Here is a 66,101-nt window from a genome sequence, read left to right on the forward strand (position 1 = left end):
TTTTGAATTCCTTGTGCCTTCCTCTATCATTGTTATAAGTTTATTGTCCATATGATGGACCTAGGCCACTTAAACATGGTTTATTGAACAATAAAAAAAGCGCTCAAAAGTTTGGTCTAAGGACCTGGTGTAGAAAGGAACCTTTCGGTCATCGAGTCGTACACCACACATAAAGGCACATAAGGAAATAAGTCAAAAATAAAAATAACACAAAAAGTTCATTTTGTTTAAAACAAAGATTAAAACATATTTTAATATAATATATATAAAATTTATATGCCACATATGTTTTTGTGTTAAAACTTTATTCCGACTAACGGCGTTTCACTGCTCTCAAATAAATTTAAGGACAGATCTACGGAGTCTAGAAAATATTAACACACATTAGAAAAAAAGCATGCATAATTATGTAAAATATTTATGTGAGTAGTAACTATAAACGAACTTTAAGGTTTAAAAGTTTGGAATAAAATATAAAAATATAAATTTTTTACAAAAAATACAAACTTAATAAAAGCATGTACTAACCTCAAAAAAGCTCTAATAATAGGCAAGCTTTTTTAAATGAAACATAAATTAAGTTGTGCAGAAATGTTACATCATAATAAATTTAACAAATTAATCAATAAGTTTTTCAGCTTAAAAACATGCAGTATTAAACTTAGTGTTTGTGATTGTATATGAAAATGTTTTGAAATAAATAAGTGCATAAGGAGACCGAGTTATTTAAAGTAGAATCGTCGGTTGTGAGGACAAATATTCGATAAATCTTGTCGCTTGTTCAGAAGTAGGTCTTTATCTTCTGCTGCAATTACTACTCTTTCTGTATTGCAAGTTGGGCAAATTCTACTTACTCCGTTGGATGTATGTTTGATCTTTGAAACAATACTCCACTCCATGCTTGGCCTTTTACCGTACCTGTGAAAAAATCTCCAGACATAATCCGATAAACGCGTGCTTTGTTTTTTATTTATATTTTTAAAAGTTTGTTTATGGTTAGCATATCTATCTTTGAAACTACCTGCTGTACCTCCGATATAAATTTTATCAGGGCCCTTACTTTCAACTTTATAAATTACATTTTTGATTAAACAATTACCTTTTAATGGGCAGTTTACCTTTATTTATTTTACGGCAATACAGGTTTTAGGCATATTACTTAACTTATAACTATTAGGCTTAGTTAATTTTGAATATTTATTTTTAGTATTATTTTTATGCATTTTACTTATACTTTTGGCACGATTATCACTTACTTGTTTTAAGTTTTATTTTATCATTTTAGCAATACTTCTAGTTATACGTTGATTATTATAATCTACACTATTATTAGTATTATTGATATCAATATTTTCATTATTGTTACAGTTTATATCTTTTATGTTTAAAGTTTTAATAGGTTTTTCATTATTGTTACCATAATTAAAATTACTACTATCAGGATTATCATCATTACTACTGTTATTATCGCTACTATTAAAACTTTTTTTTCTATTATTACAGTTATTATTAATATGATCAGTATAATTCGAAATATTATATATATCCACGTTATTACTATCTTTATTACTAGCATTTATTATTTGTATTAGCTTTGATATGTCTATTATTAAAGTTTTAAATTACTGTTTTGTTGTGCGAATGTATTAAAGTTTTAACATTACTCATGCAACTATAAGAATTATTTTTATATCGGGTATACTTATAATAATTAAACTTTAATTATCCTACTAGAAAAAAGAACTTTATAGCTTAAATATTTTGAAATGCAAAACTGAAGTTGCAGTTTTTTATAATATTTTTAAATCTTTGAAATTTATTTTTAAGTTTTGATGGAAATCTGAAATAAAATTACTAGCCTTAATAATGGTTGTAAATGTTTTCATTCCATTTTTAAAAAACTATGTACTTTTAATGTTGTTAAAGAAAACTCAGAAAAAAATATACAACATATTTTTCATTTCATAAATTATTCTTAGTTCAGTATAAATAATTAAACAATATAAACTATAAAATACACCGTAGTTCAAAGATAAAAAGTAAAGTTAAAGTCTATAGCGTTTATTATTTATTTAAAGTTGATGACAAAGTTAGCCATATTTCACTAGCCATTTATAAAAACCGTTATAGAATTTCCAGAATTAAAACAAAAAATAAACTTGTGATTCACTAAAATGTACATGAAATGTAAGCAAGCTAAATATTTATTGTACATGATAAAACAAGGTTCAAAATATTTAAACTTTAAAGTTCTATTTTCTAGTAGGATAATTGAAGTTTATTTATTATAAGTATGTTGTAGTTATTGTAGCTGTGATTTTTAGTTTATTATAAATGTTAGCTTTAGATGTGTTTTGGTATTTTTTATTATTGTAGCTCTTTAAAAAATTGAAGTTAAAGTATTTACTTATTAGAAAATAATAACATGCTTTTTTAAAGTGACCAATTGCTTATAAAAGCATGTCTTATCAATTGTTTATTGTTGAATATAAATTATTAGTTACCAACATCTAAAATCTAGATTTTGTCCTTTTTATTTGCAATTACAAATAAGTTATAAATATTTTCAACGGTTTGAAAAAAATTAAAAACAATAACTTAAAAAGTAAATTGTTTTGTTATAATTTTGCATGATAGTTCTATAAAAATAAAATACACTTTTCTTAATTTTATGAAGCTTAGTAAAGCCAAAAAGTATTCTAACAAATTGTTTGAAGATAAGAGTTCTAAGAAAAAACAGCTTGGAGTGTAAAACTAAAATGATTTATATGAATCATTTTGATTAAGGTTTATAAGTTAGTTGCTCTAATTATTTTAAACTTTTATATCACAAATGCGTAAGTACATTAAGATCAATTTTAAGATCAATACTACTACTTAGTTGTTTTAATATTAATTTATTTAGCATTAAAGTACTATTTTTTAGTTTTAGATTTTTAAATCTCCAGAAGTTTTCAAAGTTTTAGCACGATAGTAACAGGTAACTATAAAAAAAAAAGTTGACAATATTAGTTGTATTTTTTTTTGTTTAATATAGATATTAGTTTTACTTGGTATGTTTTTAATTTGGTAGCGCTTAAAAAAAACACAGTTAATGTTTTCACTGATAAAATTCACTTGTGAAAATCTTTTTATTTTTTGACTCCAGCTAACATGCAAAATTTATTGTTAATAACTATACAAGTAAAAGACCAAGAACTTGAAAAAATTAAGTTTTAGACATTATAAGTTTACAATTTGTAAAACTTGTTGATATTTAATAAAATCAAAAAATATCATATGTTATGCTGTTGTATTGTATTAACTCAGAATTTTTAAAACCTTTGTAAAGGTCTAAAAAAGTGTTTTTAACTACTTTATTTAAAATTCTATGGTTATCTATTGGTATTTAAAAGGCTTATTAAAAGAAAAAACACTCAATAAATTAAATAGTGAATTTTTTTAGTTAAAAGTAGTTAACTAAAATTATTTAATAATAAGTAATGAGGCTAAAATTTGAACGTAGTTTGTAATTGAAATAAATGTTTTTTGTTAGTACTGTTATCGTTAGTTTTTAGATAGTTTATACTAAAAAATGCAGGCTTAAATAAACTTTTTTGAAATTATTAACTGTGTACAGTTTAGACTAGGGATGGGTAACGTTTTTCAATCAACGGGCCGGATCTAGAAAATTTAGTCTTTTCCGGCCCGGAGCATTTCGAATTAGTAATTTACCGGATCCAGTATCCGGATCAAGCCGAATAATGACTATTTAGATCCAAATCCGATTGAAAACAAATTTTAAGCCGAGATACGGATCCGGTTGGATTCTAATGTAAATAAAAGTTTCAGATCCGGTCGGAATATAAATTTATGGATACAGTTGATCACTTTTTTAAATCCTTCAAATTCAATAAACTTTTTCAAGTCTGACAATTTAAGATGTAGATTGAGACATGTCAGATGTTTAAATAATGTCTATAAATAGAATTGACATTATAATAGACAAAGGTACGTATGTAAAATATCATTTGCTTGGGGTAATTTTACAATAAGATATTCCAACTAAATTAGAATAACACATAATATTAGGACAAAATGGTGTATTTATTAGTACATTAACAAATTAAATAAAATTCTAATAATTAATAAAAACAAATTAAACAGTATTCTTTCTTTATTACACTAACACTTGTTTCTGTGGGTTAACGGGTAAATACACTTCAACAGAGCTCTATAAAAAATAAATACTGCAAGGAAAGAATAGAAGCTAAAGTAGATATATATGAGTTTAATGAACATAAATATAAATATTATACATTATTGTAGATTAATGGTTAATAATAGATAAAAAACATAATGTTAAATCCGACTGTTATAAAACTATATAATACTTGTAATTATTTATTCTAAATTAGATAAAGTAAAACAAAAGTACAAAATAAAGTAACAAACCATAATATAAAGCCACTTACATGAAAATAAAGAAAATGCCGACTCAAAATATTTAATTGTTACTAGTGACTGAAAGAAATATATAATAATTACGTTACAATATTACGCTTTTATATATTAACATTAAAACAAGTCAATTAACTTACTCTACAAACTAGAGATAGTTCATTCTTTATGTTTGGAAAAGTAGTAAGGCACTTTAGTTTAAAAGATTCTTTTGCAGTTATTTTAAAATAGTAATTAATCTATTGTACTCTTTTCATTTACAATAGATTACTTCTTGTTTTTAGATAATTATTAAAAAAAAAAAGAAAATAGATAAGCCGTACTTCGGGGTCCAAAAACAAATCCAATTAACTACTGTTTCAGACAAAGCTATACTAAAACTTTCAAATACAAAAAAGCTATAAAAAAGCTTCGTGTGTGTTTTGGTTATTGTTTCATTAGACAATTATTTTAAGGCTATTTTATAGCTTTTTTATAAAAACATCTTTTAGATTAAAGTGTTTTACTACTTTTTATATATTTTTTTAATTATTTAAAAACCTTACCTATTAATACGTTATAGACAGTGGTGTCGCGTCAGGTATTTTTGTCAGGGGTGCGGAGAATTAGAAAAGAATTCCCCAACTTAAAACTTTTATTTTAAACTAATTCAGACCTTTTTATATTATAACTGCATCAATTTGTAATTGTAAAAAAAAGTTTGTTTGCTAAAAAACCAAAGTAATTTAAAAATATTTAATGAAAACAATTACAGTTTAAAAATAATTATACCTACCTTTTTATCGAATATGGTTTTACTATTTAGCTTGCAGCTCGAATTTTACGAATATTTCAAGTACCATGTTTAAAAATATGAAAAAAAAAACAAATTTAGCAGGAAAATTCACGATATCCATGTATATATTTGGCTCTATATTTTATACAACTTCAGGACTACATAACTTTCTTTTTTTTAAGCTAACATAGAAAATTTTCTATAATTGTAAAGCTTAACTTCTTAGAATTCAAAATAAGTTATTTTTCAATAGTTTGGAATGGTACAGATTAATCAGGACCCCATACAAAGCACCCCACGCGACGCCCCTGGTAATGTGTAATAATTTAATTAAGTTAGATAAACAATTGCTGGTGTATTAATCAGCAAATTACTATGCAGACATTTTGCTGATCTTTAACGGCAAACATGTTCATAATTTGCTATCATGAATCATAACTTTTTTTTTGTGTTGTTTAATTATTTATGTTATTTTAAATGTAGTTTGAATACAATTTCTTTAATAGTTATTTGTAGTTGAACATTCAAGAAAAAAATATTTTTGAGAAAACTTCAAAAAATTTTGAATACTGAAAAAGAGATTTCATACTAATACTCCAATTAGACACATATTGCATTTACAAAATAACTGAACAAATAAATTCATAAAAAAAAACTAAAAAAATAAAATGAAAAAAAAAAGCCTTATTAAGTGTATTATACCACTATAAATTTAAAGTAATTTATTTTTATAAATGAATGTTTATCTATCTACTTTTTAATATTTATTAACCTTGAGCACATAGTTTTTAACTTTTGCAATCTATATTTTAGCTTTATTTTTTTTACAGAAATTATTGAAAGTTAACTTGACTGACTTTTATTGTTCGATTAGTTTTTAGTTACAATATTTTTATCCATGTAAACTAATTAATAAATTTAATGTCGAATATTGATTAGTTTCTTCTAATTTTGTTTTTATATTGACTAATTTTTTATATTTTGCGTAAATGTTACTTTTTTAGAGTTTTTTTAATAATTAAAAACAAATTGAACCTTATAAAATTAACGTCATAAAGCGTTTAATATTTCTGTAAACTTTTATTTAAATAACGATGGACAAACCTATTTGTTTCAAAATTTCGTCAGTTAAAGTTTTCAGATGCTTTATTTTTACACGTTTTGTTTTGCACTTGTTATTTTTTCGCTTTACGGCGACACAGAAGGCCAAATACTTCAAGGAACAAAAGCCGAAGACGGAACATTTAACTTCCTAGTCAAATTAGAAGTATCCTATACAGTTGAGTACACGGAAAAAGTTATACCGAACTACCAAAGATGCGCTGGAACCATAATAGAATGGAACTGGATTGTGACCGCAGCCCACTGCTTTAGAGAACTTAAGACTAAGATTCAAGGATACCAGGTGAATTTGATATGGAAAAGGGTGGATGTTATAGCCGGTGTGAAGGACTCTATGGACCCCAACAGGCAAACTCAGTCTGTTGATAAAAACGACGGTCGTGTTTGGCTGCACCCTTACAGAGACAGACACAAAAACGACGTGGCTCTTATCAAACTGAAACAAAACTTAATTCAATCGCCCGCAGTGGGAACCGCGAAGTTTCTCAAAAGTCCCATGAGTTACGACTACAATAAAAAAATTAGCGAAGGCGGCGGCGTCGACTGCGTGGTTCAGGGTTGGGGAAAAACCTCATTGGCATTCGATAAGACCCACAAAACATGGGATTACGCGCACTTTCCGCAAAACGCCAGGGAAGCGAAAATTCCCCTGTACGAACACCGCGACGGCCAGTTCTTCTACACCCACGGTCAGCGAAAATTCCCCAAGGTGGCGCCGGGCGACTCCGGGGCGCCGGTGGTGTGCGCTCCGGTGAAGCAAGTCGAGCGTGACGGTGACGTCATTATCGAGCATCAGGACGTGCACGAGAACGGGGTCGTGTACTCGGTGCTTTCCGGTGGGTGGTGCTATATGGTGAATACTTTAAACGAGAAATGTCAAGACGAAAATTTTGGGGTTGACATAAGAGCGGTAGATGATTGGATTCAGAAGACGATGGAGGAAAAAAAGCGTTTGTGAAGTCATAACGAATATATGTGAGTTTGTTGTGTTGAAGCAGTCATGAGGACCCAATTCGAGTAAAGAAGCAATAAAGTTTTCTTAGTATTTTTCTTATAATTTTTTAGTATACAATATTTGAATGTAGTGTTTCTAAATAATTGTAGTTTTATAAATCTCAATGCAGAAATGTATTAAACTTTTGATTTTTTTAATGTACATTTAACAAACACCATGCTTTGTTGGTATTAGCCTAAAACAAAGTTAAAAAAGCAGGTCCACAAAAACACGGTTTCCCAAACTCATTTCCATAAGCGCCCCCTTGACTGAAATTTAAAGAATAATCGCCCCATTAATATTATATGGTATTTCATTTTATTTTTGTTTGAAAGAACCCGCTAAATCAGACAATAAAATAAAACTAACAAGTTTGTGTATTTATTAATTTATTAATGAATACAAATAAAAATGAAAATGTTTACAAACTAAGAATAAATAACTATCCTGATTAATTTTACCTACTAATTATGATTATCTTTTAGTTTAAACTAATTATATTATAAACAAAACAAAAAATGTCTATTGTGTTTTGTAGAGTTTTCAACCGATTAGAGATTGCCAACTTTTTATCAAAACCTACAAAAACAAGTTTAGTTAGAAATAAAATATACAATACATTAAAAGGAAGAAGTAAAGTTATTTTGAATCTGTCAGCAACTACTTTTAGTAAAGTAAATACTTACTATTAACGTAAACATCAACCAAAAAAGAGAGAAAAGAAAGTTTACTAAAAGTTTTCGTTAAACATTTTCGTATTTTCTATGGCAATGAAAAATATTCATATATATTTGAAAACTTATGTACATGAATTACAATTTATAAAATTAATAAAACTAAATTATTGTAGATTTTTTTTATATTTCATACTGGTTCACTTGTGTCTGCTCAGAAAATGTTTTCTTGTGTATTCAGTAATAATTCTTTTAATATAGACATATTTTTAAAAAACACTACTATCTTTATGTCTATTAGTTGTATCTGGCAGGATCCAGATCTGTTTTAAAAATTATGATATTTTAGCAAAAATTAAAACTAGTTTGAAGCCTTTTGTTGTCAAGATGGTGTTGAATTTCAATGAAAGCCAAGGAAAGAATTTAATTAAAACGTAATTATTTTTACATAACAATAAAAAAATCCTCTAAAAAAACTATTAGCACTTACTTTATTAAATTAAGTGTTTCACTTAAAATTTCTAAACTATTTTTAATAATAGTAACCACTTGCCCCACTTTTGAATTCCTTGTGCCTTCCTCTATCATTGTTATAAGTTTATTGTCCATATGATGGACCTAGGCCACTTAAACATGGTTTATTGAACAATAAAAAAAGCGCTCAAAAGTTTGGTCTAAGGACCTGGTGTAGAAAGGAACCTTTCGGTCATCGAGTCGTACACCACACATAAAGGCACATAAGGAAATAAGTCAAAAATAAAAATAACACAAAAAGTTCATTTTGTTTAAAACAAAGATTAAAACATATTTTAATATAATATATATAAAATTTATATGCCACATATGTTTTTGTGTTAAAACTTTATTCCGACTAACGGCGTTTCACTGCTCTCAAATAAATTTAAGGACAGATCTACGGAGTCTAGAAAATATTAACACACATTAGAAAAAAAGCATGCATAATTATGTAAAATATTTATGTGAGTAGTAACTATAAACGAACTTTAAGGTTTAAAAGTTTGGAATAAAATATAAAAATATAAATTTTTTACAAAAAATACAAACTTAATAAAAGCATGTACTAACCTCAAAAAAGCTCTAATAATAGGCAAGCTTTTTTAAATGAAACATAAATTAAGTTGTGCAGAAATGTTACATCATAATAAATTTAACAAATTAATCAATAAGTTTTTCAGCTTAAAAACATGCAGTATTAAACTTAGTGTTTGTGATTGTATATGAAAATGTTTTGAAATAAATAAGTGCATAAGGAGACCGAGTTATTTAAAGTAGAATCGTCGGTTGTGAGGACAAATATTCGATAAATCTTGTCGCTTGTTCAGAAGTAGGTCTTTATCTTCTGCTGCAATTACTACTCTTTCTGTATTGCAAGTTGGGCAAATTCTACTTACTCCGTTGGATGTATGTTTGATCTTTGAAACAATACTCCACTCCATGCTTGGCCTTTTACCGTACCTGTGAAAAAATCTCCAGACATAATCCGATAAACGCGTGCTTTGTTTTTTATTTATATTTTTAAAAGTTTGTTTATGGTTAGCATATCTATCTTTGAAACTACCTGCTGTACCTCCGATATAAATTTTATCAGGGCCCTTACTTTCAACTTTATAAATTACATTTTTGATTAAACAATTACCTTTTAATGGGCAGTTTACCTTTATTTATTTTACGGCAATACAGGTTTTAGGCATATTACTTAACTTATAACTATTAGGCTTAGTTAATTTTGAATATTTATTTTTAGTATTATTTTTATGCATTTTACTTATACTTTTGGCACGATTATCACTTACTTGTTTTAAGTTTTATTTTATCATTTTAGCAATACTTCTAGTTATACGTTGATTATTATAATCTACACTATTATTAGTATTATTGATATCAATATTTTCATTATTGTTACAGTTTATATCTTTTATGTTTAAAGTTTTAATAGGTTTTTCATTATTGTTACCATAATTAAAATTACTACTATCAGGATTATCATCATTACTACTGTTATTATCGCTACTATTAAAACTTTTTTTTCTATTATTACAGTTATTATTAATATGATCAGTATAATTCGAAATATTATATATATCCACGTTATTACTATCTTTATTACTAGCATTTATTATTTGTATTAGCTTTGATATGTCTATTATTAAAGTTTTAAATTACTGTTTTGTTGTGCGAATGTATTAAAGTTTTAACATTACTCATGCAACTATAAGAATTATTTTTATATCGGGTATACTTATAATAATTAAACTTTAATTATCCTACTAGAAAAAAGAACTTTATAGCTTAAATATTTTGAAATGCAAAACTGAAGTTGCAGTTTTTTATAATATTTTTAAATCTTTGAAATTTATTTTTAAGTTTTGATGGAAATCTGAAATAAAATTACTAGCCTTAATAATGGTTGTAAATGTTTTCATTCCATTTTTAAAAAACTATGTACTTTTAATGTTGTTAAAGAAAACTCAGAAAAAAATATACAACATATTTTTCATTTCATAAATTATTCTTAGTTCAGTATAAATAATTAAACAATATAAACTATAAAATACACCGTAGTTCAAAGATAAAAAGTAAAGTTAAAGTCTATAGCGTTTATTATTTATTTAAAGTTGATGACAAAGTTAGCCATATTTCACTAGCCATTTATAAAAACCGTTATAGAATTTCCAGAATTAAAACAAAAAATAAACTTGTGATTCACTAAAATGTACATGAAATGTAAGCAAGCTAAATATTTATTGTACATGATAAAACAAGGTTCAAAATATTTAAACTTTAAAGTTCTATTTTCTAGTAGGATAATTGAAGTTTATTTATTATAAGTATGTTGTAGTTATTGTAGCTGTGATTTTTAGTTTATTATAAATGTTAGCTTTAGATGTGTTTTGGTATTTTTTATTATTGTAGCTCTTTAAAAAATTGAAGTTAAAGTATTTACTTATTAGAAAATAATAACATGCTTTTTTAAAGTGACCAATTGCTTATAAAAGCATGTCTTATCAATTGTTTATTGTTGAATATAAATTATTAGTTACCAACATCTAAAATCTAGATTTTGTCCTTTTTATTTGCAATTACAAATAAGTTATAAATATTTTCAACGGTTTGAAAAAAATTAAAAACAATAACTTAAAAAGTAAATTGTTTTGTTATAATTTTGCATGATAGTTCTATAAAAATAAAATACACTTTTCTTAATTTTATGAAGCTTAGTAAAGCCAAAAAGTATTCTAACAAATTGTTTGAAGATAAGAGTTCTAAGAAAAAACAGCTTGGAGTGTAAAACTAAAATGATTTATATGAATCATTTTGATTAAGGTTTATAAGTTAGTTGCTCTAATTATTTTAAACTTTTATATCACAAATGCGTAAGTACATTAAGATCAATTTTAAGATCAATACTACTACTTAGTTGTTTTAATATTAATTTATTTAGCATTAAAGTACTATTTTTTAGTTTTAGATTTTTAAATCTCCAGAAGTTTTCAAAGTTTTAGCACGATAGTAACAGGTAACTATAAAAAAAAAAGTTGACAATATTAGTTGTATTTTTTTTTGTTTAATATAGATATTAGTTTTACTTGGTATGTTTTTAATTTGGTAGCGCTTAAAAAAAACACAGTTAATGTTTTCACTGATAAAATTCACTTGTGAAAATCTTTTTATTTTTTGACTCCAGCTAACATGCAAAATTTATTGTTAATAACTATACAAGTAAAAGACCAAGAACTTGAAAAAATTAAGTTTTAGACATTATAAGTTTACAATTTGTAAAACTTGTTGATATTTAATAAAATCAAAAAATATCATATGTTATGCTGTTGTATTGTATTAACTCAGAATTTTTAAAACCTTTGTAAAGGTCTAAAAAAGTGTTTTTAACTACTTTATTTAAAATTCTATGGTTATCTATTGGTATTTAAAAGGCTTATTAAAAGAAAAAACACTCAATAAATTAAATAGTGAATTTTTTTAGTTAAAAGTAGTTAACTAAAATTATTTAATAATAAGTAATGAGGCTAAAATTTGAACGTAGTTTGTAATTGAAATAAATGTTTTTTGTTAGTACTGTTATCGTTAGTTTTTAGATAGTTTATACTAAAAAATGCAGGCTTAAATAAACTTTTTTGAAATTATTAACTGTGTACAGTTTAGACTAGGGATGGGTAACGTTTTTCAATCAACGGGCCGGATCTAGAAAATTTAGTCTTTTCCGGCCCGGAGCATTTCGAATTAGTAATTTACCGGATCCAGTATCCGGATCAAGCCGAATAATGACTATTTAGATCCAAATCCGATTGAAAACAAATTTTAAGCCGAGATACGGATCCGGTTGGATTCTAATGTAAATAAAAGTTTCAGATCCGGTCGGAATATAAATTTATGGATACAGTTGATCACTTTTTTAAATCCTTCAAATTCAATAAACTTTTTCAAGTCTGACAATTTAAGATGTAGATTGAGACATGTCAGATGTTTAAATAATGTCTATAAATAGAATTGACATTATAATAGACAAAGGTACGTATGTAAAATATCATTTGCTTGGGGTAATTTTACAATAAGATATTCCAACTAAATTAGAATAACACATAATATTAGGACAAAATGGTGTATTTATTAGTACATTAACAAATTAAATAAAATTCTAATAATTAATAAAAACAAATTAAACAGTATTCTTTCTTTATTACACTAACACTTGTTTCTGTGGGTTAACGGGTAAATACACTTCAACAGAGCTCTATAAAAAATAAATACTGCAAGGAAAGAATAGAAGCTAAAGTAGATATATATGAGTTTAATGAACATAAATATAAATATTATACATTATTGTAGATTAATGGTTAATAATAGATAAAAAACATAATGTTAAATCCGACTGTTATAAAACTATATAATACTTGTAATTATTTATTCTAAATTAGATAAAGTAAAACAAAAGTACAAAATAAAGTAACAAACCATAATATAAAGCCACTTACATGAAAATAAAGAAAATGCCGACTCAAAATATTTAATTGTTACTAGTGACTGAAAGAAATATATAATAATTACGTTACAATATTACGCTTTTATATATTAACATTAAAACAAGTCAATTAACTTACTCTACAAACTAGAGATAGTTCATTCTTTATGTTTGGAAAAGTAGTAAGGCACTTTAGTTTAAAAGATTCTTTTGCAGTTATTTTAAAATAGTAATTAATCTATTGTACTCTTTTCATTTACAATAGATTACTTCTTGTTTTTAGATAATTATTAAAAAAAAAAAGAAAATAGATAAGCCGTACTTCGGGGTCCAAAAACAAATCCAATTAACTACTGTTTCAGACAAAGCTATACTAAAACTTTCAAATACAAAAAAGCTATAAAAAAGCTTCGTGTGTGTTTTGGTTATTGTTTCATTAGACAATTATTTTAAGGCTATTTTATAGCTTTTTTATAAAAACATCTTTTAGATTAAAGTGTTTTACTACTTTTTATATATTTTTTTAATTATTTAAAAACCTTACCTATTAATACGTTATAGACAGTGGTGTCGCGTCAGGTATTTTTGTCAGGGGTGCGGAGAATTAGAAAAGAATTCCCCAACTTAAAACTTTTATTTTAAACTAATTCAGACCTTTTTATATTATAACTGCATCAATTTGTAATTGTAAAAAAAAGTTTGTTTGCTAAAAAACCAAAGTAATTTAAAAATATTTAATGAAAACAATTACAGTTTAAAAATAATTATACCTACCTTTTTATCGAATATGGTTTTACTATTTAGCTTGCAGCTCGAATTTTACGAATATTTCAAGTACCATGTTTAAAAATATGAAAAAAAAAACAAATTTAGCAGGAAAATTCACGATATCCATGTATATATTTGGCTCTATATTTTATACAACTTCAGGACTACATAACTTTCTTTTTTTTAAGCTAACATAGAAAATTTTCTATAATTGTAAAGCTTAACTTCTTAGAATTCAAAATAAGTTATTTTTCAATAGTTTGGAATGGTACAGATTAATCAGGACCCCATACAAAGCACCCCACGCGACGCCCCTGGTAATGTGTAATAATTTAATTAAGTTAGATAAACAATTGCTGGTGTATTAATCAGCAAATTACTATGCAGACATTTTGCTGATCTTTAACGGCAAACATGTTCATAATTTGCTATCATGAATCATAACTTTTTTTTTGTGTTGTTTAATTATTTATGTTATTTTAAATGTAGTTTGAATACAATTTCTTTAATAGTTATTTGTAGTTGAACATTCAAGAAAAAAATATTTTTGAGAAAACTTCAAAAAATTTTGAATACTGAAAAAGAGATTTCATACTAATACTCCAATTAGACACATATTGCATTTACAAAATAACTGAACAAATAAATTCATAAAAAAAAACTAAAAAAATAAAATGAAAAAAAAAAGCCTTATTAAGTGTATTATACCACTATAAATTTAAAGTAATTTATTTTTATAAATGAATGTTTATCTATCTACTTTTTAATATTTATTAACCTTGAGCACATAGTTTTTAACTTTTGCAATCTATATTTTAGCTTTATTTTTTTTACAGAAATTATTGAAAGTTAACTTGACTGACTTTTATTGTTCGATTAGTTTTTAGTTACAATATTTTTATCCATGTAAACTAATTAATAAATTTAATGTCGAATATTGATTAGTTTCTTCTAATTTTGTTTTTATATTGACTAATTTTTTATATTTTGCGTAAATGTTACTTTTTTAGAGTTTTTTTAATAATTAAAAACAAATTGAACCTTATAAAATTAACGTCATAAAGCGTTTAATATTTCTGTAAACTTTTATTTAAATAACGATGGACAAACCTATTTGTTTCAAAATTTCGTCAGTTAAAGTTTTCAGATGCTTTATTTTTACACGTTTTGTTTTGCACTTGTTATTTTTTCGCTTTACGGCGACACAGAAGGCCAAATACTTCAAGGAACAAAAGCCGAAGACGGAACATTTAACTTCCTAGTCAAATTAGAAGTATCCTATACAGTTGAGTACACGGAAAAAGTTATACCGAACTACCAAAGATGCGCTGGAACCATAATAGAATGGAACTGGATTGTGACCGCAGCCCACTGCTTTAGAGAACTTAAGACTAAGATTCAAGGATACCAGGTGAATTTGATATGGAAAAGGGTGGATGTTATAGCCGGTGTGAAGGACTCTATGGACCCCAACAGGCAAACTCAGTCTGTTGATAAAAACGACGGTCGTGTTTGGCTGCACCCTTACAGAGACAGACACAAAAACGACGTGGCTCTTATCAAACTGAAACAAAACTTAATTCAATCGCCCGCAGTGGGAACCGCGAAGTTTCTCAAAAGTCCCATGAGTTACGACTACAATAAAAAAATTAGCGAAGGCGGCGGCGTCGACTGCGTGGTTCAGGGTTGGGGAAAAACCTCATTGGCATTCGATAAGACCCACAAAACATGGGATTACGCGCACTTTCCGCAAAACGCCAGGGAAGCGAAAATTCCCCTGTACGAACACCGCGACGGCCAGTTCTTCTACACCCACGGTCAGCGAAAATTCCCCAAGGTGGCGCCGGGCGACTCCGGGGCGCCGGTGGTGTGCGCTCCGGTGAAGCAAGTCGAGCGTGACGGTGACGTCATTATCGAGCATCAGGACGTGCACGAGAACGGGGTCGTGTACTCGGTGCTTTCCGGTGGGTGGTGCTATATGGTGAATACTTTAAACGAGAAATGTCAAGACGAAAATTTTGGGGTTGACATAAGAGCGGTAGATGATTGGATTCAGAAGACGATGGAGGAAAAAAAGCGTTTGTGAAGTCATAACGAATATATGTGAGTTTGTTGTGTTGAAGCAGTCATGAGGACCCAATTCGAGTAAAGAAGCAATAAAGTTTTCTTAGTATTTTTCTTATAATTTTTTAGTATACAATATTTGAATGTAGTGTTTCTAAATAATTGTAGTTTTATAAATCTCAATGCAGAAATGTATTAAACTTTTGATTTTTTTAATGTACATTTAACAAACACCATGCTTTGTTGGTATTAGCCTAAAACAAAGTTAAAAAAGCAGGTCCACAAAAACACGGTTTCCCAAACTCATTTCCATAAGCGCCCCCTTGACTGAAATTTAAAGAATAATCGCCCCATTAATATTATATGGTATTTCATTTTATTTTTGTTTGAAAGAACCCGCTAAATCAGACAATAAAATAAAACTAACAAGTTTGTGTATTTATTAATTTATTAATGAATACAAATAAAAATGAAAATGTTTACAAACTAAGAATAAATAACTATCCTGATTAATTTTACCTACTAATTATGATTATCTTTTAGTTTAAACTAATTATATTATAAACAAAACAAAAAATGTCTATTGTGTTTTGTAGAGTTTTCAACCGATTAGAGATTGCCAACTTTTTATCAAAACCTACAAAAACAAGTTTAGTTAGAAATAAAATATACAATACATTAAAAGGAAGAAGTAAAGTTATTTTGAATCTGTCAGCAACTACTTTTAGTAAAGTAAATACTTACTATTAACGTAAACATCAACCAAAAAAGAGAGAAAAGAAAGTTTACTAAAAGTTTTCGTTAAACATTTTCGTATTTTCTATGGCAATGAAAAATATTCATATATATTTGAAAACTTATGTACATGAATTACAATTTATAAAATTAATAAAACTAAATTATTGTAGATTTTTTTTATATTTCATACTGGTTCACTTGTGTCTGCTCAGAAAATGTTTTCTTGTGTATTCAGTAATAATTCTTTTAATATAGACATATTTTTAAAAAACACTACTATCTTTATGTCTATTAGTTGTATCTGGCAGGATCCAGATCTGTTTTAAAAATTATGATATTTTAGCAAAAATTAAAACTAGTTTGAAGCCTTTTGTTGTCAAGATGGTGTTGAATTTCAATGAAAGCCAAGGAAAGAATTTAATTAAAACGTAATTATTTTTACATAACAATAAAAAAATCCTCTAAAAAAACTATTAGCACTTACTTTATTAAATTAAGTGTTTCACTTAAAATTTCTAAACTATTTTTAATAATAGTAACCACTTGCCCCACTTTTGAATTCCTTGTGCCTTCCTCTATCATTGTTATAAGTTTATTGTCCATATGATGGACCTAGGCCACTTAAACATGGTTTATTGAACAATAAAAAAAGCGCTCAAAAGTTTGGTCTAAGGACCTGGTGTAGAAAGGAACCTTTCGGTCATCGAGTCGTACACCACACATAAAGGCACATAAGGAAATAAGTCAAAAATAAAAATAACACAAAAAGTTCATTTTGTTTAAAACAAAGATTAAAACATATTTTAATATAATATATATAAAATTTATATGCCACATATGTTTTTGTGTTAAAACTTTATTCCGACTAACGGCGTTTCACTGCTCTCAAATAAATTTAAGGACAGATCTACGGAGTCTAGAAAATATTAACACACATTAGAAAAAAAGCATGCATAATTATGTAAAATATTTATGTGAGTAGTAACTATAAACGAACTTTAAGGTTTAAAAGTTTGGAATAAAATATAAAAATATAAATTTTTTACAAAAAATACAAACTTAATAAAAGCATGTACTAACCTCAAAAAAGCTCTAATAATAGGCAAGCTTTTTTAAATGAAACATAAATTAAGTTGTGCAGAAATGTTACATCATAATAAATTTAACAAATTAATCAATAAGTTTTTCAGCTTAAAAACATGCAGTATTAAACTTAGTGTTTGTGATTGTATATGAAAATGTTTTGAAATAAATAAGTGCATAAGGAGACCGAGTTATTTAAAGTAGAATCGTCGGTTGTGAGGACAAATATTCGATAAATCTTGTCGCTTGTTCAGAAGTAGGTCTTTATCTTCTGCTGCAATTACTACTCTTTCTGTATTGCAAGTTGGGCAAATTCTACTTACTCCGTTGGATGTATGTTTGATCTTTGAAACAATACTCCACTCCATGCTTGGCCTTTTACCGTACCTGTGAAAAAATCTCCAGACATAATCCGATAAACGCGTGCTTTGTTTTTTATTTATATTTTTAAAAGTTTGTTTATGGTTAGCATATCTATCTTTGAAACTACCTGCTGTACCTCCGATATAAATTTTATCAGGGCCCTTACTTTCAACTTTATAAATTACATTTTTGATTAAACAATTACCTTTTAATGGGCAGTTTACCTTTATTTATTTTACGGCAATACAGGTTTTAGGCATATTACTTAACTTATAACTATTAGGCTTAGTTAATTTTGAATATTTATTTTTAGTATTATTTTTATGCATTTTACTTATACTTTTGGCACGATTATCACTTACTTGTTTTAAGTTTTATTTTATCATTTTAGCAATACTTCTAGTTATACGTTGATTATTATAATCTACACTATTATTAGTATTATTGATATCAATATTTTCATTATTGTTACAGTTTATATCTTTTATGTTTAAAGTTTTAATAGGTTTTTCATTATTGTTACCATAATTAAAATTACTACTATCAGGATTATCATCATTACTACTGTTATTATCGCTACTATTAAAACTTTTTTTTCTATTATTACAGTTATTATTAATATGATCAGTATAATTCGAAATATTATATATATCCACGTTATTACTATCTTTATTACTAGCATTTATTATTTGTATTAGCTTTGATATGTCTATTATTAAAGTTTTAAATTACTGTTTTGTTGTGCGAATGTATTAAAGTTTTAACATTACTCATGCAACTATAAGAATTATTTTTATATCGGGTATACTTATAATAATTAAACTTTAATTATCCTACTAGAAAAAAGAACTTTATAGCTTAAATATTTTGAAATGCAAAACTGAAGTTGCAGTTTTTTATAATATTTTTAAATCTTTGAAATTTATTTTTAAGTTTTGATGGAAATCTGAAATAAAATTACTAGCCTTAATAATGGTTGTAAATGTTTTCATTCCATTTTTAAAAAACTATGTACTTTTAATGTTGTTAAAGAAAACTCAGAAAAAAATATACAACATATTTTTCATTTCATAAATTATTCTTAGTTCAGTATAAATAATTAAACAATATAAACTATAAAATACACCGTAGTTCAAAGATAAAAAGTAAAGTTAAAGTCTATAGCGTTTATTATTTATTTAAAGTTGATGACAAAGTTAGCCATATTTCACTAGCCATTTATAAAAACCGTTATAGAATTTCCAGAATTAAAACAAAAAATAAACTTGTGATTCACTAAAATGTACATGAAATGTAAGCAAGCTAAATATTTATTGTACATGATAAAACAAGGTTCAAAATATTTAAACTTTAAAGTTCTATTTTCTAGTAGGATAATTGAAGTTTATTTATTATAAGTATGTTGTAGTTATTGTAGCTGTGATTTTTAGTTTATTATAAATGTTAGCTTTAGATGTGTTTTGGTATTTTTTATTATTGTAGCTCTTTAAAAAATTGAAGTTAAAGTATTTACTTATTAGAAAATAATAACATGCTTTTTTAAAGTGACCAATTGCTTATAAAAGCATGTCTTATCAATTGTTTATTGTTGAATATAAATTATTAGTTACCAACATCTAAAATCTAGATTTTGTCCTTTTTATTTGCAATTACAAATAAGTTATAAATATTTTCAACGGTTTGAAAAAAATTAAAAACAATAACTTAAAAAGTAAATTGTTTTGTTATAATTTTGCATGATAGTTCTATAAAAATAAAATACACTTTTCTTAATTTTATGAAGCTTAGTAAAGCCAAAAAGTATTCTAACAAATTGTTTGAAGATAAGAGTTCTAAGAAAAAACAGCTTGGAGTGTAAAACTAAAATGATTTATATGAATCATTTTGATTAAGGTTTATAAGTTAGTTGCTCTAATTATTTTAAACTTTTATATCACAAATGCGTAAGTACATTAAGATCAATTTTAAGATCAATACTACTACTTAGTTGTTTTAATATTAATTTATTTAGCATTAAAGTACTATTTTTTAGTTTTAGATTTTTAAATCTCCAGAAGTTTTCAAAGTTTTAGCACGATAGTAACAGGTAACTATAAAAAAAAAAGTTGACAATATTAGTTGTATTTTTTTTTGTTTAATATAGATATTAGTTTTACTTGGTATGTTTTTAATTTGGTAGCGCTTAAAAAAAACACAGTTAATGTTTTCACTGATAAAATTCACTTGTGAAAATCTTTTTATTTTTTGACTCCAGCTAACATGCAAAATTTATTGTTAATAACTATACAAGTAAAAGACCAAGAACTTGAAAAAATTAAGTTTTAGACATTATAAGTTTACAATTTGTAAAACTTGTTGATATTTAATAAAATCAAAAAATATCATATGTTATGCTGTTGTATTGTATTAACTCAGAATTTTTAAAACCTTTGTAAAGGTCTAAAAAAGTGTTTTTAACTACTTTATTTAAAATTCTATGGTTATCTATTGGTATTTAAAAGGCTTATTAAAAGAAAAAACACTCAATAAATTAAATAGTGAATTTTTTTAGTTAAAAGTAGTTAACTAAAATTATTTAATAATAAGTAATGAGGCTAAAATTTGAACGTAGTTTGTAATTGAAATAAATGTTTTTTGTTAGTACTGTTATCGTTAGTTTTTAGATAGTTTATACTAAAAAATGCAGGCTTAAATAAACTTTTTTGAAATTATTAACTGTGTACAGTTTAGACTAGGGATGGGTAACGTTTTTCAATCAACGGGCCGGATCTAGAAAATTTAGTCTTTTCCGGCCCGGAGCATTTCGAATTAGTAATTTACCGGATCCAGTATCCGGATCAAGCCGAATAATGACTATTTAGATCCAAATCCGATTGAAAACAAATTTTAAGCCGAGATACGGATCCGGTTGGATTCTAATGTAAATAAAAGTTTCAGATCCGGTCGGAATATAAATTTATGGATACAGTTGATCACTTTTTTAAATCCTTCAAATTCAATAAACTTTTTCAAGTCTGACAATTTAAGATGTAGATTGAGACATGTCAGATGTTTAAATAATGTCTATAAATAGAATTGACATTATAATAGACAAAGGTACGTATGTAAAATATCATTTGCTTGGGGTAATTTTACAATAAGATATTCCAACTAAATTAGAATAACACATAATATTAGGACAAAATGGTGTATTTATTAGTACACATTAACTTATAAAGTCATTTTTTAGCATGATTTTAGGTCAAATTCTTACAGTTTTGTTTTGTAAAAGTATTACAATAAGTTTTATAATAATTTTTTAATATTGACCCTTTGCGGGCCTGTAAATTTGCTCACGGGCCGGTCATTTTCATTTGTTGGCCGGATCCCATTAAAGTTTAAAAAACTGTCGGGGGCCGATCATTTTCACTCTGTGCGCCGTAAGTTGCCCACGCCTAGTTTAGACTAAGGGAGAAGGGGCGTCTTTTGGAAACGATACTTCTTACTTTGAAAAACCTTTTTTGTATGAGAAGTTGGTTATGATATGACCTAATCATTTTTCCCCAAAAGTGGCTACAAAGCTCTTCCTTGGAAAAGCTGGATTAAAACTCTCAATCAGTAAGAATATAATCTTAAGTTATCCTAATAGTATATTACAATTGCTTTTCATAATAATACATAGTTTGCGTTCAAATATTATTTTTTATAAAATGCTATCCACTTGACTATGCTACCTGTAAGTTAAAAATAACAATTGCTAGTTGTTAACAATAACTTTTGCAAAAAAAACTAGGAAGTAGGTATTAGTAACTTTGATCATATTAGCAAGAAAATCAAAAAATAAAAATTTAAAAAACAAAATTTATTCGAAATAAGTTAGTTTACATATGCAGTTATAAAATTTCAAATACTTGTTTTAAGTATTATATTAGTATTCAATCTTAATTTAAACAACAAAATAAGCTCAAAATACTTGGTCTTAGGACTTGGTGCACTAAGAACCTTTTGGTTATCTACTAGCACACCACGGATACCTTTTAACGTTTTGTCCGGGAATGTATTGTATTTTACATCTTGTTGCCTTTAAAATTGTTTGGGTTAGCAATCCTAATGACAGCTCTAAAAATTATTTGTGTTGAATTTTGCAAGATTTAAACCCAGTCATTGACACATATACAAAAATAAAAGTAAAATCAAAATCTTAAATTGTAAAATAATTCCTAAAATGATCACATTTCTAAAGAGGAGGTTTTGAGACAGATGTTTTTTTTACAATAAAAAAATGATTTGTTTAAATTTAGATTCGTTTTTTATTAATGTATAACTTTATTAACTAGTATTTTTTACTTTAGTCAATGACTATAGAAGTAACTTTTTCTACTATCTTAAAAATTGAGTTGGACTATGTGATGTAGTGGTCCTAATGACTTAAATGAAAACTTTAGTAGTTAGATGTGAAAGATAAAAATTTGTTAGTCCACACATGTACCAAAATGAATTGAGCTAAATTATAAAACACTAAGTTGTATTACTATCACTAAACAAAATTCTGCCTTACCTCAAAAGTTTAACAAAGTAAATGTACTTAGAATAGCTTCTGTCTGTGTTAACCTGTTGATAAGTATTTCAACTGAAATATCATTTAGTTCTCATTAAAATTCAAGTCTAACAGTTTATGTAATTTTTAAATAGTTTTTATAACAATTTGCACCTGATTTTTGATAATATTTGTACTTAGTATTTTAGTACTTAGATAATAATAGTATTGATAAACAAAAAAAAAGTTTATAATATAATATAAAGTTTATACAAAAGATTAATAATTGCTTTTATCCTTCAGCTTTTTAGCACTTTTAATTAAAAATGAAGAGTTTAAAAAGAAGACTTTCACAATCATTTCAAAGAAGCAGAAGAAGTGTGGCTGCAGAGTCTATCTCAGAGCTAACAGAACACTTATCAATGGAAAGCAATGGTTATTTTAGCTTTTTAGTTAAACATGTGTCAGGGTTACCTCACCCTAAGGCTGTTTTGGATAACTCAGGCTGACTAAAGCTAGTTTTGATTGTATTTTAATAAAAAACCTTTTAATAGACTTTTTTTTTCTTTTAATAATGTTTTTATTATGTGATTAAGGTATCATTTTGGTTTGTTAAGGTATTTAAGCTAGATTGATAGTAGATTTAAAAAGTTTTATCTCATGCTAATTTCTAAACTCCAGCTGATTCAGGCTAGCTTTTACTACTCAAGTTGGTTTTTACTCACTCAAGCTGAATATTTTGTCTAAAAGAGCTGCAACTCTTCTATGTTTTTTGATATTGTTATGCAGTTTATTAAATTTTAATTGTAAATACTTTTTGAAATTTTTGTCGTTCCTTAATGTTATTAACTTTATCAAGATGAAAAATAAATGTAACTGTTTATTTAGTTTTTAGAGAAGTAGTCTTTATAGTGTGCATAAAAATAGTTATACTAGCACAAAAATTTTAGTAACATATCTAGAAGTATTTTTCAAATGATGTTTGTTTTGTCTTCTTCTGATAATAAAAACTAACTGTACTATAATTACTAGTTTTTAACACGTTGTTATATACTAAAATATTAAAATAATAAAATAAGTACAGTTTTTTAATAAGATTTTTTTATAGTCTAGTGTGCAAAATAATTATTTTCTATCTATTTACTGTGCACAGCTTTTAATTAGATGGACCACTGTGTTAGAAGGTGGAAGCCTATTATGAGATTTAAGTTTAAACTTGGTTCTTTTCACAGTATAAACTTTTATTTAAATATAGGCAGTTTTGTTTTAAAACAATTTAAAATATTTAAAATTAAGGATTAGAAAAAAAGGATGGCTCAGGACAGTTTTTGGTCACTCATGATAGTTTTTTGACTAAAAGAGTTTCAACCTTCTAAACTCGTAAAGAATCTGCCTTAACTCTAAGAGAAATTTAGTGAATTAGCTCTTTATGCATGTGTAGTTTGGCCTTCCATTTAAAACCTATTTAACTTTCCAACTTAAGTCTTTACTATCTCAAAATATACTGTTAATTATTCAATTTTAAATTATTCAGTTTGTTTCGTAATTACTTTTAGAACAAGAGGAACATTGATGTACACATCTTAAGAGGTATACACTAAATCTTAAAAATGACTGGAATCAAAACTTCAAATATCTTTCAAACAAACTATATGTGATCTTATTGTAATTAATTTTGTTAAAACACAAATATTTTTATAAGGCTTATTATTTCTATAGTAAACTAGAATATTTTTTTAAAACATTAAAAATAAGTAGTTGTTAGCATAGTAATTATTTTGTGTGAAAATGAAAAAATATCTTAAAACGGTATGGTAAACATTTAATGTAAAAAAAATAAATAAGTTCCCCAGTTATAGTTTTCACTTTTTATTATTTTTGATAGCAAATTTACCTGAAAAATATTTTTAATCTCTATCTGTTAAAAATGTCTTAGCAGACAGCGAAATTTTGAAAATTATACTTAAATAATTAATATGAACTCTCTAAAAACAGTATTGTAATAAATTTATTATTTAATAAAAACTTATTTATACTGAAAAAAAGTAAATTCAAAAATACTTATTATAAAAAAGCTTAATTTTATTTGTTTTACATAAATTGTCCTCAACGTATAAAATACATTTTGGCCCAAATATTTTTGTTGAGAAGCTTGATTGTTTATCCAGACAGTAAATGACACATTCTTAGTTAAATTAATTAATTTTTTAATTTAATTTAAGACATAAAACCAAGCTTTGACTTCCTGGTTATCATCTTTTTAATTTTAAGTAACTTTTGAGTAATAACTGGTCAAAGTTAGAGAAACTAATAGATTTTTTATAAAAGGAGCAAACTAAAACCGCACAAAATATTTTTTCATTGAAAATTTAAGTTCTTCTACAGTTTTGAAGCAATAATTTCAAATATTTTGGTCAACTTTTTTAAAACTGATTAATAAAAAAAAGCACTGATTTTTGAAATTTCTAAATAAAAATAAATTAAAAACAAAACTTTTTATATATATTTTTTAATTAATCTGTATGAAAAAATTATACATAAAGCTGTGTAATTTAAATACATGCTAATTTAATATTATATATATAAAAACTTATAACATTTTTATAAATTTTAAATTTGGTTTATAGTTTTTGATACTTAATAAATAAAACAGAAAAATGTAGTTAAACTCAAACTAACACTGATTTTACTAGTTTTCATATTTGATGCACAATCATCAAATCTGAAACATATAACCAGTGTGTGTTTGTTTTATTCCCAGTATAGTTATTTTTATTTATTCTCTATAACAGATAAGCAATTTTTTTTATGTTTAAGTTTAATTACAACCTTATTATCATATTTTTACAACAAACACTTAAAAAAGTTTATTAAACATCAAAGAGTTGCTATAAAAACAAAACTGTTAGAAACTCACTTGATTTTTTTTTACCTTTTTTACAGACTATGTTTTCTTTAAATAAAAAATCTTTACATACTTAAAATATTATCATATTTTGTTACCTTACCTCTAACTACTATGAAAACTGGGAAAGTTTCTAGTGAAAGTAGTATTAAGGTGTATAAAAAATAATTTATATGAAAACCTAAAATCTTTATAACAAGTCAGTAAAAAGCAGAAATTGGAGTCGTTGTAAACTTTTGGTTAATTTTTAAAGCAAAACAAGTTGTGATGAGTTTTTTTTTAGTTTTTGCAATCCACATTTTAAAAGTGTTTGATCTGTTACAAAAGTGTTAATCCCAAAAGTATTTTATCTTGAAAAAAAAAGTTAACATAAAATGATAATAAGACACTTCAGTTGTTGTTAATAAAAATAAAATGATTACTCAGACTAACTCGGACTAATTTAAAATTTTAGAACAGCTCAGGCTAGTTTGAAAAACTTTTAAAAATTCTGGTTAGTTTTTTTGTTATTTCTGAAAAATCTTATTTATTATAAAATTATTATTTAAGTTATTATGCTTATTTTTATCATTTTTGTAGTACTCAAGCATCATTATTTTTTAAAGTCTTGTACTGAAAACTGTTTTTTAAAATAGTTTACTAAGAAGTTTTACAAGCTTAATCAATAAAATTAGGCTAACTCAGGATATTTTCTAGTCATTCGGCCAAGTTTTTGGGGATTATTTTTCTTTGAAGATTAACTAATACAAGTGATATAAACAAATTTTTTATAGAAAATAGTAAAGAAAAACAGATACTTGTATTGCTTAACAAAATATTAGCATGCAATTTTTTTTACAAATTACGTCTTATTTTTTTAACTGATTACATGTAGCTTTAATATAGAAAATAGTTGTTTAAAAGATTTACTATCAATTTTAAACATTAGTAAATAATTAAATATCCAAGTTGAAAATAATAAACTAACTTGTCCATTAAAGTTGGATTTAAACCTATGTCTAATATTTTGCTTTACATGGCTCCGACTTTAGTGTTTTAAACTAACTAAATTTTTTAATAGTTCAACATTAAGTTTTGTAGTAACTCAATTTACTTTAACTTTTGATGTTTGATGCTTAATATAAGCTTTATGTGTCAACAAAATAATGTATTATTTTTTATGTTAATCTACAAATTTTTAATTAATATATTTACGTTTCCTGATTTTAAAAAATATTAAATTTTAGTATTATATTTTCTTTTTTCTTCCCACCTTATGTCTTTTAGTGTAAGTTGTCCAGGTTTTGGTCCACCGTATTGACAATAAACTTACAATGATATAGGAGTGTCAACTTCAGTCAGAGGAAGTCCTGATGGGAAACTTTCACCAGATGATCAAATTTCTTCACCAGATGAAATCCTCACCCCTACTGTTGTGATGAGGAACGTGCAAAGGTTATTTTTTTCGAAATTTAGAAAAACTTCAATAAATATTTTTTTGTTCAAAAGTTTTTATGGGTTATAACATTATCCGTGGTTAAACTAGTAACATTTTAACATTTAAAGAAATCACATAAATTTTATTTGTTTAAACCGTATCTTAAAATTCTAAATATTTTTTTATCTTAAAAAGGTATGAGTTTTAGTTTATATTAAGTTGAAGTTAAGCATATTTTTAAAGGACAAACATTTTTATGTGATACCATGTAAAATAGTTTAGCACGATATTTTTCTATAGTTTATTTATATTTTCAATTATATTTTTTATCAAGTTTTATACTTAAAAAATAAATTTTAGATTTTTTAAACATATAAATTTGAACAGTTTTTACGCATGCGAAATTAATGTAGTTGTAACTTATTTTATATGCTATATAAAAACGGGTTTTAAAAAAATCTGTTGATTATAAGCATTTCTTATATTTTAAATAAATAATCTACTTCACCACACGACCAACAACAACAGCATCCAAGACAACCTACGACCGGTTTCGTCCTTATTAGGACTCATCTGGCAGGCACAGTCACGAGAATTTATATGTTAAATTAACTTACATTTAAAAGTTTATAATAAATATTTTTTATTTTATCAGTAGAAAACTAATAATATAACTCTAAATCAAATCTTTGACCATAGCAACTAAATCCTAAGTAAGCAAAGTATGTGTGAAATTGGTTATAGTTCATTATGTTATAGACCTGTTTAACAACAATATTGAATATTTTTAATCTTATAAAGTGTGTTTTATATAAATTAGTTGTTTGATATAATGATTTAAAATGTTTTAATTTAGCATGTAAGCATTCTTTTTTACAAATTTTAGGTAAAAAGTTGTTTAATTTCATTAAATCAAAGAATTATTTTTCTTTTACATAACTTTTTTTTTCTCTGTAGGGTTCCTCAGTTATATTAAGTTCCAAAAATTAAAAAAAAAACATATATGAAGACATAAAGACTTATCTTAAATTAAAATCTATGTATTAAAAAGTAACAAAAACTAGTTAAGGCTAGTGAAAAGCTTGGAACTACTTTGTATAAGAGTATAAAAAGATCTCATAGTAAACTGTTTTTAAGGTTTGAGTATTAGTTAAACTAAAAGTGTTTAAGAATATGTGAAAAAATAAAAGAAAATATAAAATAAAAATTGTACTTTCTTACTCTTTAAAACAAAGTTGCTTTATTTAAGTTAAGTCTAGATGTCTTCTTATATGTTTGTTTTAGCTTAAGAATTTTATTATAACTGATGAACCTTTCAGGGCGAAACATTTTTATGTAAAAGAACTGTTTAAATAATAATTTTCTATTTATCTCCTTGAACTTAATTTAAGAACTTTAAATGTTGCTCTTAAGATAAACCTAAAAAGCATATAAAATTTGTTTCCTAACTAAAAAAATTCTAGACAGATTAATAGCTTTTTGTTTGAAACAGTTAATCAAGTTTGTAAAATCAATTAGTTAAGGTTTTTTTTAAGTTTTAATCGAGCTATAATTAGTTGTTCTGCTATAAGGAGAATAAAGATGTTCTCATAAAGATGAATTTTATAAGTATATTTGCAAATTTTGAGTAAATGTTTAAATATGGTTCTTTATTGAAATTTATTGTTGCAATAATATTTTCTTCTCTGCATTCTAGACTTTACGATTAGTTCATAATACTGAAAATAATTTCAAACAAGTAATTTACAAACAGGTGTTGACAAATTAACAAAATTTACTGTGGTTATTTACTTTATTAACTAAACATCAAAACAAAAATTATAACTGTGAAAACCAGACATCAACTAACAAAGTATAAACAAGCTAGCTATCTTTTATTAAAAACGCAATACAATTAAATTTCAATTTGGTTCTCGTAGACCTATCAAAAAACAGAACAATTCTGTATAATGCCTTTGAAGCTGATCAGCTTTTTAAATAGTTTTAATTAGTGCATGTTATGTAAATTTCAACACAAAGTTAGATAAACTACATTATAAAATTTAAGTTTTAGTTTTGGTACTAGACATTTGTTTAAGTACTAAATACAAGTAGTTAATTTAATAATTGACTAGGAGAACTAAATTCTGCAATAAAGTCAATTAATTTTACAGGTACAAACAGCAGATGAAGCGGATGAGTTTACCCGCCAACGTGCTCCATTTGCCTCCCCCCTCACTTCGGTATTCCCCTAAACCGATGAGCAGGAGGCTCAGGAGGGCGTCACTGGTAAGTTGAATTGCTGTCTTATATTGTTTGAGCTGATATCCTTTTTATTGATAAGTTATTATTTGTTAGTTTTATGGGCCTTTTTATGACTTCAGTTTTAGTTATGATGGCAATTTTTTTATGTACTCACTTAAAATAATTTTTGCAAGCCCTTTGCGACATTAGTTTTTGGATTTTATAAGTTAATTAAAGTACCATTTTTAGATTTGTCATGTGCGTTTTAGTTTACTTTATGATTTTACTTCTATTTATTTAGATATCTATATGGAATAGAAAAAAGCTATATAAGCATATGTGTTATCAATCACTGATTGAAAAGCTACCATATATTCAAATTAAAAAGCTTTATACTACCTTCTCTTATCTAAGTAGAACTAAACTAGTTAATTTATACTAAGTTTTTGACTATTTATATATAGTTATTGAAAAGTACTAAATTAGTACTTAAAATTATTTTATCTTATATAATTAATTCAAACTGTTCATTTTAAAATTGAAATAAACTTTTTTTTGTTAGATGTAAAGTCTTGTAATTACAGTAGACTACCGCTTAAGTACGCACTTTTTTTGGTACGCATCACGCCTTAAGTACGCACTTATCAAGAAAGGTAGAATGGCCAACGTGCTGAGTTAGCCTAAGACTTTCACAAATTTTAAAATAGGGTGAGTAATCGTGAGTAGTCTCTAAGTGGCATAAAATTGTGACAGTCCTGTTATTAAATGCTAATATTTAAATACTTATGTAGTGGTTGCAGAAAAGTGAAAAGAATAATGATATTTGAGCTGTAATGCTATTTAATAAATAAATCTACATGACAAAGCTAAAAAACCTACAAATACAACATAATTAAGTCATAACTTAATTTAGATGTACACACATTGATGTTTTCAAAATGTTTGGTAAACACAATGTGGTTTGGTACTTTGGTACTTTACCTCTAACAAAACAAAATATGGCTTAATATTCTTTTCAATACCATTGACTGACATTGACTTTTTATATTAATAGTATGCATTAATTATGTAGAATTTTTTTATAGACAAAATAAATCATTTTAAAATCTAATAAAAAGTTTTGCAGATTAGAATTATGTGTTAAATGTTATTTAAAATAAAAAGACTTGTTTATTTGGCTTAATTATTTGGTGGCTAGTTGTAAGAAAGAGAACAAACAACTAAATTTTATATTATACTATGTCTTCAAAAAGTACGTTCTACCCGTGCTAAGTACGCACTTTTTGGTCGGGTTCAATTCGCGTACTTAAGCGGTAGTGTACTGTAAATGTTTAAAAAAAAAACAGTTTTTAAGAATATAAGTTTTTAAATTTTTGCTAAAGTTCATGGATTTATTTCTAGTCTTAAAAGTATGTTTTAAAATGATTTGTGTTATTTTTGTATTATTGAAGTAAACTACATTAGTATCAAGCCTCGAATACTTCAAAGTAAACTGTTTATAAAACAAGAAACGTTTAAAAATAGGGATTATTTAACTAATGTTAAACAGCAAAGCTAAGTTTGTTAGCTTTTAAGTGATCAGCTAAAAGGTTTAATAACTGCAGCTTAAAAAAATTAAGAGCTATCTCTAATGCTCTTTAAAATCATGCAAGTATGACTAAGAGTAGTTAAAATGAAAGTTATTTTCGTCAAGGATGGGCTAGGTAAAGTTTTCCTTTTTGTGTAAATAAAAAGTAAAACTGAAGTTTGCCGTTTTTGTTTAACTTTGTAGTAAACTATACTAATACAATGCTGCTGATTGTTGTTGTTTTAATTTTTTGAATATTTTTATAAAGTTTAAAATATTGACTTATTTATTATCAATCACAATGATTGTTTGGAACAGCTTTAGCAACTCAATATGTTACGCCTTATTCTTTAGCATATGTCAAAACATATGGTTTTATTAGATGCGATATTTCTCCCTTTGTTCAGTTTTAAACTTACAATTTTAGCACCATGTTTGTTTCGTAGACTACACTAGTATATTATTTAACAAACTTAGTTTAATAAACATTTTTATTCTTTTACCTAAAAGTATATATATTGTTTTATCTTTAAATAAACTACAAGTTATCTACTATTAATAGTTTGATAATAAAAGTTAGTAGTTATTTTTGTTAGATAACTAAAATTGTTATCATCATTTCTTCTGTTGTATTTTTGTAGATTTTAGTTTTTTTATACTTAAGTTGCTGGTAAATAATAATTGCTTATATTTGTTATAAAATTAAAAAATAAGGGAAATAATATAAATATACATATTTCAAACCTTTCAGGTTTATAATTACAAGTAATTAAAATATGGTTTATTATTTTGAAACAACAAACCAAAAAATAATAGTTTCCAGTCTTTTAAAATCAAGTCAGATCTACAAAATTTTATAAAATTGTAAAGCCCGTAATACGTATGAAATTATTTTTACCTCAGCTATTAATTTAAATTTACAATGTAATTTTTTAGTTCTTAGAAATCTATTTTAGCTGCTTTCGTGTTTTATGAACTTATCAAGTGCGATTTAGATTGTAAATAAATTTAAAGGCCAAAAACACAAAGAATTAACGTAAGTAACGCGAAAACTCCTCAATTAAAATATCCATCAAGTCAGTTCATCGTCACTAATAGCTGCTACCTTTAATGCAAGCAGCTTTCAACCTTAAACCGTTTAAAGCGCTATTTTTAATGCCTGTGCGCCGATGATTATTAATAGAAATAACTTAGTCTCGTTGTTTTCCGTGAAGCTGTTTTTATAATTAATCATTACTAATTTGCTGTTACAATATTGCATAAGTGGCAAATTCCTTCTTACAAGTTGTGTTAGATACGCTTCGCTTTCAAATTGTTTTAGATATGTACCTAAACTTTAAACCGCCATCTATAAATACTTGAAGAATTGCAACATTCAAAGCGTAGTCGGAAATTAAATGAAGTTTAATGAGCGAACTCTTATTTTGGTTCAGTTTGGGATGTGGTGAGCTTAATTGAACAAGCGGTTTCGTTTAAAAGTTAATTTGAAAATTTTGTAGGAAATCGTTGTCTGAATTAACTAAAATTATGACTAAGTTTAGAATTGAAATAATGTATTTCGTTTATCTAACACTGTTTTTTTTTTGTCTAAAGTTATTAAGTGTAACAATTTTGAATGAACGTTAAACTAATGTGAATTGAAAAGCTTAAGTTGAAATACTTTACGCCTTATAATGTGCAGTATTACTTCCTCTTAGCTAATTTAATAGAGAGTCGTGTTTTAGTTTCGTAAAAAGCATTATAAGAACATTGAGTTGTGTTAAATATATATAAAAGGGATTATACACATTATCATAAATCGAAAAATAAGAAAACTGTAGTATGTTGTCAAACATTAGCTAACAATATTGAAAATTGCTCATTGTTAATATGAGAAACATAGTATGGTATGAAGTTTATATCTGAAAAATATTTTATGTGTAATTTATAGTTTTTTTGATCAGAAAGTAAATTTATTCGGACTTTAATAATTTTTTCCATGCCTTTGATTACGCTTGTTATTTTTTAAATTTAAACTGTTTTTAGACAAAGTTTGCATTTCGTAAAGTTAGAACAACATTTTTGTAATTAACTTTACTACTTAAACTCTTTGATGAATACTGAATTAAGTATTGTTTCTATAAAGTAAAATAAATATGATAGTTGGTATAACTTTTAAAAACAAAGCTACTAGTATTTAAATTTACCTGATTTGTAGATATTTGTTTACCGATACTCAACTTTTGTGTTTGTAAACATTGTTTGGGTGTAATGTTTTCCTAGAAAAATTTAAAAGTTCACAGTAGAAACATGAGAAATATACTTTTTATAAATCTAAGTTAAAATTCTGATATAACAACATAAAAGTGAATCTCGCAATTACAAACTATTTTATTTGCAGTCTGAAATTGGATACGGAAAAATGGATTCTTACATCAAGTTGAACAAACTAGGAGAAGTAAGAATGTTATTTTTAGTATAAAGTTATTATGTTTTTGTGCATATATACTTAATCTTAGTGTTATTTTACCGATTCAACTGTTAAATGTTTTCAATGATAAAACCCTAGATGGGTTGCACGACTGTTCAAATTTTAACAATTATTCTTGGTTATTTCTTTTACTCATCAATTAAAATAACTTATTATCATAATCTTGTTAATTAAAATTAAAAAAGCATTTTTTTTATTAAATATTTAAACAATGTTTTTATATATGACTAAGATATGTAATAAAACTTAATTATAACATATTTATGAATTATCAATTTTCTTTTTTGCAAACAATATTTTTCTGATTTTTTACCATTATAGTTTTATTGTTAAGAATTACAAGAGCGTTTCTTAATTTTTTTTTTTCTCAAACACTTGAGATATTGCCCCTTAAACATTGTTTTATAATTTGGATTGTCATGTGACATTTTAACCAGCGACAATTGCTTTTCACTAATAAAAACTTGCGAGCGACCAACTTGCGCGCAAGTCGGCCACTTTTAATCACCAGGAAAATGTCACAGGGAACGTACGCGACGGTGTTCAAAGGGAGGAGCAAGCTGACAGACGATCTCGTCGCACTGAAGGAGATCAGGCTGGAGCACGAGGAGGGGGCGCCGTGCACCGCCATCAGGGAAGGTTTGTTGCTAATCAGCAATCGTGTGCGTAGAAGGCTTTTCAATTTTTCAGTAGGTGTTGTTGTTGTTTTTCTACATGAATGTGTTAAGTGTTTCCTCAATGTTTTATTTATAGAAATTTATAACCAAAACATGTTGCGTAACAAATCAGTAATCAACGTGTATTCAGATGTTTTTTTTTGTATGTTTTCAAGTAGGTGTAGTTTGTTGTTGTTTTTATTGTAGATGTTTGTGTTAACATTTTTTCAAAATTTTCTATTTATAAAAAAAATGGTAGCCAAAAACATGTTGTGTAACAAAGTTGGCGGCTCGTGACAAAATACGTTTGTAAACATGTTCGCAGTTGTTTTCAAAGGGCAAAATGTGAAGCTGTATACAACTACGCAGCGTAGCAAACAAGTTAAAAACATATCACCAACTTTAGTACTACTTCTGAAAGTTTTTAAATTAGTTTAGTTATTTAAGTTTTGATGTTTGTTTTTAAAGAATAATAAACAGCTTTTCAAATCAGGTATTTTACATTTAAACGTTACAAATGTAAGTAATATTTTCAAAACTTGATCATTTTCTTAAAATTTTGCTTTGATTGCTTAAAAAAGTTTTATGAAGTTAGTTTCTTCAAGAAAAAAATTAAATAAAGTTTAAGTTTTAAATACAATTTATTTCTGTAAAGTATTAACTTTTTTTCAATACTCTATAGTCAAAATATAGAAAACAAATTCCAAAACGTAATATGAAATGTTGATCACATTAAAAATTTATTTATATTTTATGTAACATTTAAATAAAGAAAAAATACATCACGTGAAAAACCAGTGAAGTTATTTAAAGATTTCTTTGTAAAAATATCTTAAAAGTACAGATTTTAACAACATTTTGGTTGGTTAAAACAAATTTATTCTTCTTCAAATTCAAAAATTTTTTAAATAAAAAACTTAGCCCCTTATGGCATTAACTCAATTTCTTTTTCAAATTTCTCCTGTCTCTTCCTATTTGTTTTCGAAAACAAAATCTCTACGCGTTCACATTAATTAGTATCCAATTTGTGAGATTTTAAGTTGTTTTCATACAAAAATATGTGTGTGAGAGCGCAACAGAAAGGTAGGTGATCTATATATTGCGCGGCACAAAAGAAAATCGATGCGATCGATAACTTGACCTTTATGCCACGTACATATTCGCTAAATCTTTGCACACGCGCGCTTGTTCTCACGGTATCACTCGAACTTGTGAGGATCACAAGACTTTTCAGCTAAAAATATACTTTCTCGGAAATTTTCAGGTTAAATGATTGAATACTGTCAATGTCAATGTTGTCAGTAAGTTTTGGATATTTTCGGAGATCACCAGAGTTGCGTATTAAGAACTCATTGTTTAAAAAAAAAATTTTTTTCTTAAGAATGACGATGACGGAAATACTATTAATAACAAGTTTATAAATTTTTGACTCATGATTAAATTAAAACTCGTCAACGTAGTTTTTTTAAAGTATTTCATAATAAATATTTTTTTTAAGATTTTAACAACTGTTTTTACAGTTATTTTATCTTCAACAGTGTAACATTATAATGATTGAAAGTATGCTAAGTCATATTGTTAAAACTTGGACGACTTTAATTTATCAATAACAGCATTAAGCTTTTATGTCTTAGTAAATTATTTCATATAAAGTGTTTATTTTCAAGAAGCTAATTTAAAACAAAATTTCTTGAACTTAAACAAAAAGCAATTAAAAAAGAAATTTTTAACGTTTTAGATTCAAAACTAGTTCTTTAAACAATTAATCGCTAAGTGCGGTTAAATTTGATGTGGTGTGTTTAGTTATAAATAAAAAGTTTTAAAAAAATTTAGACTGCATCTGATTCCTTACTAAAGATATGTAGTATATGAGCGAAAATTTTGTTTGTAACTTTTTTGTAAACAGAACTTAATTCGAGTTGTTAATCAACACCTTAAATATACTAAACACTACTTAAGCTCATACATAAAAAAGTATGCTAAAATGAATATAAAGTTTTTAAACTTCTAACTAATCTAAAGTTTTGGGTTTTGTCTAGTTTCCATACTCTGAAGCTGGTTTATAAAAAGTTAACATATTTATATTTATAAGAGCAAATTAATGATAACTAAATAGCAAATGCTTCTAACATCTTTTTTATTTATTAACAACGTTAATGGTTTTATGTTTTGTGTTAAGCTTGCATTTTTTCGACCGTAAAGAATAACTACTTTCCGTTTTAATTTAGATAGTTTTATTATTAAATGATTAAATATTAATTTACAGTTTAAACAGCAGTTTTTATAGTTTTTTTTTTGTTTTTTACTTAAAAACGCCTAAATAAATACAAACTACCAAATAGAATTAAATAAAATAGCCCTTCAAGTTTGACTTAATTTTTTATATTTTTAAAAAGCATGGTATATTAAAATTGATAAAGATATACTATGGTAACTTAACAATATTATTTTTCTATCTCATGTTGTTTCAAAAAGTAGTATATATTGTTATAAACATGTATAATGTTTTTTTTTACTTCGCAAAGAGATAATTAAACATTGTTTAGTTTGTTTAATACAATGCCTTAAGTCTCCTTTCAAGAAATACTTTCCTTGTTTAGCTGCCTTAGCAATTTAATTAAGACCGAACTTATTAGTTTGTTAATCCAATAAAGCCTAATTGCTTTTGTAATTTGTATTTCTTTAAAAAACCGCAAAAATTTAATTGATAATAAAAATTTGATTAAGTGAAAGGTATAAACTATAAATATTGTAGTGCATGCTTTGTAAAAAATGTAAAAATAAATTGATATATTAAAACAAAAAATTACTATTATTATCAATTTAATTTTACTTAGAAATGGTCGGACAGATGTAATGCTAATCTATTTTTTTATTGTAGCACTTGTGCCATTTTTAATTACTTTAATTAAAACAAGTAATTATTAATATGCAGTTTGTAACCTAACCACATTAACTTTTATTTTACTAACGTGTAAATGTTTTTTAAACAAACGTAATTTTATCTCCAGTGTCGCTACTGAGAGACTTGAAGCAAGCAAACATAGTCACACTGCACGATATCGTTCATACGGAGAAATCCCTGACGCTCGTATTTGAGTACTTGGTTTGTTTTGTTTTTACTTCAATTTACTAAAAAAAACCTGAATATTGCTTTCAACCGACAGTTGTCAAGGTTTAAAATCGGTTTTCAGTTTTTAAATGGTTTGAAAATTTCCAAGCTTTTTAATTTTGATAAATAAAACTCTACCATACTGGTAGATAATACACTGAACATGCAGATGATATATTTAAAACGAGAAAAATATCGATTAAACCATGCAAGTAGGAAAGTGAACGAATAACTTTATATGTGTCTGCTATTTAAACCGGATTTATTCTTGTTTGCACAAAATATTTTTAGCTGCAAAACATGGAAACTGTTTTAAATGTTTTACAAACTTGTGTTTAACTTTTAAAATGTTTTGCTTGAACTATGTGAACTATTTTTTTAAGCTGTTGTCAAAAATGAATTGCTTATTTAGTAAAGAATAATTGCTGTATATATCATTAAAGTATTTAACTAATAAAAAATCTTATGTTTTCTAAAAAATCTAAACGCACTTTATTTTTTTTAACAGTTTTATTTTTACAAACTAGGATAGGGATTTGAAGCATTACATGGACAGTTTTGGAGGAATACTGAGTATGCACAATGTAAAGGTAAAAAAATATTATATTTAATAGATATTCAGTAGTTTGAGCTTACAACATTTTTTTTTGCCAAAATTTTTATTATCAAAATGTATCTAGTCTATATGGTTGTTTATAATTTTGACAAAAGAAACTTTTTATTTAATCTTAAGCCTTATAAAATAATATATATTCTCAAATATTTCTGTAATATAAGTTTTTAAAAACTTTCAAATATGTTTGTTAACATGTTTACAAACATAATAACTGCTTGTTTAATTTTACAACTTACTATTTTAATGCTGTTGCGTCAACAAATTAACTTTGTTTGCCAATTTGGTAATTCTACTGGGAAGAATTAACAAAAGTAATCGGACTTTACCTGTTGCTTTTTAATTCAATCGAATTTCGCTTAAAAGTTCTATTTTTGCTGCGACGTAATCTAATTTTTTGACACAGACTCATTTAAGTGCGATTGATCATCATTAGAATAATCGATCAAAGTTTTTGCAAGAACCGACTTCAGAAATGTTTCAAACATTTTGTCTCATTGTTCTCATCGAAACTAATGTTTTTACGCTAACTCCCTTTGACAGTCTAATTATTTGGGTTTTGAATTATCTATATTTAAGCTTAGAAATTACAATTTATTGTATTTATAGTTGTTTCTTTTCCAACTTCTGAGAGGAATATCCTATTGCCACGAAAGAAGGGTTTTGCACAGGTTAGAAGTGTTTATTTTTAAATAAAGTCAAGTCATATAACTTTTTTTAACTTAAATAAACTAATAGTATAAAAATTTTAGAAAAAATTATTCGATATTTCCAATATATAAACTCCTGTCGTCACATTTACAGCAAAATACGTAAATATTTTGTAAACAATTTTACTGGTTTCATTTAAATAGCAAACTTTTATAAATAAGTGTTCTACTTCGATCTGTTTTGCTTACTTTAATGATTTATACGCATTTAATATCACGTTATTATTATGTTTTCCTCCAAATTTATATTTAAGTGTTTTAAGTAGCTGCTTAGTTTTTTGCTTGAAAACTAGGCATTTTTAATGAACACTGTGACACAAAATAGATTTAAAAAAAAAGTAGTTAGATATACGAATGTCACTTAATAGTGTTTGATTATAAATTTGGCCCGAGTATTATTCTAATTATAAAAAGTGATCTCTGTATTGTTTCTTAAAACTCGCTGCCTAGACATGTAATTTTGCAGCAACAACTAAAGCTTAGGGCAAATCAGTTTGAGTTGAGTTTTTTTTTTCTCTTGTGCTTTGAATAAATCTAATTAACTTATTAGCATATTTAGGAGGCTCGAAACGTACTTCGATCTGTTCAATTGTTTTTTTTTTGTTCTGCATACATTTTATAAATAACACTAAAACTTACAATAAGTATTCCAAATAATATATGACAAAAAATTGTTTTGTTGTTATTTAGGTAGAAAATGTGTTATTTTTATTGATAATGAATTAATATAACGTTTTTTTTTCTGTAACTTTAAATATATTTCATGGCTGTTGCGATGACATGGGAACATATCATCAGTTTTTATACAAAAGTTTTACAATGTTTCAATATTGAAATTTGAACTTTTTACGTGCATAATTTATTATTTGCTTTCAGAAGATGGTTTTAATTAAACTATTTGTTTACGCCCAAATTTCGTATGGCTTGAGATTAAAGCTTGAAATTTTAACAGTCGCACAAGTAGGATTTATTTGCTTTTTCAATAATGTTGTAGTCCAAAAATGCAACTTCTTTCTAATAATGTTTCGGTTTGTAAATTAAACTTGTAAACTTCTTTTAATATTAAATTGAAGAAGTTCTGTGTGGAAGTTAAGCTTAATTTTTGCGTTTCTTAAAGTTTGATATTATCTAAAAAACATTTTTTAGTTCAAATAATGCCTTGAAAAATAATTATACTATCTTTAAAATTTATTGATAAGTCTTTGATAATTTATTGATAAACTTGATAGTAAATAAAAAAATAATAATTTAAGCTATGAACCTTAAATGTTTACAATAACCACCTTTAACTGATATAAAACTCTTATATATCTAATGTTTTTGATCAGAAATATATTTAAAATCTTAAACATAGTAATCAAAATACATAAATATTGTAGTTAAAGTGTTGTCAAGGGAAATTAAAAAAAAAAAATCATAATAGTCTCTTTTGATAAATCAAAATCAAATGCCTATTATTTTTTTTAACTTTGTGACTTACAATTTGAAGCAGTTATGCCCATGACCACAAAATTTCAAAGTAGCTGAACATGTGGACTTTAAACCAACTAAAAAATAAAATGTAACTTGGTATTTTTGGAGATGTTTTAAGTAATAATGAATTTATAAAATACAAAAACTTCAACCAGAGAAAAATAGTCTCTATTTTAAAACTGTACACATTTGCTTCAAAAGCCTCTCAACAGTATTCCTTTTTTTAACGTAAATGCCACAATTGCGTGTAAAAATTCTACCGCATGAAAATATAAGTTACGAGCGGAAAGAACTGTTATTAAGCGTTGTAAGTTTCGTCTTACTGTTTTTCAAAATAACTCACTTTTTCACTCAGGGACCTGAAGCCCCAGAACCTGCTGATCAACCACAAGGGGGAGCTGAAGCTTGCCGATTTCGGGCTGGCCAGGGCGAAATCGGTGCCCACCAAGACGTACTCGAACGAGGTGGTCACATTGTGGTACCGACCACCAGATGTGTTGTTGGGTTCCACCGAGTACAACGCGTCCATCGACATGTGGTGGGTGATCGAGTGTTTTTGTGTTTTTTTGGTCTTGGAGGTTTTAATAAAGTTTAAAACAAGTATTTTTGATGTGGAATAATTTTGATTAAGACATTTGCTATATTCGTATGCGATAGTTTTTTGATCTAGAAGGTTTGAAAACAAGTATTTTTGGTGTGAAAGTATTTTGATTTCAATAAAACGTTAGCTGCATTAGTGTGCAAGATTATCTCATTAGTAACAACAACCCATTTTTTTCGCAGGGGTATTGGTTGCATATTTTTCGAAATGGTTTCCGGCAGACCCCTCTTTCCCGGATCCACTGTTCAGGACCAGCTGTCCCTGATATTTCAGACTCTTGGCAGTCCCAACGAAAACAAATGGACCGGATTGACCGAATTACCAGACTACAAGTTAGTTTTCCATGGAGAGGTTACAGTTTATAGAATTTTAAAGTTTTAGTTTATTTGGTCTTAAAAATAAATAAAAACTGCAATTAATAGTTTATCAAGGCTATTTTTGTTTAAACCTTAACAGAATTTATTATTTAAATTAAAACTACTTTTTGTTTTTGTAAGGTTACAAAGTTGCTACTTAAGTGTGAAAAATAAATCTAAAACTTGAATACTTTTATCAAAAAGGCAGCAGTTATTTTCTTAATCAAATAGTAACATTTTTGCTTAACTTTATAGTTTTTTTAACGACCACACAGAGCATCTGAACATTGCAACTACAGAGGAGAGTCGATACGGATTCTCACTCCCAGACTTGATCAGGACGGTGTTGATCTTCTCGGCTCACTTTTGGAGGTTGTTTGAATGTTCTATGATTTGTTTGTAAACATTAGAATAAATTTTATGGATAAAACCAGTTATTAAAGTCATTTAATTCAACAACCATTGGAGGTTTAAAAGGTATTATTTTTATGTGAACAGTTTTTGATAATGAGAGTTATTTAACGTAAACAAAATATTTTAAATAACATTAACAAGTATTTACATTTACACTATATGAAAACTTAAACATTGTTTTATTGTGTGAATTTTTTTATAAAGTATGCTTTTAAACACTTGTATTTTTTCACACTCATTACTAATGTTTCAGTATGATCCAACGAAAAGAATAACAGCTGATTTGGCAATAAGACACAAGTTCTTTGCGAATCTCCCGCCTAATATTTACAAGTTGCCAGATAGTTAGTTTGCTTCACTTAATTTCAATTAAGTTAGGTGGTAAATCATCTTGAATTTTCTTTCATTCTAAATTACTTTCACATACTTAAATTAAAGTAAACCTTTGTGGAAGGATGTTTTTGAATTTCAAATTATACAAATTAAAGCCAACTAGGTTATTGAGGTTTGGTTAAACTGAGCTTACATAAATTAGGCGTAATTTTAAATTAACAACCAATTAGATCCATTATTTTTAACAAGTATTTATTAAAAGCTTTACAGTTAGCTTTAGTTTCGTACATAACGTTGTTTAAATACTAAAAATTTTAATTGTATTTTAGTAATTAAGTTTTATAACTTAAAATGAATTAAGTTACTTTAAAGTATTTTTTAATGATATAAATAACTTCTAGTTTCAGATTTATTGTGATTTAAAGATTCTAATCAATTTGTTTTAATTATACTGTTGGTAATTTACATCGAAGTTTAGTAAATAATCATGTATAGTGTTTAGATGAAAAATTATTTGTTTTATGTTTATTAAATACTTATTTTATGTAAACAAAATAACCAGATGATTATTTAATGATATACGATTGCCAAACGCTCAGGTTACTCAGGCCAGTTTGAAATAAATAAAAAACTCAGGCTAGTTTTTTTTTTTAAACTCAGGCTAGTTTTTATGATTTCAATTTTTTTTTGTTAAGTTTGTGTTTTTATTAAGTCCTGTTTTTATTTTGGTGTTTAAGCTTGATTAATAGTTTTTTTTTTCAAATTTTAGCTCATGTTAGTTTTCTATCAATTTTCTTATAAACCCGGCTAGTTGATAACCCTGTGATATTTCTTAAAGTTTAAAATTAAGAAAAGAATTAATTTTTTTTTATAAGTTTTAAGTTTTGATAAACAAAGTATTCAACATTATTATTTTAAGTAAATAAAGTAATTAAATGTTTAACCCACCTTGTTCTGACTAGCAACGTCCATATTTGCCATGGCCGACGTGAATCTGGCCAAGAATCCTGGGTGCAGGCCCTACCACCACTCGGGCAACACCAGAAAGGGCAGGAGACAGTCCACTCTGATGTTTTGATGTCCGCTAGTTGGCGCTATTGAGTCAAGTGTTCATTTCAAGATGAATCGAAGAGTTGAATGTTGAATTTTCTGGCTACAAGCTGTAAGCTGTTGCTTGTTAACTAACTTTTGCTTTAAATAACGAGTATAAGTTTCTAAACTACTTAAAAACCTAAGTTTTAAATGTTCATCAATTTTTGTATTTTTTAATCAAACTGGTGTTTTTTCAGCTGCCTAACACTGAATAATTAAGTATTGTATTAATTTTGTTGTTAAATAGTCAGTATTAAATCATGTTTTTACTTAGATTAGCTTAAACACTTAATTTATTTATTTTTAACAATAGCAGCTGTTTTTTTAACGTTTTTATATCAATTTTATTTATACAAGTCGTTTTTTCAAACTTTGTTTTTTTATAAGTCGATTTTCGTACTCTTTAAACATTTTAACGATTTATATCGCCATTCCTTAAAATCGAAAACTATTATGTACTCACGTGTTTTCGTTGATAAATCGTATACTGTGTTGTTTAAGTGTTTTTTATTTATATAATTTTTATTAATTTACTAAAAGTCGTAGCTTAAAAACTGCAGTGTTGATAAAAATTATTCAAAGAGTATGGAAGAAGAGAGAAAAATAGTTTTATTTTTATTTTGCTTGGTGCTAGCAAAATATTTTAATTTGTTTGCTTTTTTATCGTGAGTTTTTAAATAAAGAAGTACAAAAAAAAACATAGTTTTTTAAGTTTAAGAAAATAGTACAATTTACCACTGCGTAATTTTTTTTTTTTTTTTAAAGTGTTACATTGAAGTTTTAATGTTTATAAAATAAAATAAAAATTTTCTTCTAGGTATAACTTTTTTAGCTTGTGTTTTTTTATTCTGGGTTGGCTGTCTTCAAATTAAAAGTATATATATATATATATATATATATATAGAAACACGGTGATCTTGAGAATTGTAATAATTCAGAGAAAATAGTAATTAATAAACTTTCTATCAGCTTGCTCTTTGATTTGGTAGTAGATCAGTTAATAACTAAACTTTGAAAAGCTTGTTTACAAAAAACATATTCTACCAAGGTTTAATTTAGTTGACACTTAAGTTTACAATAGTTTACATATTCTCTGTCAGCTAAAGAAAAAAATAAAAGAACTTTAAATAATCTGAAGACAATTTTTTGAATTTTTATTCTTTTAAATTATACTTTTGAGTTAAGACTTATCCATAAAGGTATAATAATTTTACGGGAAATTATATCAAATTAGCTTAAAATTAACTAAGCAACAAACTTTTTTCATATTTTAATTTTCATTTAATTTTAATTTAATTTAATTTTCATTTAATGTCGACATGATCCAATAGTTTGCTTTTTGTCGATACATCCTTCCTCTTTTATAATACTATTGGAGTTTCTATTCCAATAAGCACAGGCTGCAATTTCTCCATCCGTTTTATTATTAACTCTTTACGACTTGCTAATATTTTAATAAGTTATCCAACAAAATGAGTTTTAGAAAAATACGAACGTTCAATTTTATTTGTTTTCATGTTTTACTTTTTTAGTGGTTTAATCGAACTTTCAGTTTGTTTTATTTGACTGATCTGCTTAGCAAATATTTATCCCGGTAAGTTTTTTTTATCAGAACAAAACTGTAGTACATTTACGGTTAAATATTAAAGTCTCAAGATTTTTTTTTAAATATTGTGATTTTACATCTAAACAAGCATTTGGCTTTTGAAAGTAAAATGGAAGCACAAATGGTTGAAAACTCATAAATTTCTTAAATCTTAAAGAAACTTGAGAATTTTTTTGTTTTGGGTAGACTACTAAAATGTGAAGTTATTTTTAAGTAAACATTTAGTTTCTGAAAGCAAAATTATTATTTGCAAAGAGGTGAGTATACTTATAAGTGACCGGGAAGTGCCTGAAAATGAGTGTATCAGTGTTGATTTAGTTAAAGTTATTTTAAAAAAACAAAGAATGGGTGATCTCTAACTCTGTAAGTAAAATAAAATATATATCAGCAGTTGCACAACAATCCAAGCTCCGAAAACTGATAATTTTTTTAGGACCATATCTTTTTCAATAGTTTGAAATTGAAGTATAAAAAAGGTACTTAAAATTTATATTATATGTGTGCTATGCAACTAAAACTTATCTAAATTGTCATGTCATTTTATCTGGTTATAAGACTAACTAGGCGCCTACCAAAAAAGGTAGAACTTCCCAAACTTACCTTCATAACGGCTTCCTTGGTAGAAACCAGAAAAAATGCCCAATTTATTTCCTTAAACTTTGTGAGACTAGACCCTTTAATGCTTTTTATAGAGTCTGAACTGTTATGTAACCTTAAACGCTTGATCGACTAGTGAATAAAGAGTTTTTATTAATTTTATATATATTGATGCTTGACAGGTATTTACTTCACAAAATTCTAAAAATAGAAAATGTTGTTCATTTAGTTAAAATAGCTTTTTTTTAACCAACTATAAATATAAATAAAGTTTATTAAAAGTCTTATTTAAAAAAAGTTGTGAGAGCAAAATCTTAGGCTGTTGAAAACTTTGCTTTTTATTTAGCTTTATTATTTATTCAGTGAACAGTACATAAAAAGACACTCAATGAAGTAAATCTAGCTATATTTAATTTTGTCTTCATAAAGTTTAAGTTTTTAGCTTACAATTTTTATTCTATAAAACTACAAGATCGACGATTAAGCTTAGGGATGAATTTAAGATTGGGATAGTATATAAGAGATTTCATATTTAATGTCAATAAGTATGGGGTTAAAAAAACTTAGGACTAGGAGTTAAAGGTATTGGTATCAGTGTAAAAAAAAGCACTATAACCGAAAATCTTGCAAAAAAATAAGCTAGAAAGAATGAAGGTCCGCTCTAAAACGTTATAAATTATATTTAAACACGATTTTTTTCAACAAAATATAAAATAGAAAAATATACGTTGGACTATTTCAATAAAAGCTTTTTAAGATGTAACGTCGCAAGCTTTAATAAACATAATTACTTTAAAAATTGTAGGTATGAGCCATGTAACATTGACGCTCTTTGCAAACCTTACACCTATTATAAGGCCAATCCCTGATTTTTTAAATTTTAACTAACAATTATTAAAGTAAATAACACTTGATTTTTTTTAATGAAAAGTAAGATTAACAAATACATTCGACTCTTTAAGACAAGTTCTAAAGTATTGTTTTGATACGCGAACTATAAGGTTTTCTATGTTATCTATGTGAGTTGAAAACTCTTTATTGTATAAAGATTTTGTATAAACATGGATTTTATCTATTCATACAGATTATAAGTTATGGTAACAAATTTTATTAAAAATGATTGGTGGAATCTAATTATGTACTTAATTTAGTCATAAGTAGTTTTTTAAATAGTTTTTGAATTTAATAATACACTTACAGTTAAACACAGTTTAATAAAAGGCTTTCGTTAACAACTTTCGAGTTTATGAAAGTTTATTATTTTTTACATAAAATATAGATTACATCAACTTCCCTTAGTTTTATTCATAGACGTGGAGGTGTTAAAATGTCTTAACATACGTTCAAGAGCCAATTTTGAAAAATATATCATTGCTTAAGTCTGTTTCATATGTAGCATAAATTATACTTTTTAATAAACTGTTGTAGATTTTTAATTGAACCAGCTACAATCATTTTTTAACTCTAATTACTAAGTAGTTATATAAAAAAAAGATTTTAATTACATGTTTTTTATGTTTTAACAAATTAAATAAACCAAAAGTATGCAAACTTTTTTTGATCAAACTACTAAATTTCTTACATATTTAGATTTGTTTTATTTTTAGTATAAATATTTTATTTAAGACTTATTAAAAGCTGATTTAAAACTGATTTAAGAATATCAAGGGTCAAAGTTTTTACACTAGCAATGATTAAGCCTGTTAAAAATATTTTGTACCTAAAAGCAGATGAACCAAACTGCGGCTAGGCTTATTGATTTGATTCTGCTAACTCTTAACTTATATTTTTTTTTAATTTACATTTATAATAGTTTTTAGACTAAACCGTAGCGTAATTTTTAAAGTCAATATGTTGTTGAGTTGAATTTTCAAGAACAAACTGAATTAAGAGCAAGTTGAACTACCAACTTGATTATTTTTTAATGTCAACTAAAAGAGTATATTTCTTTGGTTTAAGACTTTATTAGTTTTTTTTTCTTTGAATTATGACCAAAGAAATTAATAGTTTTTGGGTTAGATTGTTGTGTGGTTTTAGTTTATTGAATAGTTTTAAATTAACAAAACAGTTTTAATAACAAAAATAATTATAGCCATAATAAATAAAAAAATAAAAGGAAATACTTGATTATTAAAACTTTACACAATACTACAAAAAAAAGAGAGATTTTAGTAAAAAAGGTAATCAATTGTTATTTTATAAACTTAAAAGTATCTTAAAGTCTAAGCAATGTCAAGATTTATTATTAAAAAACATAACACATTTAAAACAGTTTGTTTGAGACTTTATAAAAATTATGACCAACTTGATTACTGAATAAAAAAAAATGTTAACTGTCGTTTTCCTATTACTCTGTACTACAAGTTGTACTACTGAAAAAAATAATAATCTTCTGTCCTTACTACTTTACTATCAACACAAAAATTACTTTAGTTTTAAATAAGCTAGCCTACGTAATATTCTATAAGATTGTTTCACACATCACCAAATTTGGTACACAGTAAAATACTTAAAATGTGCGCATTTATAGAAACAACGGTGCAAAAGCTAAGTCAACTTTTTTACATCGAAATTATCTACAATTAAAATAAAGTCATAAGGAAATGGTTTACAAGTGATGTAAAAATTAGTATTCAGATTTAGTTAAAAAGAAAGTTTCCTCAAAAAACCAAGTAAAACATGTGACGGGTTTCTAATTATGTAAAATTCCAATTTAAGACAATGGGTTATGTAACTTTAATCTAAAACTTGCAAGTGTTCAGCTAAATCAAAAAATTACTTTTAAAAATAGATAGTTTCCTTAATTTCCATTGTGTTTTGTCACTAACTTTTTCTTTTCCGCACTTGAGCTCTGTAGCGCTTACTAGGGGTAAATAACAGATAAGATTAATACATAAGCGGTGTGAGAATCGTTTTGCGTAGACTTTGTTTTCAGAAAGTACATTGTTAGTTAATTTGTTTAAAAAAAATAAAGCAGTAAGCTTGTGTCTAGAGTTCGGTTAGGAATACTTTTTTTTGGTTTTATAGTAATATGGTAGAGTAACCTGTTTTCAATTCTTATTCATAGTTAACGAAAATCTTTGATTGTCCTTTTTACACGTATTTATATATCATAAATAAGTTCTGAATACTTTAGAACTTTGTGCTAATTAATATTTTTTCAATGTATATATTTTATTTTTAATAACATTTTCAATAAAGAATTTAATTTAAAAAACTTATTCATACATTTATTTACAACTTAACCTCAAAGCCGTGTTGGTTAAATAAAGAATAATTTTAAAAAAAGCTTCTTAATGGACGGCTAAAACTTTTATTGTCAAGCAAGTATCTAAACTTTAAATAATACATAATTTAATTTTAAAAGTAAATCAACTTAGTTAAACTTTTTCGCTAATTAGAAAATTTTAATGGCCTCTTTTAAATTTTATAGTATGTTTTGTAAATTAAAATTTGTAAGAAGTTCTATGGCTAAAAACATACCAGGATTTTTTGGACAGTTACATATCAAAGTATCGGTTTTTCTGTTTACTTTCCAAATGTATAAAAATCACTTTTTTCTATATGTTTTATCGTATATAGTTTATATAATATTAAAACTTTATAAGTTTTATGATAACTAAAACTATTTAACAGCATAAAAATATACTTTTTAAACTAATAAACATTTTTATTTCCAGATTAAAAATGAGTTTCAATTATGGAGCTAATCTGCTATCTTGCAATCAAAACGATTCTGCATATCATTCTTACGAAAACCAAGGTTGTTTAAGTAGAATAATAATTTTTCTTTGTAGTTTTTGTTCCTTATTTTCCCGATTTTAATGCGTAAAAGTTTAAACTCTTTAACTTGAACTTCTAAACTAACATTTAAAAAAACCGCAGTAATTCAATTTCAACTTAAACTATTCTAAATTTAAGCTTATTAATAGCTGTAATACGAGTCGAAAATGCAGTCAAAGCATAGGAAATAACATTCAGTAGCTGAGCTGACTTGCAATACAACACTTTACTACGCTTTGCGCTCGTCTTTAATAAAAACGTGCTCTAGTAAATATACTAAAGTTTTTTATCCACAACAGATACGAAATACTTTCCCGCCTCGAGCGCGATAGTTGATCAGTTCGCTTCTTACGAGCAAAACCACATTGATCCCGAGTCTCTGCCCGAGTCATACAGCGACGCTCGCCACAGCTCCTACTTAGGGAACTACCCAAAAACGCCCAGTTCTTATGAAAACTTACCTCAGCACCACAGTTTGGATAAAAGACCCTCGGTAACCAGCTTTCACTGCGCTTATGACGAAAACTCCCTTTGCAAAAGCGACTCTGTTCCCGACACAAAGCTCAGTGAAATATTACCTTCGCCTCAGCCCATGTACTCTGCCCTCGCTCTAGCGCAGACAGCGGACCACCCGCATGATTTCTTCCACAACTTGAACACTTGGCAAGCGAGTAAGGGATACCCAGCACCCACGAGTTGCACTCAAGCGTCACCTGAGAGATCCGATTCCGGATTTTCTTCGCCCAAAACCAGGCAAAATTGTTTTGCGCAATCGTTTTCTTTTGAAGCGAATAGAAATAATGAGGTAATGGTCAAATTTTGTTGATATTTTTTATTAAAGCATACAAGCATATTTGTTTTAAGTATAAAAATTAGCTTTACTAACTTAGTCTTAACGCATAAAAATTTAAAACATATTTTTTTAATACTGGTGTGTTGAATATTTCTTAAAACAATACTTGTAAAAATCACTAAATAGTTATTTAATAAAAATGCTTGTTCATAAAATTTAACTAGATTTTAATGAAAAATAATTTTTAAAGATCTAAAAAATTATATTATTTACTTTAGCTTCTTAAGAAAAATTTAAAACATACTATTTTGTACCATTTTAATTTCAATTTTGTTCAACTTTAAATTAAATATTAGTTTTCTACTTATTTTAAAGGTTTTAATGAATTAAAGGTTGATGATAAATATTGATTTCATTTTTCCAAGTTAATAAATTTATAGCTTTTCACTTGAGATTTACTTGACTATTTACTTATACAAATTTTTGAAAAAGAAAAATTATGTTTTATTAATTAATCTACTTTCTTTCAATCTTACACAAACCTTAACATTTTTTTAGTCACAAGTATGCTCTATAAGTTACAAAGAACAAACAAACACAAAATCATTTGATTCTTCAAGATCAGCTTTTTGTAAGTTTAAACTTTTGATAAAAAACACTTGTATGCCAAAAAACATAATTGTTTATTTAAGAGTAGTAATGTTTAAAAATATACAATAAATGAATAGAAAATGTTTATATCACAAAAGTTTTTTTGTAGATGAAAACACATATCATGATATGGATACAAGTATCGCATACATGAAACAAGCCCAAAACATGCCTGACTTATATCACAAAGAGAATACAAGCATCGAGTCTTTCGATTATTTGAATTTCGGAGCGACACCTTTGGTAGAGTACAGAGACCCTTATAACTGCTTGGATTATACAAACAACAGATACAGTCCTGACCAAGTACATTTGCACGATGATTACGATACAGAGCCAACAGCCTCAAACCAATGCGTTAAGCAAAGCATAGGTACTGGAACTGTTTTACAAAACATTTTAGCCTAGCATAAAAACTAAAGCTCCAAGTATGTAATTTCTATAAGTTTAATTCAGGATATTACTTTTCTTATCAAGTGTTTTCTTCTTTTAATGGATGCTTATATATAATTTTTTAACTTTGCAAAAATTTACAGGGAAAACTCAGCCGTTATGGTCGTTTCTTCGCGACATGCTGCTTGACCCGAAATACTGTCCTAGCATGTTGGTGTGGGAGAACAGAAAAGAAGGGGTCTTCAGGTTCAAGGAGTCGTCGAAGGTGGCCAAGGTGTGGGGCGCTCACAAAGGCAACCCGAAAATGACCTACGAAAAACTTTCCCGCGCTCTCAGGTGAACAACACTTTTTGAATGTGAACTTTTAATTTAAAAGGTTTAAAAAAAAGAGTTTTACCCACTAACTGTGAAACTATTTACAAAAGCTATAAACAAAGTACATGTATACTCAAAAACAATTTTACTAACTTTAAACCTGACGTTTTCATCAGGTACTACTACAAACGCAATATTTTGAATCGAGTGCAAGGCAGAAGGCTGGTGTACAAGTTCGGACACAGGGCTACAGGATGGCGGGTTGAGGAAACGCAGGGTAAAGAAATTTCTAATGATAATGAACTTTCTTTAATGTGGCCGACGGAAGAACAAGCCAATAACCAACGTTCGTATATTGTATGAAAATTCGACTTCATAGTTTTTTATAAATAGGTTAAATTCGTATTTTTTTAGCAACTTAAAATTGTTCCAAAATTTTTTTTTTAATATAAGTCACAAACAACATTGATAAACATCTTATAAAGTTCACATTATACTATTGAAACTAACTTAAAACTTTTATATGGTTGCTACAAAATTAAAAAAAACGGCAATTACTTCACTTTAAAGCTGAACTTAATTAGCAAATTAAAGTTTCAATAACAAAGATCTTTATTTAACAGAAAAAGTTCCTTTGATTTACGAAATGTTGAATACAAAGCATTCTTGTTTAAACTCTAAACAAACCCTACCTTCAACTCTGTAAAGAACATTATACCTCAATTAATAATAGTTTTCTCTATAAAACTCTTTTGAAAATTTTATATTAAAACTAAAAAAATAATTCATCAATGTTAAAATATTTAAATAGTTACTTAAATTGTTTCTAAAAATACAACAGCATTGACAATTATTTTTTCTTTTTAAAATTATATATAAGTTAATCTTTTGTCACAAGTATGTCAAAGAAAGCATTTATTATAAATTAGAATACTAGTTATAACTAATTCATACCACTACTTTTATCAATACATTAAATTTTTTGTTTAAATTTTTTGTTTAAACTTTATTATAATTACAACTGGTTTTTAAATAAAAACTTCTTTTTAGCTTTTTAATCATAGAAAATGCTAAACAATAGTAGTTATATTTGTTTTTTGTTTCTATAGCGGTAACAATCGATCAAGATTTTAGTACACATCAGTTTTTCATAATGCTTTTAACAATGCAAACTGAATACAAAATTGTGGTTTTCTTTGAAACTAATTTATTAGGATATTTGTAATAAACAGCACTTCAGTTTTGCTTTTTTTCTCGTAAATTGTACTGATAATAAAGGTGTAAAAACAATCGATTTTGATTGCTAACTAACATTTATTTTTTTTTGTATAAATCATAAACATTAACTGTAGTTGATTAGTATTCAAACGTATTTTGTACATATAAAACACTTACTTAAAATACAATGATAAGTTTCAAGTTAAAATATCAAAGTTTACTGTCAAAATACTAAAACTTACCAACACTTTTATTTATAACAAACATGCTTTTTGTAGTAAATTATACTTGAAAAGTTAAGAGTTATGTTACATAAAAGTTAAGCACGATTTATTTTGGAAAAAAATGATAGTGTGTGATAGCTAAATTAAAAACTGTTGTACCACTAAAAATTAAAATATATTTATTATTTAGATTGCGATTCTTATCATTTAATAGTTTTATTTGATTATCTAAAGTTTTTTACTTATTTTTTTAGTCTACTTATCAAACTTGAATTTCAATTTGCTTAAGTTGAGTTTTCGAGTAATACAACTAAAAAAATATTTTTTGATCGGTTACTTTTTTTTCAAGTAGCTTCCGTATTTAAAAAAAAACTAGTTGAAAATACCTTCGAGTTTAGGTTGATGTTGCATTAGTAAAATAATACTACAAAATGGTAAAAACGTAAAAGCGCTTAAACTTAAGTTTCAATATAAAATGACAAACTTTTGTGCGTAATATATTACTAATTATTGCATCGAAATTTTACTTCCTTGTATATTGTTTTATAAAAAGTATATGTGGTATGTTGTAAGTTAGTTGAATTCATCATTTCCTTTGTTATAGCTAAAGTTTATTTAATATGTCACAAAAGCGGGTTAGTTCAAAGCTTTATTTGTTTTGTTTAAAACTACTTTAATGTACTACACTTTCTTTAGTTATACTTATTAAATCAATACACTCTCGTTTATATATCAACTGTTTTAGGATTAGGACTAGCTAACTAATTTAGTTGTTAGCGTATATTACTTAAACAAAGTTAAAAAGATAAATCAAAAAAGTTTTTTTAATAACTTTAAGCACGATTTTTTTTAAATATTTTAATACTTATAATGAAAAATTATTTTTAAAAAACTAGTAACAAAAAAGTGCACATAAATTTACACCAATTTCTATCTAAAGGTAATAAATAAACTTAAAAATTATCTTCAAATTGTAAGTATGAATTTTCTTTTTAAAAGTTTGTTACAACTTATGATTTACATACTAGACTGTTCAGTAGTCTGATAGTGCTATTGTTCTTTGTTTAGCATCTGTTTACTCTATTGAAATTTTTAATTACTGTAGAGAAAAAATAGACTTGTATAGCATTTGAAAATTATTTGTTTTTTAGGTATAAATACTTGAAATTACTTTTATTAAAAATAATTGTGAATAGTCTAGTCAAATCTCAATTTCAAACCATTTATATGACAGAAATTGTATTTTACAAATAGCTTTGTTAAATTTTTTCTAGCAAAACTAAATGTTAAATTACTTGAAAATAGCTTAATTATAAAATATTCTTTAAACAAAGTTTTTACAAAAAATTATTTGTTAGATTAGTCAATGTTCTTAAAAATTTTTTTTTTATCTAATTTTTACATTTAAAAGCCTAAAAAAAATTACTCAAGTGTTAATAAGATTTAAGAACGCGTATGCTTTATTTTATTTATTCAATAAAGCATTACTTATGTTTTCAGTTTTAATCATTTGTTTTTGTTAAGTAGATATTTATCTTAAAAAAGTATTTTTTTACTATTTTACAATATAACATGGCACAAAGGTTTTAGAATTTCAATCTGTAAGTACATATCTAGAAACATCTCAGTTTTTTAAATAAAGAATTATATTTCCAAAGCTCTAAACTTGTGCACATTGTAGTTTAAAAACAATCTTCTTATTTCTGAAGAATGATAACGCGTCTGAATACTATTTTTTAATAATGTATAAGACATGAAAACATCACTTTTTACAAGCAAAAAAAAAAGAGGTCTAAAAATTTTAACAGCAAGACTAAACAAATTGTCTTGCAAACAACGTTTAACACTCCTAAAATTTCCGGTAAATAATTTGTTAGCATTGAGATCTGTGTTTAGTTTAAATAATTTTTATATCAGAGGAGTAAAATTTAGAATCAATAAGTAAGAAGTTTTCTTTGCAATTTTACTATAAAGCTCAACAAAACAAACTGTTAACTAACTGTTTGCTTTTAGAAAATGTTTAGAACATGAGTTTTAATTTATTGTTCTTTGTTAAATTTAACTAATTTATTATTTTGTAAAAAGAACAAGTTTTCTCAAATTAAGAACTACCACAAAAACCTTATCCAAAATACGGTTGGTTTAAAGTATTATTAGTGTTCACGAATTTAGCTTAAACAATAGTTTAAAAGATGAATTTGTGCTATAAGCAAGTTAAACGTATAGTAACTTTGTTTTTATCATATTAACAAAACTGAAGAAAAAAAAAGTACTTTTGTTCTCCTTTTAAAAGTAGAGATCTTTAATTGCTCCTTCAAATAAAAAAATGCATAATATTAAGATAATTAAAAATTACAGTAGTATTATACGTTATTAAAACTTAAAAAATAAACTTAAAACGAAGTTTCAGCAAGACCATAACTACAGATTATAAACTACTAGATAACAATAAAGTTGTTCGAAGTTTACAAAAACAATAACATAATTAAAACTAGTAAAACATAATTAGTAAACACGTAGTTCTCTAGATTGAGTGCTCTTCTTTTTTTGAAAACAACCCAAATTATTTAACTTGGATTTAAATTATTTCTCCTACTTCAGAAACATGAAAGGTTTATTCAATATTGATTTGAAAACAATAGACGATACATTAATGTTGCAAAGTTAAAGAGAAATTTAAACTTAAATGAACATATAGTATAGTACAAAGATAGGAGAACTTCCAAAAGAAGCCAAGATTATTGTTAAAAAAGCAAAGCTTATAAATTTATTCAACTAAATTCAATTAGTTTATTACTTTAAAGCTTAAGATTAAATTTTTTTATTGAAATAATCAAACTTATCTGGACTTAAACTTTGTAGTTAGATGTTGTTTTATAAAGTATCAACTTCAATGGAAATACTTGTTCAACTTTGACTTAACCAATAAAAAACCCTCAAATTTTTCTAAAAAGAACTTAAAATCCAAAACTTTGAATAAATATTTTATTTCGTTATAACTATGTTATAAGTTTATTTTTTGTTTTTGAATAACTTTTCTATACTAAAAAAGTAAAATAGCGAAAAAAAAATTCTTTAATAATCAAGTGACCGAGTTTAAGCGGAAAAATTCTCCCAAACCAAATACAAAAGCGAATTGTAGCTTCTTCTTTTTTTTTCAAAAACAATACAAAATAATTTTCTTATCTTGAGTCACAAAAAAAATTGTGCACAAGAAAAAATGTGACGAGGAAGCAAAAGTGTATGATGTACTTTTACCTTTCAAACCCATTGTTCTCGGTGCTCATCTGTACATTTCCTCAATTATACCGGTCACGACTTGAACACCTTGTGATGCATTTCTTAAGTGGATATAAGTTAAACTACTGAGATGTGCCTTGTATATTACATTGTTATGTTATAACTAAAATGACAATTTACGTACATTTAAATTCTAAAAACGCAATGAAGTTTCTAAATTATCAAACTTTTGTATTTGTTAATGAGTTTTCACGAAGTAAGTGTTCCTTTACAAATGAAATGTTTGAGAATAAAATTAATAAAATTGTTAAGAAAAATATAATGTTTTTTTGTTTTACATTAAGTTTTAACATTTAACCTTGTTTAAATTTCAACTTAATAACGTGAAGCAATAATTAATCACTTTATTTTTATTTTCATAAATACGCAATTTTTAAATTTCTGCTTTTGTAGAATTAGTACATATGCAAAACTTAGGAAATAAATTGAAGTTGGGGTTGTTTATATTGCCTACTGATCCATTTCCAAGACACTTTACATATTTGTATGAAAAAAGTACTAAGATATTTTTATCCCACCTCTAGTTAAGTTTATATACAAATTACAAGTTTAACTTTATAATATCTTTATTATCTACAAACTAAAACAGTATGAAAAAATTGCTTATTGACTTTTTTTTACTAAGCAGACAAAAGTTGCAAAATGGTTTAAAAAAGGGTTTTAAAAGGTTAAAATCTGTAGCATTTTATACTCAAAATAATAATTATTATAATATATTTACGCATAACTATTAGGTTTTTTAGTTTTATAAAGCTAAGCATATACTAATCTACTAATAAAAAAATTTGTTAAACAAAACTTTTTTAGTTTTATACAGTTATACAAACTTACACAACTCAATAAAAATCTATGTAAGTGTAGTAAGAACGTTTTCTGCAACTACAAATAAAACTATGTCAGTTTTTACGATTATAAAATATAAGCAGCTTGGAACTTAAATCAAACATTTTTTCGACTAAACATTAGTAAAGATCAGGGGTCGGCAAACTGCGGCCCGCGGGCCAAATGCGGCCCTCAAAGTTAAAATCTGCGGCCCGCAAGGTACTATTTAGCTAAAATCATACTTTAAAAAAAATAAAGGTTTTGCAATAAAAATTTACAACTAGGCTTTTAGCTTAATAAATACTCTTTAAAAGGGCTAATTTACTGCTTATTTTGTAATATTTTTGGTTTAAAATAGTATTTTTCTAGTAATTACTATAATTACTTTAAATAACTGCGGCCCTCGATGACTTTTTTCTAAATAGTGCGGCCCGCGACCAAATTTTTCTGAGAAAATCGGCCCGCGAGTAACAAAAGGCTGCCGACCCCTGGTAAAGATATATAAAACTATTAACTACCAGGGTAGAAAAAAAAGTAGTAAGGACTTTATTGCTTCTGAATTTTTTTAATTTCTTTGTAAAAATGTCTTAAAAGACTTGACTAGTAACATTTATAAGAACTTAAAAGATTTAGCGATCAACTATTTTTTTTTAATAAGTAATTTTGTTTGAGGTACACTTTTTTGTCGTATAGTCTCGTTGTGGACTTTTATACTAAATAACTTAGAATACACATGCTGCAGTTTGGTTTACTTATACAGCTAAAGTTCACAAGTACTGCTTATCAAAATTAATAAACTCTAATTGTAAAAAACAAACAAGTAAAGAGATTTTACATTTAAATATTTTATATTTCATTCTAGTTTCTAAAAATTTAGTGTATGCTCAAAACAAAAACAAGTATTCAAACTCTATTTAATAAATAAAAAGTTATACATAAATTTCAACAAAGTTTACGTACTTTATAACTTTTTTCTTCAACAAGCTAAATTTTTCTGACTTTACTTTTTATTTTAAATATTTATCAAACGAGCTGGTAGAGTCACTTGCACACTTCTTAATACATATTACCATACGGAGTTCTGGTTGACGGTCTGTCTCTGATATTGCCCAGCGCCTTCATAGTATTGGGGTGGTGGAACTGCTGGAGTGGTCTCGTTGTTGTACGGGGGTATGGGTTGGAAGCTGTTGTCATAGGGACTGTTTCCATACGGGTTGCTGGCTGGTGGAGAAGGCGGCGGATTCTGGTAGGCTGGCGTTGGGGAATTTTTCTTTTTCTTGGCTGATCTCATGTAGTACATAATAAAGAATATGAGTACCACGGCGCCGCCTATTGGATAGGCGTATCTGTTTAATACATGTTCAATGTTGTTTCCTATTTCTTCCCACTTGTTTTCACTTTCCTTCAACTCACAGCACAGCCCCGGCTCGCAACAAAATGCTTCGTCTTCACATGTTTCGCTGCAGCTGCTAGCCTCTTTGGAAGCGCAAAAAAAGTCGTCGTTTGTGGTGGTCTCGTTTGTTTCACATTTTAGAACTTGTTTCACTTCAGAGGCTGTGGCATTATCACACAGAATTCTGTGGGTTCTAAAAACTAGTAAGAAAATTACAATGCGAACGATCATTAGTTTTTTAGTTAGTTTGTTCAAAGTAAACACAACCGTTATCCATTAGAAACTAATGTGATAAATTTTATCTAGTTTTAACCAGAATTTGTTGCTAGGTATTTAAATAACCATTTTTGTGACATACTTCAAGTCATTTTTCAAACTTTACTGTTCATATTTTATCTTAAGCAAACAGAGCTGTAGTTACGTTATAAAAAAACAATTTGAAATAACTATCTTACAGTTGTACTCATTTTTTATACAAGTTTTAAAAATGATTTCAAAATATTATAAGCACACTTTATTACTATGTAATTTTTTTTTTTTGTACAAGCACTACAACTACTTGCTAGTGTGCAATATGTTAAAACTTATGGAAAGTTTTCAAAACAGCTTTAAAAGTTTTAAATTAAAATATATTCATAATACATAGCGTGGTTTAAAAGTTTCTTTGCAAAATAAATATGTTTCTATAAACACAGCTGTACACAGGAATTTTTTTGAAAAACATGTTAATAATACACAAGCTAAGCTTTAAGTAAATAAATCTGTCCAATAGATCTTTTCACATTTAATTTAAACTCTGTAAATTTCAAACAGCCAATGGCAGCGAAACTTTGTAGCTTATACTGTTTTAATTGTTCAACAAGAAAAGTATTGCTAAACTCTTTTAACCAAGCAGCTTTAGACAACCACTGACACAATGTGTACTCAATATATATATTTTGAGTACACATTGTGTCAGTGGTTGTCTAAAGCTGATTGGTTAAAAGAGTTTAACAATACTTTTCTTTATATATATAATTTAAGGGATTATGTTTCGTCACACTTGAGGCTGTTTCGTCAATTTTGTGTAAAAGATTTTAAAAAAGCAACGATTGTTATATAGTAGTACCTATAGAGCTGCACAGTCCTGGTTCACAACGTAATATTTTGTCTTTTCATTTTCGCTATAACCTCAGTCTCTTTGGACGAGCAAAAAAAAAATCATTGTTTATACAGGTTGCATTTATTTCACATTCAAAGATTTTAGAGCTTAAAGGTTTTAAATTTTGGTGGTAATTTATTAAAAGTATTTTAGTGCGAATTTTCGTGGCAGGCTTTTCAAGTTAGTTTTATACAAAGTAGAAACTATATTCTAGAATACATAAGCAGTTATTATAAGTCAATTCTTGATGAATTTAATAAATAAGTTAAACCATTTGATTAGTTTTTCCTCTATGTACATTTTTTAAGATAAGAAAAGTTATATCAAAAAAGCTCGTTGAACTTATTAAGTCCAGAGTACTTGAAAGTGTAGAAGTTTGTTTATTACTACACTATGAATACTATTTGTATAATATCAGCTTTCTATCGATCTTCGTAGCTAATAAGCAGCTTTGACCGGATAATTCGGATTCTGCGTGTACTGCGGTGGCGGACCATTGAACCCGTCCGCAAAGTAGGACTGGTTCGGCGGCGGTGGTGGGACCTGGTAAGCGACAATCTGAGGCTGGGTGACTTGGTTCCTCTGACCCCCGAACACTCTCACCATCAGGTAGATGAAGCCCCCGCAGAACATTAAGGTAACAACGGGCACGACGCAGTAGTAGACCACGGCCAGGACGATGATCAAGCCGTACCAACCTGACACGTCCGGGTGTTCTTCGCAGCACTGGTGTGGCGAGCAGCAGAGGTCAGGGTTGACGCACGTGCTGTTGCAGTTCATGGCGTAGTCCGTGCACCGAAATTCGTGGTCCTTGTAAGTGACGTTGTTTTCGCAGCCGAATACTCTGAAAGGGTCTTCGGTTTCAGGTAGGCTGATTTTAAATGACTCGATCGTTGCCGGCGTTACTCTTTCAGTTTTTGTTGAGTTGTCGTAGCAGGTAGCGTGGTTCACAGTGAAAACCAGCAAGAACGTTAAAACATTTATGGTCATTTTAGCTTTCTACATACACTGTTTTTCTTCTACATTTAAATTAAATTTAGTAAGTAAAATGTTTTCATTTAACTAAGTTTTGTTGCTTAGCATCTTATACATCATTATAAGGAAGTGTGACATAAAAATAAGTTGTTTTTTATTTGAAATTGAGTTATTGTAGAAGAAGTTTGTCTTATACTTTTAACTATATAAAAATTAGATCTAGTTTTATGAGTTGTGCAACCAAAATAAAATATTGTAGCGAAAAAAATCAAAATAGTTACTTCAAACAAGTTCGTCAGAAAAAAAACTCATTAAAACCTAAAACACATTAAAATATTTTTTTGTTTGAAATTAATTTTTTTAGAAGAAGTTTGTTTTTAGTTTATATAATTAAAAAAATGCTCTATTTTAATAAGTGATACATATTTTATACATATACCAAAAAAAAAAAAATTAAGCTTAAAAAAATTCAAAATAGTTATCCTAAACAACTTCGCAATGAAACAATTTCATATAAAATCTAAAATACATTTGCAATAAGTATTTTCCTAAAATTTATACAATGAAAAACCAGAATCTATATATTTCCAAAATCGGTCTTAGGGTACAGTCTAATTGTCTTGTGATTTTTAAACGTTAAAGAGTTAAAGCACTTTAAACTTTAATATGTAAAAAAGTCTTAGTTTTTTTTTATAACAAGAGTATTTTGACTAAGTTTATTCTTAGAACTTGTCAAGTAAAAATTTTACGATATGTTTCACCCAAAAAAAACTCAGTTTTAATTTACTCTGAATATATTAGCTGAAATTTAAAACTTTTATTTCGTATGTTATATTAGGTAAAGTTTTTGTGTAAAAATAAGAGTGACTTATATAAACTTTTATTTTATCATTTCATAAAAAAGTCTCATATTCATATACTTAATTAGAAAACTTAGGTTGTTGATTTTAGAAATACCTTACTTTTTAAAGTTGTGAAATAAACCTATCTAACTTAGATATTTTTACTACTAGTATTCTTTTGTTTAAAACTTTTTGGACTAATATTAAAGTTATATTACTTTTAAAACTTGAAATATATGACTGTTGTTTTCATGTTTTTTGTAAAAAAATATAAGGTTTCATTTACCTTGTTAATTTACGAGCTGTCGATTGAACGTAATATAACTAAGGAAGAGTATATGTTCATTTATTATCTACAAATTGAATCGTACATATACACTACACATTTTAACCATTAAATTATCTAAACCTTTTGATATCATAAAAACTAAAAAATTCAATTAAAACTTTCATATAACTTAGTTTTTAGTAAAATTAGTTGGCAAAGTTTTTTTTTCAAACCAGTATAAATTAAAAGTTAATAAGCGTTCATTAAAGATATCATGTATGGCAGAGGAAGTCAAATATTCGTGACGGCAGCCTTATTTTCCATTGTCACATTTCTCCACAGCCCCCATTGTCATCGAGCCCATAATGCCCATTGTTGCTCGCTCAATGATTTTCTTCCCCGTGACAGCCACCCACACCATTTAGTCTGCACGCCGGGGTCACGTTTAGTGCACCGTGTTTTGTCTTGCAGTTTGTCACAAAAGCCGACAAAACGTATCAAACGGTGGTCGGCGCTCAGTCAATAACCCTTTAATGTGTATTAACTTTTTATTCAATGGTTTTATCATATTTTTCAATATTAAAAGCCGTATTGTTTTTCAATTTGGTTTTTGAAACAGCCTTCGTGGAATGAGTGGCATAAAGCTAGCACTCTTTCTTTTTTTTAAATTCTTGTATAGTAATTTGTTCTACTTCATTTGAGAAAATCTTCCTTTCAAAGCGACAAATGTTAGTTTTGTAATTAAATGCGCTTCATAACTAGTTTATAAAACAATATTTGATTATTTTTTAAATGGTTATGAGTTTGTAGTAGTACTTCAAACATTGAATAAAAAAATAATACTAAACTAAAATGCGCAGCAAAAATGTTTTTATAATTTTGATATTATTTTAAATACTACATTAATAATATCAAAATTATAAAAATTATAATAACTAATTACCTCTAGTTTAATTAAAACACAAATAAAATACATTAGTTTATTTAATATGTATTTTTAGGCTACCAGAACGATGAATCAAAAATAAATCAATTGTATCTTTGTAAATAATTAACAAAAATTTTATTCTTAGTCAATTTATATAAAGAGTAATAGAAATCACACAAATATTGTCTAAAGTTAAAATCCAACAAAGTTTGTAGAAACAAGCAAAAACATAATTTAATTAAAGTTATACGTAGTTTTTGGGTGTCAAAAAGAAAGTTTAATTTTAATCTAACATGTAGTAGCTACTTTTAGACTTTAATTTTTTCATCTAATTTAAAACAAAACTAACTTTCAAAACTTAAAGATTGTTAACTGATAAAAATGATTAAAAACCTTGTGTGAGTAAATCCTATCTAATAAATTTGACTTATTTTAAATATTAAAATATTAATCGTATATATTTATAACTTTTGATCGCTTTTTAACTTTAAATAAAAGCTAGTAAAAATATTTATCTTTAAAATTTACTTAACTCATAGTTTTACGATAGATAACCTTTTTTCCTTGTGTTGCTTGCTTTTTAATCTTACATCATAAAATTTTATAATACAAAATAGCTTGTAAATATCTAAAATTTTAAGTAAATAAGATTAATTTTATTAGAAAATTTGTTTATCTTCACAACAGTTTTGTTTTAAAACAATATTCAGTAGAACCTTTGCTCCATAAACTTTGACGTTTCTCAAAGTAAGTTGCGTATAATAGAATAGTTTTTCGTATATATTAGGAACAAAATTTTTAATTTAAAAAAAATATCTATTTTTATACTAGCATAAACGTTTAATCATTAGAAATTTAAAAACACATGAGACTGTTATAAACAGTTTTAAATTTATATCATAAAACTTTTATGGCGGTTATGAAATCTTTGAATATTTCAAAAATTTTGGAAAGATCATTCTAGTTATTAATCACTAACTGTCACTTAGTCATACTAAGATTTTTAAATCAAAATATGAAAAAAGACATTCATAAGACAATAAGATGTCAGCGAGGTTATAATAGGTGTATTTGCAATTAATCAAATCTACTTCCTGTTTCGCACGTTAGTCAGTTTCAATGCAATATTGTTTGACAGTTTAGAAAAGCAAAACTTAACTTCTGATTAATATTGTCAAAACGTATCGTTTTTCATACCATGGCAAACTTAACTTTTCAACTTGGCTATGAAAGTTAGAACAGTTTTAAAAATAATTCTATTGCTACTTTTAAATAAAGATGTACTGTACATTTTTTAACAGAAAAATCGATAAAACATTCAGTTGTTATAAACTTAAATTAATATTACACTATAAAACATGTATGATAATTACTTTTAAAAAATTTAAAAAAACTATCGAGCAACACTGCAAATTAGTTTGTGTTGATACTCTACATAAGTTGTTTTTATTTAAGAAGTATACTTAATTACATAAAATAAGATCAAAACTATAAACAAGTTGTATATATACAACAATATTTCAAATAATGTTTTTTGCAAAATAACTTTAGTAAATAAAATTGTTATTATTTTTTTTACATTTTTAATACACTTAAAAAAAACTCCCGGAAATTCAAAGTTAAAGTGCAAGTAGTATTTCTAAAACGGTTTAAAACTATAAAAGATGTATGAAAGATGTAAAGCTTTTTACTTGTGTTTAGAAACTTATAAGTCACACTAAAGAATACATAAGATATACATGTAAACAACATAAATCTAAGAATAGTATTTAGATACTTAACTTTTTGATAGTTCATTGTGATAAATGATTTTTGTATTTTTAAATTTTAAAACTCAGAAAATGTAAAAATTAATCAAAAACACTTTAAATTAATTTAAAAATTATAATTTTAAAATGAGCGATTTAAATAGAAAAAAAAACATTTTATCGGTAATATCTTAAAAAGCTTTATACTAAGTCTCTAATTCAGGGTCTCTAAAATTCATTTTTATAAACGCTCCTTTTTCTAAAAATTAAAAAAGTAATCGCCGCTACTCATTAAAAATCCATGAAAAAATAATATCTATTGTAAGTTTTAAATGTCCGGTAAACTGCGCCTAAAACCTTTTTTGCTGTTTAATACGAACTCCAGACTTTCTAGTATTAGTTTCAAAGTTCTCATAAAATGTATCTAAGTACCCCTTGGCCCTTATTGCTCACTTTCTAGTCACGGCCTCCCCTTTGCAGCTTATCGTCCCCTGACTTTCAAAGATGGCCACAAGGGGGCTATATGGTCCACTATGGGAAATAGTGGTATAAACATAGAAAGTTTTTTTTAGTATTAAAAAGCTTCAAAAAATTAAAAAGTGTTCTTTATAAAAAGTGCATTTAAAGTAAAATTCTTTGACATATAATATTTGTATAGCTGAATTATTTAGCAAAATGCTTATAAATTAAAAGTACTTTATTTATTACTTTTACAAAATAATAGAAGATTTAAATATATCTTACAAACAAAAAATTATATTGTTATCTGTAGCATAGATGACAGTCTTTAAAAAGGAACAGGCCAAGTTTGTTAATGAAAATTATTCGCTGGCCGCAGTATTTTTGAAAAGCTTTAATTATATTTAGAAACTTGTAAGCTTGGATTAAAAAATTAGCAAATGTGTGTTCAGGTGAGCATAAACTAGAATCACAGTTTACTCATTTTAAAAGAGAGCATATCTAACCTCTTAGTAAAAACAAACTTGCTTGTTCAATATTAGTTATTTTTGCTTAAAAGCGCCGGTCATGGTTTTTGGTCGCTGGCCATATCTGGCACAAGACCGCAGTTTGTCGATCTCTGTTCTAGTAAAGTATAGTATAACTTTATTTTTTTATTATTAGATACCTCTGTATTTTTTTAAAACATTAAATTTCATAGATGCATGATAAATTGATGTTTTAACAAAATTAACTTCTTCATTAAAACCACTTTACTTAACTTAAAACCTTATATCCATTTAAAGTTTTTTACAAAAAGTGTTTTCTAAATGAGTTAAGTTTTAAGTTATTTAACAATAAATATTATGTGTTTAGAGTTGTACTTTATTTTACTTATGTTCACACCTTTACTTTAAAGTTTTTTCCACATTCTAATAAATCTTTGTAGGTTTTTAAAAAAAATACTATTTACATTTTTAAATCATAAAAATGTTTTGCTTAATACAATCACGATTACAGTATAAAAAAACACTTTAAAATAAGTTTGCTAAATCTTAAACTATAAATCTATAACTTTTAGTAATTTAGCGTTTGCTGAACCAAAAAATTAGTTAGTCATATTAAAAACCATTACAAGTTAATGCAATTTTACCTTCAAATACCTTTTAAACACATATAAACTAAATTTTGTTTTCTAAGTTTAATTTATTTACAGTAAAGATTCCAACGATGCAAAGTGTTAGAGTAATCGCTATAAAAATATAAAAATTTATAGTTTACCCCCTCCAACAAGATTTCTAAAAAAACTACCAAAAAAACCGCCCAGGACCATTTTTTATGCTCTACACTACATCATCAACTCCAGAATATCTAGTGTAAGTTTAAAAAATATATATATAGTATCTAGTATATGTTTATTTTTTAATCTTTAAAACTTGAGATAACTTTTCAAGTTACAGTTCATACAACCAAATAAATTTCTTGCACTCAAAACGCTTCGTACACCCCAAAATAAATGTGTACACTAGTGCCTAGTGGCCTAAACAATGATCCAAAGCACATGTAAGTTAAATGATTATAAGTGGACATCTACAGTAATAAAGTTTTTATTTTATGTTTTAGTCATAAATTCACACTGAATTATACTGCTACAAGGTCACTCGAAGTGGTTTTTAGTTACTTGAAAAAGTAGCAATCGTTAGTATTATACTTTTAATGCTCCTGAAGGCTACACTAAAAATTTACTTAGAGGCTATAGTTATGATAAACATGCCACTGAAGCCAATATTTTGCAACATTGAATAATTTTGTATTATTGTTAATAATGTTAGTTGTTCTACAAGTTATACTGAACTATAGTTTCTGCGACTCTAGATTTTTTTATGTCAATCAATTATGAATACTATGATTTCTTACACTTGATTTTTTTGCGTATAGTTTTGACAACTTTAAAGCAAAAAAGTTTTTAATTTGATTTAATAAAGCTCTGACTTGAAAACGATTTTCAGTTGACCACTATATTGTAGCTAAATAGCAAACAAAGATGAACTAATGGATTTTAGCGTACTTACAAAAAATTACTTTTGTACTAAACCAGTTTGATTTTTCCTAAAAGTAAATTTTAGAAAATTACAAGTCGATTTACAGTTTAATTCGCACCAAAGTAATCTACTAACGCGATATATTA

General features: G+C 26.4%; 2 protein-coding genes across 3 annotated transcripts; both read left to right on the forward strand.

The window, feature by feature from the left end:
• The first annotated feature begins 22,837 nt into the window (after window positions 1-22,837).
• Window positions 22,838-43,082, forward strand: LOC145830210 (cyclin-dependent kinase 17-like). Of its 2 annotated transcripts, none has more exons than XM_082938135.1 (13): window positions 22,838-22,971; window positions 26,764-26,875; window positions 29,012-29,126; window positions 33,029-33,085; window positions 33,643-33,757; window positions 36,786-36,880; window positions 37,414-37,476; window positions 38,109-38,170; window positions 40,038-40,220; window positions 40,466-40,615; window positions 40,915-41,011; window positions 41,307-41,397; window positions 42,349-43,082. In XM_082938135.1, exons 1-13 carry the CDS (start codon window positions 22,863-22,865, stop codon window positions 42,462-42,464), a joined length of 1,365 nt encoding a protein of 454 aa, XP_082794261.1. In that variant the 5' UTR covers window positions 22,838-22,862; the 3' UTR covers window positions 42,465-43,082. The 2 variants fall into 2 exon arrangements, with proteins under 2 accessions (XP_082794261.1, XP_082794262.1); XM_082938136.1 differs by lacking the exon at window positions 22,838-22,971 and adding an exon at window positions 24,110-24,126.
• Window positions 43,083-47,618: 4,536 nt separating this feature from the next.
• On the forward strand, window positions 47,619-51,577 carry LOC145829626 (uncharacterized). The gene is made up of 8 exons (XM_082937473.1): window positions 47,619-47,679; window positions 48,362-48,444; window positions 48,764-49,269; window positions 49,816-49,888; window positions 50,018-50,281; window positions 50,445-50,637; window positions 50,793-50,962; window positions 51,240-51,577. Exons 2-8 carry the CDS (start codon window positions 48,369-48,371, stop codon window positions 51,320-51,322), a joined length of 1,365 nt encoding a protein of 454 aa, XP_082793599.1. The 5' UTR covers window positions 47,619-47,679; window positions 48,362-48,368; the 3' UTR covers window positions 51,323-51,577.
• The last annotated feature ends 14,524 nt before the right edge of the window (window positions 51,578-66,101 follow it).

Source organism: Thalia democratica, chromosome 2 (assembly GCF_965202585.1).
Source record: "Thalia democratica chromosome 2, ktThaDemo2.hap1.1, whole genome shotgun sequence".
NCBI classification, from domain to species: Eukaryota; Metazoa; Chordata; class Thaliacea; order Salpida; family Salpidae; genus Thalia; species Thalia democratica.

Coding starts and splice junctions, on each gene's coding strand:
- LOC145830210 (XM_082938135.1), top strand. CDS start 22,863: ATGAAGAGTTTAAAAAGAAGACTTTCACAATCATTTCAAAGAAGCAGA. Junction 29,127..33,028: donor GGCTCAGGAGGGCGTCACTG/GTAAGTTGAATT, acceptor TTTTATTTGCAG/TCTGAAATTGGATACGGAAA. Junction 38,171..40,037: donor GAAAGAAGGGTTTTGCACAG/GTTAGAAGTGTT, acceptor TTTTTCACTCAG/GGACCTGAAGCCCCAGAACC.
- LOC145829626 (XM_082937473.1), top strand. CDS start 48,369: ATGAGTTTCAATTATGGAGCTAATCTGCTATCTTGCAATCAAAACGAT. Junction 48,445..48,763: donor TCATTCTTACGAAAACCAAG/GTTGTTTAAGTA, acceptor TATCCACAACAG/ATACGAAATACTTTCCCGCC. Junction 50,638..50,792: donor AAACTTTCCCGCGCTCTCAG/GTGAACAACACT, acceptor CGTTTTCATCAG/GTACTACTACAAACGCAATA.